The sequence below is a fragment of the Haemaphysalis longicornis genome, unplaced genomic scaffold (genome assembly GCF_048455015.1).
Source record: "Haemaphysalis longicornis isolate Haplotype H1 unplaced genomic scaffold, Haemaphysalis longicornis Haplotype H1 scaffold_19, whole genome shotgun sequence".
NCBI classification, from domain to species: domain Eukaryota; kingdom Metazoa; phylum Arthropoda; class Arachnida; order Ixodida; family Ixodidae; genus Haemaphysalis; species Haemaphysalis longicornis.
The window spans coordinates 7,444,611-7,497,340 of NW_027526288.1; the positions used below are offsets into that span (position 1 = coordinate 7,444,611).

At 48.7% G+C, this 52,730-nt stretch overlaps 3 protein-coding genes across 4 annotated transcripts; 2 read left to right on the top strand and 1 right to left on the bottom strand.

Moving 5' to 3' along the window:
- Positions 1–283: 283 nt before the first annotated feature.
- Positions 284–7,362, top strand: LOC144166825 (neprilysin-2-like). Its single transcript, XM_077696312.1, has 3 exons — positions 284–2,472; positions 5,705–5,927; positions 7,183–7,362. Exons 1-3 carry the CDS (start codon positions 284–286, stop codon positions 7,360–7,362), a joined length of 2,592 nt encoding a protein of 863 aa, XP_077552438.1.
- A 4,314-nt stretch (positions 7,363–11,676) lies between these two features.
- On the bottom strand, positions 11,677–30,628 carry LOC144166793 (manganese-dependent ADP-ribose/CDP-alcohol diphosphatase-like). 2 transcript variants are annotated; one of them, XM_077696282.1, is made up of 7 exons: positions 30,389–30,588; positions 24,963–25,513; positions 24,300–24,365; positions 22,750–22,885; positions 19,204–19,490; positions 16,753–17,033; positions 11,677–14,644 (listed from the first exon to the last, which is right to left on the bottom strand). In XM_077696282.1, exons 3-7 carry the CDS (start codon positions 24,302–24,304, stop codon positions 14,268–14,270), a joined length of 1,086 nt encoding a protein of 361 aa, XP_077552408.1. In that variant the 5' UTR covers positions 24,305–24,365; positions 24,963–25,513; positions 30,389–30,588; the 3' UTR covers positions 11,677–14,267. The 2 variants fall into 2 exon arrangements, with proteins under 2 accessions (XP_077552408.1, XP_077552407.1); XM_077696281.1 differs by lacking the exon at positions 24,963–25,513 and having other exon boundaries at positions 30,389–30,628.
- A 6,509-nt stretch (positions 30,629–37,137) lies between these two features.
- On the top strand, positions 37,138–38,328 carry LOC144166826 (uncharacterized). The gene has a single exon (XM_077696313.1). The coding sequence runs from the start codon at positions 37,138–37,140 to the stop codon at positions 38,326–38,328; it is 1,191 nt and encodes a 396-aa protein (XP_077552439.1).
- Positions 38,329–52,730: the final 14,402 nt, after the last annotated feature.

Consider the following 52,730-nt stretch of genomic DNA (forward strand, 5'->3'; position numbering starts at 1 on the left):
ATTCATTTTCTTGCTATCGGCACATGTTTTCGTGGTATATGTTTTCGGCTGAACTGCGACGTCTTGCTTATCCTTGTAATATTTCACCTCTAATTCTTTTTGACGCGATATAAAAACGCCTTGCTTCTTGGCTGATCCCCATGTAAAATGCAGCTTGATGAGGCTCTCCCTAAACTTCATCGTCACCCTCGAGCGAGCCACGTAAGCGCGTGACTGCGATCGGAAGAAGAGGAAGAAGAACTCGGTGCTGCATCGTCACGAATTGGTCCTCCGCCTCAAAACCATGTTTTTCCCCTCGTCCTCAAGCCGAAGCACGACCGACGGCGCCTTGCCGTATCCCAGGCGTTTCTACACAAGCTCCGAAGAGTACGCACCGAGGAAATGCGACCTCGCTCTTCTCTTCGTGTTCATCTGCGCCATCGTGTTCCTGTTGGTCATCTTCGCGCGAAGCTTCCCCGAAAGGCAACACATATACGCGCATCTTCCGTCTGGCCCTGTAGACGAGTCCCGGCCCGCCCAACTAGCGCTCGCTGCTACACCGACCCAACCCGGCACCAAACGAGTCGCGCCACACCGCCCTCGAGATACGGTGCCGGTGGCCCGTCCTCGTCAACTCGTACCGGGTATAACCGCAGACGCTGGGTACGCTACCGATGCCGATTCGACCGGGAGCGCGGACACCACTGTGGCGGAAAGTCAACCCCGACATGATCCCGCGTCGATCAGAGAGCAGACGTCGTCGTCAAAGCATTCCACTCATGTCTGTCACGGCATCGGCTGCAAGGAGCTTGCCGATGAACTGCATGATCTTCCCGACGACCGCATTGATCCCTGCAGCGACTTCTACCAACACGTATGCGGAAACTGGCTCGAGAGTCACAAACCATCGCCAGGATCCGCCTTGGCGTCACCGCAGATGCTGCGGCTGAGAAAGCTCGAGCGAGTGCTCCTCACCGAGATGAACAAAGAAATGGACGAAGGTTCCCTCAAGCAGCTTCTGAAGCTCTGGCGTTTCTGTCGGGACAAGGCCGGAGGACACGACTCACTTAAGTCTTTCCAGATGATCCTCCGAGCTTACGGCTTGGACGGCTTCCCGTACAAGAGCAACAAGACCCGCGACGTGTCTGTGACTGCCGCTAAGGTCCTTGTACACGCCGGCATTCCCGCTCTCGCAGACGTGGCGATAACCAAGTCTGTCCTGAAGCCGGGAACACCAGCTCAGTTGGCCGTTACAATAGGGCCTCCTAAACCGCTGTTTCGCGGATTCGTCCGAATGCCAGACGTGCACACCGAGTGGTTCTACTCGGCAGTGGAGACAAGCGGCCGCCTTCCAGACGTGTCGCAGCTTTTCAAGCTAGAGCAGACCCTCGTCAAACTAGCCGGAGAGAGCACGGGGGTGAAGAACTACGTCGCAACACCAGTGTCCCAGCTTATGAGCTCTCGCCATTGGAACTGGCGCGCCTTCCTCGAGAGGGTCTTCAGTGGTCTCTTACACGTCCGCGACGACACCTTAGTTCTGGTCAAAGGTCATGCCTTTCACAGGAATCTGGTCGCGCTGATCGAGCGCTTCGGACCAGGAACCGTACTCAATTACCTGGCCTTCAGGGTCTACGTGCGGTACTCGCTCTTCCTCAACTTTGACGATTTCATGGAGCTCACTCTCCTGGCAGGGGCGAGACTGCCTGGTTGGGAGGATGGCGACTCTGCGAAACAGGCGGCAGACTTGCGTTGTCTGAGGGCACTGTCTAAGACTCTGCCCGAACCGTTCGCTTACGTTTACTGGAACGCCCAATTGCGGAGCCGGCGTAGCGTCAAGGACGCGACTGACGCTCTCGTCGAAGACGTGATCGGAGAGGTGGCGCGTCGCGCTAGGTACGACTTGAACTTGACGTCGCGCGTGACCAACCGGTTCCGCGACGACATTTTCAATCTCCGGCGACAGATCTTCGTTCCGGACTGGCTCAAGGAGCCAAGGCTGAGAGACCGCTACTCCCACCTTCTCTTCGGGCACGGTATGCACTCGCCAGTGCTAACCTGGCAGGGCGCCATTGAATCGCTGGTGGTGAACAACTTCAACCAGCTGTTCAACCGCAGCTTCGAGACATTCTGGAGGGGACCGCCTCTTCGAGAAGGCCCTTGGATTGACTTCGACCACGGCTACGTAGGCGTTCCTCCGGCGGCTGTCGACAAAGACTTCACTAAGGACGCCTTCATGGTGCACCATATTCCCAGGCTGGGTCTAGATTTGGCGAAGCAGGTGTTCGCCCACCTCACGGACTCCGACAGGGAGCTCGGTCCGGCAACCTACGTGCCGCACCTGAGGCTCGAGCTCCTGGCGAGTTGCTTACAAAGGCAATTCTACGGCAACCGGTCCTCGAGCGAGGTTTCAGCGCGGGACGACGCGTGGGACCTGCTCGCACTTCCGGTGGCCCTGGAAGTGTTCCGGCAGAATGCAGCGCACGGAAATAAAAAGTGAGACATCAGGCGCTTAATCGCGGTGAAGAGCCGCTCAAGTTCATTCAAAGATTTAGAGACAAATCACACAGATTTTAAACTAACAATGTCGTTAAAATGGCTGCTGTCGATAGTATACCACAAGAGTAGATGCCGAAGGGAGAGTCGTAAGAACGGAGGGAGAGACTTGGTTGGTTTGAATGCTTACTACTAGGAGCATCAACCCAACGGCGTGATGTGGAGCCTGGAATACAATTCGTAAGTGACCATTTCACGACAAGCACGATATCTGCCTTTCAGTGGTGATGTTAATGAACAAACTCGGCAGTACTGACAGAACCACGACCTATTTGTCCATAATGCTATGAGACTTAAATATCACTTCCTCCTTGAGAATCGTAATAAAACTTTTATTGTGGGTTACGTAATTCCCCAGCCTTTGAATTTCCCATCGTGCCTTTGCACTGCATGTTGGCTTACGGATCAGTAAAGCATCGGTACTAGGTGCATAATATGCTGCATTGCGAGTAATGAGGCAGTACACTGCTTAAGACACTTTCTGCAGTTTTTTTAGGAAAACCCAGAGGAACAAAATCTTTTAAACAGTCGCATGCGTCACGGGCGTGAGTGCGTCGGCCCGGGATCATCCGTATGCCGATCGGCCATATGTAAGCCAGATTTGTTTGTGTGCCATATCTTCTCCGTGAACGGCGCGGATTTTGCACTTAACGAGTTGAACAGTGCTTTCGTATCTTTAGAAAAATCCGTTAACCGGTATCGGCAGGTCACCACTAACCGACTATCGCCATCAGTGCTTGTTACCACTAATATCAGGACAGGTAAGCCACCGAATACTTTTTGCCCGCATTGTGCCTCTTGTAAAGCCCTAATTCGTGAAACGTTTCATGAAATCGAATAGCTGTAGCTGGTTTACAAGTTGTTCCTGTAAGAAAAAAAAATATTTCCGAAATAAGCGTTTGAGAATGCAAAATAAACATTTCTGACAAGACCTGACAAGACCCTTTCAAAAAATTGGCCGCGTATCTGCTCCTTTCATTGCAAATGACGTCAAAAGACGATAGTCTTTATCGGCTTTTGCGAAGTAAATGCCTCCCTTCGCTTTACCGCTCACCTGTCATGTTGTTCCTCTTGCGTCGCGCTCCTCCCAAGGTAAAGACGCCAAATGTTTGCTTAAATCATTTTAAATTTCCCGCGTTCCACTGCTCCAAACCGGGTGTCTCGATGCGAACGCTGCCGTACGGCGAAGACGCGCGTTAATCGAGGCACCCTACTTCAACGTTTATAGAACCGCGTTTCCCTACCCCACATGCGTTGCAATCAGAACGTGGGAACTATCTAGTGGAACCTTGCGTAACTGTTGCCGGTTGATTTCTTAAAATGGCGCAAGAAGCTATAGTGGCGCCGGCGACAGCAGGCGACGGTGGAGTGAATTCTTTTTCTGCAGTTGATGAAGTATTTAATTTCGCAAAAGTCAAGAATGTTTGAATTTTTATAAAGGAACACTGCAAATATCACTTCTGTATTGATTTGTTGTCTCATATTTGCGTAATGTCCTGTTCTTCTTCAACAATGTTGACAAGTATGAACATTACACCGGACCAAGACGGGTAGATTTAGCTATGACTGTATAAGACTATTGCGCAGGCGTTCTCTTGCTTTGGCCGGGTGGCTGAATCGAGTCACAGACAGACAGACGGACAGACAGACAAACATACAGACATATAGACAGACCGAAATTCTGGGTTTAAGTAGCCCAAGAAAGACTATCGTCTTTAAAACACTTCCTCAGCACGGCCTGTAAAGTTTACAAGACAGCCTTCTTAACTGCCATTGGTGGTCAGCGTTTCCCTTCTGATTACCGTAAAAAAAGGTTATGGTGGCGAAAGCTCCAGTGACCTAAGGCGGCAAATGCTGAACACACCTCGAAAAGAAGGCGCGGGTTTTAATCGGTGAATACACCCCCGAAAAAGCGGGGCAATTTCAGCACGACGTTCTATATCTGCGAAATCAATGCGGAATTCCCCAAGTCGACGCATGTATCGTTATTAAACGCGTAAATGTAGGTGATTGGGGGCCTTCACAGGTAATAAAAAATGGCACAAATACTAAAAATAGGGCTAGGAATGCATTTGTGTTTAGTAGTGCAGCCCACTTTAATGATTTGGTGTGTAGAGCTTCATGTACTTGTATATGACTGCTTTGTACTTTGATAATTAAGGGCCTTCGTACTTTGATATGACTGCTTACAGTGCCCCTAGCAAATGCCTTCCCAGCCATTGATGTGTGTATAATTGTGAAGCCTACTTTAAAGGGACGCGGTCGTATTACGTATAGTGGCAGGATGAAGGATGCACGAACCATAGTAGATGATGACGAGGTGGATTTTAATGTTAGGCAGCCATTTTGACACGAGCAAAAGCTAAGCCCACATCTCCTTCGTTGGTTAACTTGTTGGCATTATGGCATGTGGTACTGTCAATTTTCATCTTCTTCGACTTGGGAAGAAATGCCTGCACATTAGTACACAATCCCCATATTTTATGTTCCAATTTTTGCGTGACCGCCTTCGGCGATTAAGCGGGATTTCTAGGATGGACGAGGAGGGAGCCGTAGGCGTACGGATGTGTAATGTTCCAAGCCGTCACCGGACGAGCAAGTCAGTGGCACATCTACAGGTACGGGGTACGGGGACACCACCAGACGACAGCCTGGAGGTAGCGAGGTGGCTCTCAATGCCGTTGGGCTGCAACGATTTGAGCCTCCACGTGGCTGCGTGCCTTTCTTTGCTCCAAAACCGGTTGATATCCACGCGAAGAAAAGACGAATACATTTTGGGCCGGGAGCATCCGCGAGCTACCGGAGATGGGGGCTGAGCCTAAACCTGCACGTCACGTTAGCGGGCTCCGTGGACCCGATGATGTCCAAAAACTTTTGTCGAAATACAGGGTATGATGAATGAGGGAAGCAAAAGAATGTGGTATGAATCGGCATTTACAATCCTGCGAGGACGCTTCACGGAGTTATGGTTCTTGAGTAATCTCACAGTTATCACCGTGAATTCACCTGCGTAGTGAAATTTACAGGCCGCGCCGCGCAACGCTGCTCAAGCCTCGTCACTCTTTAGTGAAAGCTGGAGGAGGAGGACCCTGAACCTGACACTCAATTTCGGCAGACGTCCACTTTAGCGCCCCCAAATAGTCCGCCCGTAAATCGCCATTTTAAAACGCAGGTTCAAGTTCCACGACTCCCGATCCTACGCCACGGACCGCCTGTTCTTCTACGAGTTCGCCCTGGACCGATGCGAGTCATACGATGAGCAGTACTTCCACGAGCGTCTCCACCACGGCGTCCGCTCCCCGGCGCCGTACTCCGTCAACGGGCCGCTGCGGAACTTACCTGTCTTCGCGGATGCCTTTGGCTGCGCGCACGGCACGCCCATGAGACTGAAGAACGTTTGCGCTTTTTGAACTTCCGAGCCTTCGCCTAGATCAGGAACGAGTGACGCGTCGTCGCAAGAGGAGTGCCCTCACTGTTGTTTTTTTCTTTTCAAATCGCATACCGTATAACGGGAATCATGACATCTTTTCTCCTTTGTAATATAGTAAGAAAACACAGCGGCAAACTTTTACTATAGCGTAATTGCAAATTTATTTGCGTTCATGCATTTTATGAGGCAGATTTTGCTGTAGTAAATCTGCATTCAAAGGCAAACCGCAACAATTAAAATACCAGAATGAAATGTTAATAGTAATTTTTCCGGCTCCTCGCTAGGTTTGTCTACAAAGTAAAAATAGAGGAATTTAAACTGCACGGCCGAATTTACGTGCCCAAGTGGGAAAGGAGACATCCTACTCTCGCAGAGGCATATTTCAAGTGACACCTGAAAATTATACGGTTGGTATTTGTTTTCGCGCGGAATAGTTTTGGTAACAAGTTATATGGCTTTGAGAGCACTTAGGCCTAGCTTTGATGCTGTGGATGTCCCATTGGCAAAAACGAAATTTTTACACAAGAACTTAATTGTTACTTTATTACTTACCGGCCAATTTTGATGGTGAAGGTGTTGTGTTGAGTGACATCGCGTTAATTGTATTGCTATTACACTTTAGCGGCGATGTTAGAGGTCGGCGTTAAGAGCCGCCGGATGCATGGGTTTCGCAACGCAGACGATGAGGCGCGCCGTAGTGGAGGGCTCCGGATTAATTTGGACCACCTGGGGATCTTTATCGTGCGCCGAAATCTCGTACACACGGGCGTTTTTGCTTTTCGCCTCCATCTTCACGTAAAGGAGCCATGCAGACAAAATACAAGTTTGTTTTATTCGAAAGATTTCATGGTCCCCAGCCCTACCGATCTTTATTCACTGGGAAATTAATTAATTTAAACTTTTGATTCTCCCGCCAAAACGTGTGTTTTCGTAACGTCTGCAATGACGTCACAAGAACATATTTTCGGATCACCGAAAATGTTGAATGCATCGGGCTCGAGGGCGACGAGCTGGCCTTTGATGCCCACGAGCTGCCCCCATCGACCGCGGCAGCCCAGGCGGCGGCGGGCTGCCTGCTCATTCAGCGGCACTGCCGTGGGCAACGTTACTAGATATATAATCTAGTAACGTTGGCCGTGGGGGCCGTGTGTACGCCGGAGCGTAAACACCACCGGAGCTGGTTGGCAGTCCCGGCAGCCGGCACTGCCGGGCGCCCGCAGACCCTGCCGCACCTGCTCTTCGAGTGCCCGGAGTTTGTGGCGGGGAGACCGGCGCTGCTGGCCGCGCTGAGGGGCGTTCGGCCGATGGACGCTGGTCCAGCTGCTGTGGCCACCGGGCAGTGCCAGGGACTGGAACGGAGTCTATACGAGGCCTTGGGCTCCTCCTTCCTGGACGCTTAAGGACTTCTGCCCACTCTCCGCTTCCCGGCACAGTGATTTAGGACAGTCTTTAATTTTGGTGTCTTTTTTTTTTTTTTGGTACCGTAAGCCACACTGGCCGAGGTTGAGCAAGTTTCGCGTGGACCCTGAAGGGCCGTACTGCGCAAGCGCGAGCATTCGATTGAATTGGATTGGATTGGAAATCCAATCCAATTGGAGAACGGTTGTGTAGAGAATTGGGTCTGCACATTCACCGGTCTGCGCATTCCAGAGGAGTGACGTCATAGCCGCGGCAGACGCACTGGCGCCGGCGCGTGCCCAGCTGTGCATCTCCGTTGCGTAGTAAGTAGCCAAGTCTGACGCTGCTCCGGAGCCGCTTGATAGCCGTTTCGCGCGGCTCCTGGAGAGCCGTACTGCGCATGCGTGAGGAGCAGTGACTGGACTGGATTGGATTGGATGGCTGAACCTTAGCTCACGCTACGTATATCCTGACATAGCCGAGCTAAGCCACTGCTAATTTTAAATGCAGATCATTTCTTTAACTCACATGTAGCGTCCGCCGTCCGTCCGCAACAGCTCAGCGCGCAGGTGCGCCCTCTCCCCCACTCCTCCTTTCCCGCATCACGCTACCCTCCTCGCTCTCAACAACAGGTCCGCACCCCTCCCCCTACACTATATAAAAAAATAATACTTTCCGGCGCCTGGTTTCGATCGCACGACCCTGCGGGCGGAACGCAAGGTACATGGTGCTCTTCCCACTGCGCCACAAAGCCGACACAGATTCAAAGGCTACGAACGCGCCTTATATCCTTGACTCATTCAAACTACGTCAAGAAGCTGCTGATACAACGCATTCACTACCTGTGGGCGGAACGCGATGTACATGGTGCTCTTCCCACTGCACCACAAAACCGACACAGAATGAAAGGCTACGAACGCGCCTTATATCCTTGACTAATTCAAACTATACGTCAAGAAGCTGCTGATACAACGCATTCACTACGACCAACTCCCCAAACACTAAATGTTAACGCAATACACCCACCCCCTATACGACGGATTTACTCGATCGAGTCCCCCTCGCGGGGAGATGGGCCCAATTTTTTTGAAATCTTCTCTTGTGTCATTTGGGACAGCCCGAACATTTGCAGCTGTTTTTTTGCTCCTTGTGTGAATGTGTGTGTATGTGTTTTCGCTTCATTTTCCTGTTTTTGCCGTCGTGATAGAACACCAAGAAAACATATGCCATGCGATCAGCCAGCTGCGCTCGGCCTTGAATGAGCCGGGCGCCTGGCATGAGAGCTTACAGCGGAGGAACTGCAGGGGAACCACTACCCGTTCAACCACAGAGCATGGTGCTTGAAGGCGATCGCCCTGCAGCCCATCCGAACTCGCCGTCGCACGTCGGCTCTCGTCCATTGACATCGCGGGTTGTCCTGCCGGCGCTGCAAGTCCCCCACTTTTATGACGAGCCACGCGAATGGCAGGACTTTTGGCACCGTTTTGAGGCGGCCATTCATAAATACCCGGACCTACCCGACATAGAGAAATTTAGGTATTTAAGGTCTTACTTTACCGGAGACGCGAAACGCGCCGTTGAATGGATCCGCCTAAATGATGCCAATTACCGTCAGGGTGTGAAGATCCTCACCGACCGGTTTGGACGCATATAACTTCTCGTGGACGACCGCGTAGATAGTCTACTCACCATCGCACCGATTCAATCGTCGAAGCAAGTGGCACGCCTCCGAGACCTGTACGAGCAGGTACAATTCAGAACTGGCTGTCCAGAGAGCCTTAATTGTCGTACCAGCTTCCGAGTACGCGGTGATCCTGAACCGAATCCTCATGCGCTCGTTACCTGAAGACCTGGCGATTCTCTATCGAGCGCATGAAGGAGACCGCCGACGACAACGTTGAGCCAACATCTACAGAAGAGCAAGTCAAGGCCATCATAGCGTTCTTGAACGGCTTTAACACACTGCTTATAGAGTGCTTGTTGTGCCCAAAGAACATGCAAAATTTTTATTTGCATTGGTGATGAGCTTCCGTGGATTCATTCTTGATGGCACAGTTAAAGAGCATGCGACTAGTGAATCAGAATTTTTACCTTTTGATCACGTTACAGTGGCCATGGAGGCCAAATACAACTCCGTTAAATTTGAAAGGAATAGCCTTTGGTAACTCATACAGCTTCAAAGACTCTTTTTGTACCGAAGAAACACAAGAAATAGTGAAAAACTCAAATTTCGGCTACTGTGAAGCACTAAAGACATGGTTATCAGTGTGTTAACTGCATGTTACCATTCAAGTGAAAATGCAAGAAAGTGTGAAAAACTTGCAGATTTCACGTTGCAGTGGTTGCACCAAAACCGTACTGATTGGTGTACTAATTGCACATTAGCATTCAAGTGATAAGATCAAGCGGAACTAGAGTCCCCACTACAATCACGCTTGTTCACAGTGGCCGCCTATAGCACCAGCAATATTGTGTGATGTCATAGAAAAATCCCTGTAGGTGGCTGGGGTGTCGCCACTGCTTCATCAGTTTTTCCAAATGTCTAAATTTTATTTGTTTGAAGTTTCTGATAAAACTGGCATTGTAATCAGAATAGAGCAGACTTCTTACTGGACCAAGCTCGCATTTTGTCTGCACGGCTACTTTAAAACACCACTGCACTCAAATTTAATTTCCACACTGCAGCTTCCAGCTAAAATGAGTTTAATGTGTTCGAAGAGTGGGCCTCCTCCACGGACAAAGACAATATAGGAGGTTAAACAAGGCTTCCTAGCACGGCCAGATAATGTCACAAGTGCTCGTCATATAGTTAATCTAGCGGTATCTGCCGCGGGTGAAGAAACTGCGCGACCGTCGCAATCGGCATTTCACTGCGCAGCCAGTTCGTCCATCAGGTGCCGCTACCCTCTCCTTCGCCGTCGCAGCTACGAAGTTCTACAGGCCGCCCCGGTTTTCATTGTGACATTATCTGGTCACTTGCCTGTGCTTGCCTCAATGGGCCGTTTCGCTTCCTATGTATTCTTGCTCCATGGCTTCCTCATAACAGAAATAAGGTCGCAACAACCAATGCAGTTATTTTAGTTTTATTCATTTCCAGTTGCATGACATACTAAGCCTGTATTCAGTACAAATGCACAACTACAGGCCAGTGTAACATGACACACTAACAAAAGAAAGTGTGTTGTGACAGCAAAACCAAATTTTAATTTAGTGAAATAAGAACACCTTAAATTACATTACAGCGACATCCGTTTTAACTACAGTTGAATCACGATAATTCAACTCTGATAATTTGTACTTTCACTTAATTCAAACAAAATTCCAATTTGGCCCGCTATTCTTTTAAAACTCAGTCATTCAGTTAACTCGCACTTTTTGCGTGTCCATACCGCAAAACATCTACGGCTTTCCGGCAACTATTTGAAAATTTGCAAGCTTATATAATCATAACAGTCGAAAAATAGAAAAATAAGCACCTCAAGCCTTCAAGGAAACAAGGCAATGCTAGTAAACAAACATTCAGATCGAAGCACAAGCTAGGTAGACCGTGATGTTTCTCAGCTTTCTAGCCTTATTTACTGTTTCCAATATGCGAATTAGGAACCAAAACAATGAACAGGCCTCAAGAAACCTCTCAACATGATTTGCTGCCTGCACTTGTCGAAGCGGTTAAAACCACGCGGGCCACTGTCGCAAAAACGAAAAGAAAACTCGCAATCGCGTGTTACCAAAAAGAAAACAAAAACAAAAACAACACGGCAGTTGCAAAAGTGTTGCACACAGCATTAGGCTTGTGGACCTTACGCTTCTGCTTTGTTTATTTTGTGCAGTTAGTGTTTAAAAAGCTTAAAAAAGAATAATGATTAAAATTAATGCCTAATCTTAATGTGTGCTGTCATTTTGCCCAGAGTCATATATGCAAGAACGTCTGATAATTCAAACAAAATCCTGGGGCCCCACAGAGTTTGAATCATTGCGAGGCTGCTGTAATGAAGATTTCCCTGCCATGTTAGGTTTCAATTAAAATATGTTGCTAGATTAGAAAGACCTGCTTATCAGTCTCAGTAAAAATGAAGCTTTGAAATTCCAGTGCAAATAAACGAAGAGGTTGGTCAAACTCTGTTCTGTGCGAGTGTCATCTGCAATGCCATTTGGAAAAGACATAATTTAAATCTGTCAGGAAAGCACAGCCCAGATAGCCAGCAAAGAACATACAAAAAGAGCTCACGTTCTACTTACGGAGACAGTCTGTCAAAGTCCAAAAACATTGCACTGATTTTAATGGACGAGCAAGTAAAAGAACTTGAGTATACAACTAAAAACAAAAAAGTTTTATTATTGCATGACAGGTTAAACAACACTGTTTATTCAGTGGTGACGAGATTCACACTCCATTTCAATGACATGAAAGGGAAAAAAAAAAGACAGAAAGGACATAGTAGAACATGATTACTACACTGATATCTCGTTGATTGTGCAAAGTGCGAAACAGTAATGAAATAAATACAAACGACATGAACAAAGTATTGGCAAATTGGCACACTGCCCATAGATACAAGCTTGATATGCAGCGCTAGGGCAAGAGTGCATTTCACACGGACACTGGCAGATTTTTGGCAAGCCCCTGTCCTCACTTTGTGGTGCAAACTGTTACCCGGTACTATAGATATCTGCAAAATTATACTAGCACTGACCCAGTAGCCCAGAGAATGGCTAGAACAAAACTCCTTTCTGCTTAGAAGCCACTAACAGGATTACATATTTCAAGGGCCTCTGTTCCCCACGAAAATGTCTAGTGCTGTTTACTAAACTGCTTTACTTGGTGTCATACTCAGCCCCGTATTACCTGCGAAAAACCACAGAATATGTAGAACGTATACGTATCTAGTTCACGGGCAGCGCATGGCTTGTACCTTTCATTAAACAAATAACAAAACAACGCACATGTAAAACGCAAGTGCATAGAATACAAGGGCTACACCAGATGTAGCCCAAGATCAAAAACAACCTCGAGCTAACAACTGGTCTAAAGCTTTTGACACAAAGCAACCCTTTCTTCAGTGGGTTACAATTCCCAAATGTGGCAGTAAAACCTCTAAACTTTGGAGACTTCTTTTCCATCGAAGCTTCTCGACCGAAGTGCAAGCACTGGCACACAACATTTTAAGCATGCATACAGCACAGCTGAACTTGACAAGCCAACCTCTATCAAACAAAGTTCCACTTCAACAAACTTCTCCTGGACCCTTGATGCTTTTCAACTGAACCTCTACTGCACAACGCTGCTTGGACAAAGTGAAAAACTTGTTTCAACCTTACAACGTGCATTAAGTGTAACAATGCACTGACCAGCAAGAAGTGAGCAAGCTAGCACTAATCTTCACTCGCTAAATTTTACACTGCATCTTGGGGAGGTGAAACCAACAAAAGACAAATATGCCAAGAAGTTGGAGTGAAATTTTAGTTGGAACACTACCCACTTCTGGCATAATAGCCTAATGCACTTTACAGCATTATAATGCCACTTTAGCTCCTGGTACTCCCATAACTAGCTCCAAGAAAACACCTTTTTCGAACAAATGGATAGGACAAAACTTGCAGGGCTTTTGCAATTTCCAGGTTGTTTCGGCCCCTACATTTTTTGCAAAAGGTGAGCTTAGGTGCTGTAGAACATGTGCAAACATCTATTAAAAAGAGTGTGCTGCAAACAATAAAAAACCCAAAGCACTTTGGCAACAGAAACACTCCTTGACAAGCATTGCACCCAATTTACCTGTGAAGAATTAAAATGTGAAAGTGGTGTGTGGCAAGAGGACAGGCAATCTAGGTGCACTCACGAGTGGCAATCCCACTGGCAAAAAAATTAGGCACTAATACCAGTTCCAGAGTCTGCTTGTTTGGATAAAAATCCCAACCACCAGCACATACGTAGAACAACCTCAAACTCCCAATGTTAGCCCCTTCCGTGCTACACAAACAGAACAGTGCTTGCATGACGTTGACAAAGCTTCCGATATGGAAGCCAAGCTGTTGGATCAGCTGAAGCGATTTTAGAATCTTGGTTCCAGTTTTTGGAAGATGTATGCGAATCTTGGTTCCAGTTTTTGGAAGATGTATGCATTCGATGATGCGACTTGACAGGCAGCTTGGCAGACTAACCCACACCTTGCTTACCAGTGGCTTTTGTAAGGCTGATTCACTACCCTCAAGTGAATATATTTCGTCATACTCAACACTTGTTAAACGATTTTTTGTCACTCCTGACGATCTCTCAAGCCTGTACATGATAAATTCTAGAAATGGGTGGGCAAAACCTTCTGCAGTCTCTTTGTATTTCCAAACCCAAACAACATTCCCACACTGCATGGTTTGAAACAAGTAGTCCCAACCTGCAATGCAAGTTACAAAATTCCCGCCTTTTTTTTTCATGACTGCTGGCAAAAGAGCATGCAATCCTCAATGTAAGAAGTGTAATTTAGAAAAAGTACCACCCAAGCAACATCACATCCTCTCCGCACACAACAGGACTTGGAATGACTAGGGTGGCTTATACAGAAAAGTAAAACCACGATTAATGTGCAGAGAAAAGTTTGCAACGCCCAGCAAGCATGGTTCCGCTGGCAATGAATCTGCTCTAAACTTCACCCCAAGAAACGGGTGCTAAAAGTAAAACTTTGGCCCTCCATACCTGCCCTAAGGACGGCACTTCTGCTAGTAACGTCGACTTAGTAACCGTAACAGCTGCGACAGCCTCCTGGTGATCTTGGTTTTAAAAGGCAATGAATCCGCTCTTAGGAACGCAGTAACCATGGTTAAATGTGATGATGATGGAAATGTCTTCAGAGTGTCAGATAAGGCACAGATGTTGTAGAAAGACTTCATCCCCCACCCTGACAAGCGCAACAACTCAGACCGCAACCCGAACGGCAAGCGGCGCCGCCGTTGGAGTAGACGCCGCCACCGCTCCGTCCTCCTCCCCCTCCACCGCAGCAGCGGAGCAGAGCCGGAGGATCCGACTCTCCTCGCGGCCCGATCCGACGACCTCGACCCGGTCGGGGAAAACGGTGACCGTGGAGAAGGCGACGCTCTGCGGTTCGGTCTCGATGATTCCTGCCAGGGCCATGTAGTGGGTGCCACCCGCGTCAGTCGCATAGCCGCACCGGTGGGTGTGACCGCACAGATACAGCGCCACGCTCCGGTGGGCCTCGAACAGATCCATCACGTCTCGGTAGTTCCACAGGAGGCAGTCCGAATTGGCACTCGATGGATGCACGGCCAGGTGGCCTGCACGAGTGGGCGATCGATACAAGGTTTGTTTTGAAACGCTCCAAACCTCAACACATCAGTTATCAGGTCGATACTCAACACTTAACGGAGTTGTCACAAGCTTTGTTGGGGCTATAGTTAACCCTTGATTCCACAAAGTCAAAAGAGTCAACATTTTGGCAAGTTGGTATTGGTTGAATAAGAAAAAGAAGATAGGATGACCTTGCATCCTGTTTTCTTCATGTATTTTTCCTTTTTTCATGAATTCACAGACTACGCTGTTCAACGAAGTCATTGGCGAATTGATGATGATGTTGAGGTTTAATGGCGCAGCAACCTTTCAGTTATAATGCGCCAAACACAAGGTAAGAAGATATCAATGTAAGTTAAAAGTTTTGCTCAAGGTATCATAAATATAAAAATGTTATTTTTAAAAACTGTTCCATGAGATGAAGTAGCTAAAACTGGTGTAAAAAGCCAGTGTCTCTAAACAATTCAAAAACTTTAGTCAAAGGTACTATTGGTTCATCACCAAGTAAAAGCATTGGGTGTAAGGGTATACAAAAGGTGTATAAAGCTCTAAAATGTCTACTGAGGGCCGCTTCTAGGTATGGACAACTTTTTAGGATATGTAGTACAGTAAGAGGTTCACTGCAGTGCTCGCAAATGGGTTCCTGCATTGGCGAATTATTTCGTTAAACTGGGAACTCTGTTAAATCGAGAAAGCATTAAGCCCGTGGGCAACTGCAGGCTTAATGCTTTATTGCATCTGTCATCATCACTTTGTCATTACGGTCAGAATGGCTCTGTTGTTGCTGTGACATACATCGATCGGCATATTTGCAACAGCAGCCACAATTTTAGATAACATCAAATGAATGTGTGTACGGCACTGGTGCCCACTTTGGCCGAATCAGTGTAGCATCACAAGCCAAATGTTTCCACCTTAAAACACGTAAACCACTTATTTTTGATATCGATGCATTCACACTAAAATCAAAGTGCACCAAGTCGCCCCAGACCATCAACAGGTGTGCGCCCTTTAGTTTCGCTTTCTTCTCCAGTTGCTCTATCGCGGGCACGTGTCGTCGTAAACAGATCCGGCCCTGTTCTAAAGGCCACAGATCTTATCCACAGGGTGTCGACTTCGTTCGGGCGAGACCATTTCGTGCCGACTGCAGAGAGTCAAGTTTTCTCCACAAAGACGGCCCGGGGTTGACCTTGGCGTAGCACTCCGGAACAGCGCGCGGCTGTTCGTGTTTATATTTATATTTTTGTATGTAAATAACTCTTGTACTTACACCGCTCATATTTACAGCATTGTTGTATTAACGTTTTATGTTCAAAGTGTATATTTCAAATTGTTTGTACGTCTACCGTGTGCAAAGTAGCATTGAGGTTATCATCAATTTTTTTGTTACTTTTTTTTTGTTTTCAGAATTTTTTAATACAATTCCTAATGCATCTTTTGCTTGAAATTATTGCTGTTGAAAAGCCCCATTCTTCCTCTATCATACCATTTTCTGTGGAAAGAAAAAAAATTTCCTGGACCACCCAAAAATAACCAGTAAGCACTAGTGTTTATATAATTGTACACATGTAAATAACTTTTGTACTTACAGAGCTCATTTTCACGGTATTACTTTATAATGCCCTTATGTTCAAATTGCATATTTAAAATTTTTTTTATGTGTGCCCTGTGAAAAGTGGCATTGATGTTTTCATAATTTTGTTTTTTTTTCTTTTTGTTACTTTTTTGGCTTTGTTAATTTTTGAATATTTGTAAAAAATCTGTTGTTTAAAATTATGACCGTTTTAGAAAGCCCTATTCTTTCTCTATCATTTCATATCTTACACTTCAGCATCACTCATTGTCTGTGGCAAGAAGAAAACATTTCCAGGAACACCCAAAAACAACCAATTTTTCCGCAGTCACAGAAGTGTTAAGCTTTGCGCCATTGTTCCTTCTTTTTCGCTAATGCTGAGTTGGAATATGTGTGCTAGGGAACATGTCACGCTATGGAACACCTCACACTTGGCAGCCTAGATGAAAACCTAGCCTATTACAGCTCCGCTGTGAACGATATCCAACAGAGAGTAAAGTACAAGCCATCAACAGCTCTCACCAAAGACAATGACGATGTCACCCGCAGCGTCTGCCTTCGTCAGCTCTGCCCCAAGCCAGTGCAGCTGTGCCTCGCTGAGTGCTCCGTTGGAGTCGATGAAGCGCTTGTCCAGCCCCTGCAGGTTGTCCGGCCACTCCCACACTTCCGGGTCCGTCGTCCCATGGACCCTGGTCAGTAGCTGAGCAGCCTGCTGCCACCGCAACTCCGACGGATCGCGCCCCAGCACACTCTCCTCGAAGCAGTCCAGCGAGATCAGCTTCACGCCCGGAACAGGACTGAAGCTGCACGATGAGAGCAAAATGGCATGTTTTTAGTAAGTCAGGTTGACTAAATCAGCCAGGCCCATCAATGAGGCCAAGCATGCCAGCTAATGGAGTTGTAACAAGAGATAGAAAATGTGTCGGAACACTTCTTACAGAGACTCTCACTAAGCAAATAAAGTTGTTCCCCAGCCGTTTCCTCACAGTCACGACAAATAGGGATTATAAGAGCAGAGCAAAGAGGAAGTTGTGGGCTGTGAAGCATGTCACTTCTATTTTGCAAATACTAGTGTGAACTGAGGACACCTGTCCAGTGAAAATCTCTTCTTGTCTGTTGGTGTTGTAATAAGTGTAAAATTGTCTGCACATAGAACACTGGGGCAAGAACCAAAACACAGAAACTTGGGAACAAGCTTTGTAGATGACAGATCTTGGTGCAGTTCAGGTGAATTTCGGAAGTGCAGTCTGCAATCTATGGTGTTGCTCATACAGAAACATGAGTTGCTTGCTTGGGTTCGTGTCTCGATGTCTGCATTTTATTTCACTGTGATTGTACCACACAGAGGTAAAGTTGGATGATCACAGGTACCATTGGGCGACTCCCTTCCCACTTTAAAATAGTGGGAGATCAAAGCAAGATGCCGATGGGTGACTCTTATACTCCTCTCTCACTTTGTTCGAGTGTGGCTAGTAGCATGACTACTACCTGCTAGCATGACAACTACTTTGAAAAAGGTTTTCATTTTAACATGTGAACCTTGATAAAAAGTGGAGAACGCAAAGCAATTCCAGAAATTTTGGTTTTATCACTGTTTAGCAACGGAATGAGAGGGGAAAAAACAGAACAGTTCACAGACTCAAGTTTTAGCTGCTGCCTTACTAAGCTTGTGGTCTTTGATTTTGCCTCAAAGCACATTCAATTTGTGTGGTTGCCTGTGCGTCAGGCCATGCATGCCAATATCTTTTTGGCCAAGAGAAGCACGGGCTAGTGGTATTACTTTTCCCCACTCGCTGCAACGATTCCACATTTTTCTAGCGTGTTGCCAATCACAAGGCAGGCTTCTGGAAAGGACTGCACTGCTCGACCAAGTGCAGGGACGTCTGATTTGTTCACAGCCAACCATGCACACCTGTTTGTTTAACCACAACATGAAAGCAGACATTCACCTAGAGCGTGGCCACATGGCTGAAAGAAAACTGCACAGGTTTCTCTAAAAACTTCGCAGCCGAAGACAATGTGTCTCAATTGGGGATTCGGATATGACACCACCCCCACAAGGGCAGTCACTCTACCAACTGTGCTACCAGGAGTGCGGCGATTTGTAGCGCAAGAGTAAATTCATCGGTTACTGAAAGTGATGGAAACAGGTGCTGGCAAAGTCATTCCAGGAAACTTCTAAAAGGAGCCATGAAGACAAAATACAAGTTTGTTTTATTCGAAAGGTTTGGTGTTTGATAGTTTTCCCAGCCTTTGGCCAGCAGCAAACGATGCTTTATTCACGGAGAAATTAAAAATTTTACACCAAAATTTTAATTCTCCCGCTAAACGACACGTTTCGTGATGTCAGCAATGATGGCTTCTGTTCAGGGAGTGTACCTAATGCGGAAGTTAGCACAGTCGAGTCCACTTGTAACGGTACAGTCTATAACAATGTATCGGATATAATGATCAACTACGACACCGCCCACTTTTGTAGCTTTGCCCCCAAGCAAAATTTCTGGCTACGCCCCTGGATGGAGGCACGCAATTCTCTTCCTCAATGAAGTCATCATCACTTTCGCTATGTACACCACCGTAGAGCACGCGCGATAAGAAAGCGGCCATGCTTCTCAGCAACGAGTGTGCACGTGTAAACACTCTGGGATCCAGAAGGCCTGCGAGGAACGTTGTGCTGTACCCTTGTGCAAAAAGATGTAAACTTCAACAAACAAAGTTCGCTTATCCCTCAAGACACGGCGCATCATGTATACAAAGATGCGCCCACATCGCAGTGAGAACAACCACGAAATTTAACCTTCAACACCAAAGATGGGCGGAACCAGACAGCGGACAGCTACGACTGTGTTGCGTTGTTGGGCAGGGCCCGACAATAAACCAGAAAGGGTTAAGATGGACTAAGATTCCGCAGAGGGAAAAATTTCCCATTCCCTCTTGCTTGTAGTTTGTTTCGGAGCGCAGCTTATCCCTCACCTGTAGTAGAAGACGGGGTCGTCGGAGGACGGGGGCGTCCAGTCGGGCAGCAGGTTTGGGCAGACGTAGCGGGTGACCAGCTCCCGCCGGGTGCAGTTGTACAGCTCGTGGTTGCCCAGCGTGTGGTAGGTGGGCAGGGCTTCCAGCATCGACAGCACCCGGTCCAGGCCCACGCCGCACCCGCCGTTGTTGATGTCGATCAGGTCGCCCAGCTGGAGGACCAGGCGCACCGCACGCTCTTCACTGCCGGGCATGGGGCGACTCCAGTGCGAGTAGGCACGCTCAACCTGCGGGGGGTGGGTGGGAAGAGCATTAAAGGAATCTGGGGCTGTTAGGACTTACACTGGGTGCAGAAAAACGATGGAGAACTACTGATATGTTGGGAATATTGGAATCTGACGCACTAATCAAACAAAATAAGAGAAGTGGTATGGATGCAAGACTATGTCACGAAAGTAGGCAGTGTGGTGGACTACAATCAGCCACAGCTCCAGCAGAAATACACAGTCCGCGCTACCTCGTTCAAGGGCATCACGGCGCCGAGTTCAAGTTTAGTGTTAAACACACCAGAGCAACACTTCAGGGTGACTATGATTCACACTGGGCATGCTACAATGATGCAATGGAAATGACGCGCACCTGATAGTTTTTTATTTTCGTGAGCAACAGGGGAATTTAAATTTTTCAAAGTTATCGTATGTTCCAAACCTTGCGGCAAAAAGTGAACAAAAATTCTCCTCTTCACTCTTTTGTAAGTCCTCACTCAATGACCTGCAAAGGGGGGCCTGTTAAATACATTGAATAAATATAAGATGCATTTGTTTGACTCACCATACAGCAACCTATTAGTATTTCAACCAAATCATGCTGACCGACTGCTTTCTTTTAACAGACACACACTATCCAATACGTCAATACAGATAGCATACCAGAGCCCTCGATTGCCATAACTGCAAAACAGCTGCTGTAGCAGCACGATTTCCCCCGAAATGCCACACTTTTTAAATTGTCTCACTAGCTGTTGCCACTTCATCTGCCCTTTATTATCTAAAAGGGCCCAGGAAGGCACACACAAGTCTGATTCATGAAAAAGACTGTTTTTTTCTTAAATTATTAAGAACGATACCGATTTTATCGCAAAATCTCAACCAAATAATGGAGATATTAAAGCAAACAGATAAGGCAGTGATGCCTCCCCAGCCACTTTTCAGCAACTTTGGAGGGGGCACCTAATGCTCCCTCTTTGACTGGTGTGTAATAAAGTTTTCACTGACTGACTGACTCTGACATCATAGGATCTTGTTTGTGCGATTGGTGGCCGCCGACACAAGTTACCGCCAAGAAACATGACCGGGCGATTGTAATGGGGCCTCCAGATCTGTTTGATCACATCATTTAACTGGTAATGTGCAGTTCACAAACTGATAGAAATGTTTTAGATGCGACTGCATCTCATTCACTCGCCTTGTCCCTCCATACGGCGTTGTTGTTGTCCGTCCACACCCCTCCCCCATTCCCCTCGCCGCGCGAGCTGCGCTCTCCACCGCTCACCCCCTCTCCTCTCCGATAGCGAACACTCTCTCGTGAGGGTCATTGGATTGGATTCGATTGACTTGGCTTGGCTTGCATTAAAGTGGATTGTGTTGCGTCATAGCCGCGGCAGGGGGTTCACGGCACGTTTCACGCGATGGGAGAATCAACCTAACGGAAACAACAACGGAACCTCCTATGCGTCGCATCTACACAGGGGTTCCCGCGAGGGGAGGTGGGAGTAATTTTTAGCGTTTACCCGCATTACGTCACAGCTGCTCATATAACATCACTGCAGCTGGAAATTTGAAATTCTTGAAACATTTATTGCTTTTTTTTTTCAGTAAAAAAATGCCTTCCGTGGCCAGAATCAAGCTGAGTGAGTTACCTACCAAAGGCTGGTTTTTTAAAACTCAATAAAGTTTTGTTTTGTCTGCATGGCCCCTTTAACTACTGGCACATACAACACCAACATACTTTTAGAATGAACCTCATATGCTGGCGACTTCAAACCCCTTCCTGCAGAAGACCAGCATTTTGCCCCTGTACACTGTGCATGGCGTAGATATAAGGTGTACGGCCATATCTGAAGCCGCATTATAATACAAGCCTGCCAGGGGAAACGCCAGGTAACGCGTGCGCACGTGCCTGAAGTGCCAACACCAGACATAGACAGCGGCCACTTGATACTCGGCACGTGCTGAGCCAGCAATCTCGTCTCGACAACAAGTCTAGGAAGAACCCGTTGCCGCTGTAAGGCAAACGGCCCTTATCAACCTTGTTTTTAGGCACAATCACCCGCGCAGATAGCAAACGCTGGGAAGGATGCTGTCACATTCCACTCAGTCCACGGCAAGCACAGAGGAAGATGGGTAAGCCAAGCCATATTTTGCAGGCGCGGACAACACTCACAAAAGGCTGGCAACGAAGAAACGTGACCACAACAAAAACACGGCTGGTTAAAATTAGGATGGCGAGTTGCCCTAGCAGAATCCGCCCTTTCGACAACAGTTAGCTAACATTAAACGTGGAAATGGAGCTCGGAGTGTCTGGCATGTAACCAATAAAGAGGGGGGTTTGTGGAACTCTTGCGAGTTTACTTTGTCCAAAACCAGGAGTTGCTAAATTATTACATGCTGCGAAAGTACAGCACACGCAACCATCAGATCAAGAGGCGAACCTGAAGAAGCAGCAACGCAATCCCGGGCTGCAATTCATAGCGCGAAAATCGCGTGGTTTATTAAAGCCAGCCGCTTCAGTGTGTGCAGAGCAAGCACACGGTTACAGTTTCGGCAAGCTGCAGAGTCTAGTGACACATTGAGCTTCAGCCTTTGGCTCCGAATTCTACAAATAGTTGTCTGTGTGGACGGGCAATACTGTTCCAATTAACCGCGGCACGCGTCTCAGGTTCGTATTAGCGAGAGTTTTCCTCCATTCAAATACACGTCACATTGCCGGGATTAATCAAGCAGTTAGAATTATCCGTTGGTTCAAATTATGCCACTTTGAAATAATGGGGTTCAACTGTACCATAAACATATTTTGACCAGGTTGAAATCGCCCAGTAATAGCCAATTCCAAACACATGTAACAGGTCCGGCCTCCGAAGCCTATCAAAACTCGGTGCGAGCAGATAATGCTAGGTCCCCAGTCAGAGTTCCTAAAATTCCTTTGAATAAGCCAGAAGACAAGGGTTTTGTTGAAATGGTCAACAAATTCCTCCATACTTCGAACACATGCAGGCTTTGATTGACTGCAGAGTTTAACGCACTGACACAACACAGGCGATGAGGTGCACTGTAGTGAAGGGCTCTGAAATTAATTTTGACCACCTGGGGATCTTAAATGTGCATGCAGGCTGAGAAGCTTGCACAAGCGTGCCGGCTGTGGGCACCGTTATCGCACCAAATCCCTGAATTCAGCGAAATAGCTGTCACAATCTTGGCCACACCAAACTGCCTGCTCCTTTTTGCCTCGCAGCAAAAGAACACAATGCCAGGTGCATGTGCTTCTTACCTGGCTCAGAGCATTCCTGTAGTACCGGATGAGCGAAGGGTCGTAGCCAGCTGGCTTGTCGTCGCAGTCGGCATACTGGACATCGGTCAAGACCCCAAAGGTCAGCAGGGGTTTCTCACTTGCCAAGGGAGTGGTACTGGTGAGGGAAAAAAAAATGCGTCGACACTTACGCTACCTCATAATGGTTCATCACACAAGAAGACTGGCCCACTGCAGTTGGGAAGACAGTCTTTGATCTACGGAATCTATCCATTTTGCTTTATCGCACGTCCGCCTCATCCAATCCTACTGCCCTGCATTTGTGCAAGTGTCCTCCTGGACGTCATCTTGACGTCCATGTAAAATGCCAGTAGTGAAACTGAAACCTAGTCCACACTAAACAATACCAAAATTTCCCTACTATGTACAAATACAGCGACAAACTGGCAGACTCGGACTATTAATCAGTCAAGGCTGTAAGTGCCTTTTGTGCAGCGGAAAAATAGTTCTGGAACAACACTATTCAACAACAAAGCGAGTTCCCATGAAGAATGAATTTAATGAAGGGTCTGCAATACATCCTCAATTAGATTATGGTGAGCTTTAGGCCCCCATGCCATGACGAGACTTATACAAGAATGCTTCGTCTTGTTTTTTTTACAATCGTAGTGTTTGTAAGTATCTGTGTCCCCTCCTGTTTATGTTTCCGAGCGGCGGTTGTTTATTTCGGCTGTCAAGAGATTATTCTTTGTTACTGTCATAAGATTATTCAGTCCCGATGGAACATTAATTTTTTAGTCTGAGTTGTGCGGCCCAGAGAATTTTGGCGAAGACTGTAGTCATCATTTGCTGAAACCTGGACCAGCATCAAGAATTATCCGAATCGTTTGCACCCTTGCACGTGCGCACACAGTCTCGTCGACAGGTAAATCTTGCTTGGGCACGAAAGATAACCGATAGCAGACGTGCCATCAACTGAGGCCCGCATGAACCGCCCTCGAGGATAAGTTTTATCCCTTCCTCCCATCCAGACACACCTACTTCTGTGTGATAAGAGTGATAAAAGCGACCTACACAAGTAGGGAGCTCAAATGGGATGGTACGAAATCTCAGCAGTTCAGAAAATAGACGTGCCCCCGTACAGCCACTTGAGAGGTTAAAAACAGACTTTTCGCACGTAAGCGCGGGAGATAATAATGTCAGTGCTACAGTGCAAGTGCAAGCCTCCACACCAACTGTTTAGCAGCAGCACTTGTACAGTTACCGATGGCGAAATAGACACTGAGAAGTGCAACCGGCAGTTTCTTTAGTTTTTAGAGAACAGTAGCGCGTTCGTTCTCAGACAGACAGATTTAATTTGTACTTGGCATTCTCTAAACACCAGCCAGTCAGACATTTTTTTTTTTTCTACACACTGATCTGCTGCTTCTTTACACTCATCATATTTACCTGCTGAACCATACAACACTATACACAAATAACTCTCCAATTACTGCAGTGAACTACTCTCAGATGAAGATAAAACCCTGAAATGCCAACCATATTTAAAACATCCATAACTAACTACTCACCTCATTTTGGATTTGACGGCTTGAAATGATGGCGGGAAAAGCCGTAAGCACTGTAGAATGTAGGTCCTACAAACAAGGAAACACTTAAGTTAGAAAAAAAATTGTGGTATTTGTTAATTGTTTGACATATCAAGGTCATAAGAATACCACAATCAATCACAGAGAGAGGCTGCAGAGACAGTAGCTGCCCAGCAAGCCACACCCGTGCAATTTGAATAAAAAGCAGTCACTTCTAACTTTCTTAATCACCCTAAAAATGCAATGCACTGCAAGGCTTCACTGCAAAGTGAGTAGTGCAGTCTTGACCCTTCCCTCTTCGAGTGGTAATCTCCCTCCCAAAGCCAACTTCACACACAAATGAGGGAAGAGACGAGTTCAAACATTATGGGGCATATTACAGCCATTGAAGCCTATGCAGAGACCTGCTTCTGTAAAGAATCTGTTTAGAGCACAGGTGTAGCTTGCAGTGCTACTGAAACTGTCACCTTCTCTTTTTTTTCTTTTTTTCTTTTTCAGGGATAACTTCCAAGGTATCTATTTAAGCAGAGCAATTGAAGATTACCCAGCAGACTGAAAATAAGAAAGAGGAAGGGTTCTTGGAAGAGTGATTTGAAAGGACAGCAGCATCTGCAAAGCCATGCTAGATGCCACACACATATTTACCTTGTCTGGCAATCCTCCAGTCTTCTGGCCCCATGAACCTCCACCCCATTTTTGAATTAACTCTCATAGTACCACCCCCATTCCACTAAATCTAGGGTATGCAAGCAACACTTCCGCACCACAGCACTCATCCTTTCTCGCTTGCAAGACGTGGATGCCAGGGACAGAGTTGATTTTACGGGGGGTGCTGCAGGGATGTGAAGTGTGCCCGCTGCTCTTTTTCTTTTTTTGTTCCGTCGAGGGGGCTTGTGTTGATATAGCTGGAAGGGATCTTGATGTGCACGCGCTGAGTGAATGCTCTCAGCGGAGAACTGCCCATTGTGCTGTCAGACATCTCGAGTGGAGAACGTCGTGCTGAACACGTGGCAAGGGCTTTATCTGCCGCCACACCTCGCAGGTTTCAGCAGTGCTTTGAAGAGGGCAACAAAAGCCGGCTGAATGGAGAGATGACGCTCGCTGGATGTCTGTCAGCACGGCCGACGCATGCCACAACGAGACACGCCTGAAACTTTTTGTTGCACTTTCAGGGGACGACAGAAGACGGCAGCACTCTGAAAAAGACATGCAGGGGAAAAAAAAGATGACGCCCGCCCGGGGTGTGAAACGAAAACTGCCGTGTCGAGGCCGCAGTGCGAGGGCGAGACTGAGGACAAGAAGCGGAGCACCCACACGCTCAGCACTCAACCCAGGCATCGTCATGATCAGCCACACTCACACAATGACACAGTTGCTCTCTGCTCAGTCAATTCATTTGACACTCAAAGCATGCAATCTCTTAGTGAACAAATGTAGAGCAGCAGAAACACATTGGATGAAAAAATACACACGGACGAGCGCTCACTTCCAACTGATTCTTTATTCTCATGGCGGCAAATATATATGCTTAGCCTAAGCAGGAACAATAAAAAGAGGAAAAATAAAACACCAAAAAACAACAAATAAAAAATACAGACAAAGAAAGAGCGAGTACACCCAACACGCGCCAAACACTTTGACAATCACAGTGGCCTGCCGTGTATTGCAGGAAATGTAATTCACGGTCAGATAACGCGACCGACGGTTTCCTAAAACAGTGTTGCTTTCACGCGCCATCTGGGCTGCCTCACTGATTAAGCGCGCTTGCTTGTCCTTAATTATCTCGACTACTGTGGTGCCAGGGAACTGCGCAGTGCAACCCCCCCACGTGCTGACATGCTGTGCCAAAAAACCTTCCTTGCCATCACGCACATTATTGGCATGCTCGCGCAGACGCTCATTGAGGCATCTGCCCGTCTGTCCCACGTAGCTCGCGCCGCACGACAAAGGAATTCTATATAGTACTACATTTTGAACACATTCTACGAACTGTGTTCTGTGTTTGACAGTGCATTGGACCCCACGTCGCTTTACGGGACAGGTACTGCTAGCCAGCTGGGACAACTTATCGGGAGCGCTGAAAACGACTTTCACGTTAACACATTGTCCCGTTTTCTTAAGGCGATGGGACACGGAGTGCATATACGGAATCACAGCCACTCTCTCTCGTGTTTCCACTGCAGCTTGACCTAGCAGTGCCCCTCGATTTCTGTTTCCTTAGCATTGTCTCGGCTACGGAGACAAGCAATGGGCGAGGGTACCCAGCTCCGTCTAGGCACTCCGACTGAGCCAGGAGACTGGCTAACAAGGCGCGGTTGCAAGACCTCTGCAAAGCGTTCGAAAAAGATGTCTGCATCGCTTGCTCGCTTAACAAGTTTGCTGTGAGCTGATGTGAACGGCAGAATTGGCTTCTGCGCGCGAGGCTCATAACACCAGCACGCGTCGTCCTCAAGGAAGCGAATCCTCAGGTCTAGGTACGGAATGTTGTCCCCGACCGGCATCTCGTAAGTAACAACAAGCGGCTTGAGGCATTGTCTGAAAGTTTCTAGTACCTGCGCGACCTGAGGGTGGAACATTTGCGGATCACAGTGCAGAAAAATCAGATAATCATCCACGTAACGGAAAGTCCTTACGACGGAAAATTCGTTCGGTCGTTCCTGTACCACCCTGTCCACCTTCGCCAAAAGCAAATCACTCAAAAAAGGTGCTATGGACGACCCGATGGAGACGCCCTCTTTTTGAAGGTACACTTTCTCATTCCATTCTACGAATGTCGACGTAAGGTACAACAACAGAAGGTCTAGGAACCCTTGATAGCTTACGCCAGCCGTGTTCTGAAACGCCAGTGCTCCAAAATTGTCCATGCAGCCTTCTATGCACTCTAACAGGTCTTTGTGCGGGAGTGAATAATAAAGGTCCTTTATATCAATCAAAAACGCCCTCAGTGTTGTGTTCGATTGCTGCTTCAGAAATTCAGTGACTTCTCCAGAATTTTGAATTCTGAATAGGTCGTCTACTGGGAAAAGCTTAAGCTTGTCCTGCAAAAACCGGCCTAGTTCGTTTTGCCAACAACCTCTTTCAGAGACGATTGTCCCGAAAGGCATGTCGATGTTGTGTGTCTGGGCTGAAAAGAACATGTCAAGGGCTAGTTTGTCGCTCTTCCCAATTTTTCTCGCAAGGGCAGTTAAATCTAGTTCAGAGCACAGCTGCCTTGCCCTAGACCTGACTTTGGCCAAGTTAGTGCCTTCACAAGCTACGTGGGACAGATGGGCAGACGCCTCAGTGAGTGTCTATGCTAGCACGCCAATAATGTGCGTGATGGCAAGGAAGGTTTTTTTGGCACAGCATGTCAGCACGTGTAGGGGTTCCACTGTGCAGTTCCCTGGCAGCACAGTAGTCGAGATAATTAAGGACAAGCAAGCGTGCTTAATCAGTGAGGAAGCTCAGAAGGCGCGTGAAAGGAACGACTGTGTTAGCAAACCGTCAGTCGCGTTATCTGACCGTGAAATACAATTCCTGCAATGTGATGCCATACGCGACAGGCCACTGTGATTGTCAAAATGTTTGGCGCGTGTTGGGTGTACTCGCTCTTTCTTTGTGTTTTTTGGTGTTTTGTTTTTTCCTCTTTTTATTGTTCCTGCTTAGGCTAAGCATATATATTTTCCGTCATGAGAATAAAGAATCAGTCGGAAGAGAGCGCTCGTCCGTGTGTATTCTTTCCGTCCCGTGTGTTTCTGCTGCGCTACATTTGATCACCATGAATTAACAACTAGCCCAGCCTACAGCTTCCCTTAGTGAACACAATTAGTTTCGCAACGACCACTTGCACAAATGCTTATCCGACTTGCTACTGGCGTAAAACAGACCTGGTTATAACGGAACGAAAGGTGCAGGGGACTCCATTTCAGGTGAAATTCGGCCATGAAAAATATTTATTTGGGACTTTAGTAGTGAACTTCCAATGTTGGAATAATATTTTATTGAAACTAAAAGAACGGAGCCAGCAATACTGGCAACGCTGCGATGAAGAATCGTGGACAATCACTGAGCCTGAGGGCTTCCTGCTCATGTTTCTTGTTTCAGCGTATCAACCGTGCTTCGCCACTACAGTTTGCATATGCAAGAATGAAAATTACGCCGCTTTCCTTGAGAAGACAGTAACCTATGTGGTGAGGATCTCAGGACATTACTAGCTTTGCCGACTTCGTTCAGTTTCAACAGCGAGAGCTTACTAACTATAGCCTCGTGATAGCTGTAAAAGACTTCTTGGGCCAGCTACCGTATGACCAAGCCCGATGTTAAAAACTAACAATATTTAAGTACAGCATGTCGACAATATTAAGTCCAGCACTTCCTACGGCCAAAAACTGACTGTGTTCCTGGAAGTTACTCTATTTCGCAGTGATGATCAGTATCCCCTTTTACCTTTGCTTTTATAAAATCTTTACGAATAAAACTTCACTGAGCTGGGTTGCAGAACTTACTTCTGAACCTTTTCCCTCACTTCAGATACAACTTACTCAGGATACAATGAAATATTTCTGCTGGATCTCTTTAGATATAGCAACTCCACACATATAAAGCTTTCACATAAGTATGACACTTGTCCTATTTCTCGCGCCACTGCAGCAAGTGCATACTTAACCTTGAACAGAGGTATGAAAAAATGTTCATGGCACTTCGTTGTCCAATTAGTGGGGTAGAAAATTAGTAACCATCTATATATATGGAGTGGAGTCGATCACCACTCTTATCGGACCAAAATTCAGCCTTGGGAAGTGTAGTGTCAATCATCCAGTACTTCGATGGATGCATTATTTCCGAAGCTCCTGCATGCATAGACATGCAAGGACTTACCTAACGAATATTAATTGGAACCGAGTGGAAAATGTCGCTGACACAGGGGGAATTTCAATGACCATTAACCGAAGCTCGATTAACTTTCAAGAGGCAAAGTTCTATGGTGACCAGCTCAGTCGACACTGATCCTCTAACAGCCTGTATTGACTAGACAACTAAGCTTGTGAGGATTACAGAAAGCAGTGAACATTTCCCCATTCGCGCAAGAAAAAAAAAGAATAAATGATCCAGAGTTATAACGTTGTCAGAAGATGCTTCAAACCTCTTTGGACAGCTATCTCTACTATCAAGGGGTACCTCTCTGTTAGCAAAGAAAGTTAAGGCGCAACCCAAGCTATGTCTGGAAACAGCTGCACAGAAGTATGACCGTGAATCATCGATGATGCGCAACTGTGCTATACAATGCCTTTTGTGCGCGCACGAGTTGGCCACAACTACGCAGCGACGCGCGGACGGTGCATCACCGGCATCCAGGCCGCGAAATCCAATCCAGGCCACGTAAGAACGGATCGGGATGCGAAACTGGTTCAATCTGGAAATGTCGCTGCGACCGGATCAAACCGGCTGGTGCCAATCTGAGCGAAGTCGGCACAGACTTTGTGAATCGGGCCTCACCGGAATGATTCAGAAGACTGAAATTTGAACACGTTCTTTAAAATGCGCGCATTTACCACGCAGTGTTATTTAATTTTATAACGCTTCTGTTGTCCATCGGCAGTGCCTCACTCCATCAGTGGCCCGAACACCCCTTGAAAATAATAACGATACCATATCATTCCCATTAGTATTCATACATTCCGCTGTGTCGGAAAGGGAGCTGTATACGAATTCAGGTGATATATACCCTGGAGAAGCACCCATTGTCTCTGCGGCTGACGGTCAAAAAAAAATTTTAGTCAAATCAAAGTTCATTCTCACTGGCAGCAAAAGTAAGCCGGCGAGCAAGGTCAAGGTCGCTAAATCAGCGGCAGTTAACCAAAAAAATAAAAAAAGGAATGAACTCAAGAACAAGGAGCTGGCTTTGAGCCAGAATGAGCGCACACCGGCCGGCCAATCTGATGATTTCGACATCTGAACTACAATGCAACTGTACTGCGGCTTCTAAATAGTGGCTGCTTATCGCAGCTCGCGAGCGGAAATTAAGCACAAATGACACCAAATGAACAACACTGAATGAATGAATGGATCCATTGTGGCCGGCAGCAGCTCACCTCAGCTCAGCTGACCAGTGATCACGTCGGCGCCAGAAATGTTTGAACCACGGCTGCGGTGTGTTCGCTCCGAACCCGTCCGACCCCGAGCCAGCCGACGGAGAACGGGTGACACTCCGAGAAGGCTGATACAGGCAGCAACCAGCGTCCCGGCGGAACTTTGTCAAGTGGCTGCCGCTGCCGCTGCTTCCGATTTCGTTAGATGTCCCGGGGCATGACGGGATACTGTTACCACCGTTACCAAACCGCCTTGAACCGCATCTCGCAATCTCGGCTCGCCGTTCTTATTTATAGCAGTTTCGGTTTCGGTTATAAAACACCCTTTGGTTAAAAATAAAATGATAAAATTAATAAAGCGGTGAAACTTTTTTTCTTAATTTTTCCTGAGCTTCCCACCCACAAACCGCGAATTGTGCAGTTTCACATTCTTGGTTGCAGAATTCGGAATCGTGAGCCCCAAGAACGGTGGCGCTATCTGTCGCATTCAAACGAAACATTTGGCGCTATCGTGAATGGCGCCAACATACGTTTTACGCATTTCTTCACCCATCTACCTCGACTCCCTCTACGCCGCCAAATTGAACCTTCAACACTCATCGATTGGCTTTCGTTTGGCAAGGACCCTACCTCGCCAACAGCCAACTCTGATCTCGACCAATGGACCGCGGAACTCGCATAACCATGGCACAAAAAATTAGCAGGCAGTGGGAGCTAAGGTTCAGCTGGTTATTCTTAGCTTTCCTCGTTGATCAGCTTGATTATCATGATTCTCGGAACCCGGCGGCACCGTCTTCGTTCTCAATGAAGGATTATCCCCGCGGTATTCCGTCGGCTAGACAATCCGTCTCCCGTGCGTGCCGTGACAAATTGGTGTCGGCTGCTCTGCACTGTTGGCAGTGCTACGCCGCCAGACAGAGTGGCGAGTTCTCACGCGCAGCCCGGGCGCCTGGCCACTGACCTCATCAGTGGGTCTTACAAATCTGTCGACACCGACTGCGTCCTGAATGTGGGATCATCCCAGCGGAATCCCGTTGGCCGGACTATCCGGCGCCCAGACATGCCGTGACGAATTGGCGACGGCTGCCGCGTGGAGTCTACAGTGTTGAGCCACCAGACAGAGTGGCGGGTTCTCACGCGCAGCCTGCGGGCCTGGCCACTGACCTCATAAGTGGACCTTACACTCCTGTTAGGACCGAGGACGTACTTCCTATGACGCTTGATCAGCAGTGCACGGCTGATAGCGGACGGATAGAAGCCACGGGAAAATCGAAAAAAGGTGGCGCCGCTCGTCGGCACCCCAGCAAAGAAAGAACTGAAACTAAAGCGTGGCAAACTGTTCGCATGGCGACGCAGTGAAACATCCCCCTCGCGAGGGGCACGATCAAATGCAGAGCATTTCCGGGGGGCACGACGTTAAAGGGACACTGAAGTGAATTTGTCAAGCTCCCGTTTTTGCTTGCACTGCGTAGACTGGCTCAAATTAGCACACTTTTCATCGTTTATCCGGTTGACAAATCGGTAATTATTTTACAAAGCGCGAAAGAAGAAAAACTACCATGCGCGGTTTGCGGCGGCCGCACCAACTAAGGCTGTGACGTTGAGAGGAGGGGCGCCGTGATTGGACGATGCCCAAGGTTAGCAATCAAACAAGTTTCGGTTTCGGTTTCGGTTCTGTAAAACATAACCAATGGCGTTGTTGGATGGGCATTCTCAATATCTCAGTAATCATCGTACCGCGCTTCTGCCATGTTGGCCGCTGTAAAATGCACGAGATAAGCCTCCCAGGACGGCTTGTAGTCGTAGCATTCACTAGCCGAGACCTACGCAGTGCATGAACGCCCTCCGCGTACCCGCAGACGCCCAAATGTCATGCGCTTTTCCCCCATATTTGGAGCTTGCCTCCCTCATGCCTGTATCGTAAAAAGCGTGTTCGCACCAGGCCAAGGGTCTGTTCATTCTGGCTTGTGCCCACTGCCTGCAAGCAGTAGGTGCTTATGGCAACAGCACGCCAACGAGAAGTCGCTAGCGCGCCAGTGCCAGCCTGCGCGTGTTTTGTGAACTAGTTCGTGTAGACATGAACGTTGCGGCCCAAAAAAAGGTGAACTCAATATAGAAAACATCGGCGGAAAACATAAAAGTTAACTAACAAAAAAAAAAAAAAAAAAACACGTACCCGCGGGGATTCGAACTCGTGACTTGCAAAACATTTGCGGTGAACTACATAACGCCTTAGCCCACTCGGCCACGAAGACAGATCCGCAGGCCTCCCTAATATAAGGTATATATTGCACAACCGGTTTACGCTTTTATTTAGTTTTGGCATTTCAAGCAGCTTAGGTGACTATTTCTTGTACTGCGCTCGTGCAGTAAGCGTCGCCCGAGTTTCCACAGTAGCTCACGTCTAGCAATTGCATTTCGTAGACGGAAAAGCGTTCGCAGATGCGTAGTCGTGCTGCTGACCGCTGTTTTTGTTCGCCCAGCGCAAAAAAGTGCTTCCCGCGCCCTAGTTTTACGCTGTACGGTAAAAATATCAGTTGATTTTATTTATTTAGTACCTATATTAACTTCGCTGACTCTTCTCCAGCCTTCAAGATGCCTTATATTTTCCTACTGGCGTACCAGTCAGCGAAGCGTCGCATGTGCGCTTGTGCAGCGCCTGTGTGAAGCGACCTTGACTTGGAGCTAGATACAGTGTACAAACAAACCAAGTAAAGAAAGGCACATTCTTCCATTCACAAACGTGTCCTGGCTTCGTTTCAACTAAGCGAACGAATTGCGACCAAGCAATTTTTTTTAACCTCCTTGATTGCGACGACCCGCCGGCGGCCGGCGGACGAAACGCTGGGCCGACTGACTCTGTCTGAAGGCCGGGGAGCCGTGCAGTAGCGCAGCCAGCCAATTGCCACCTCATCCCCTCCTGACGTCACACGAAAACGCCACAGAAAATGGGCGAGCGTAAAGAGAGGAGGACAGCATTTTCGAATTAGTTTTTCTACTAAATAAAATCGCGTAAACGCGCCTAGAGTGGTCGAAACATGGCCTGGGGACTCCGGACTACAATTTGCGCTAGTAATCCCGCAATGTTTACATATCACTTCAGTGTCCCTTTAAGTAGTTTGCGTTACGTTAATGTTGTTGCACTTGTGGCAACTGTTGACGAGAGAGCGCTCGTCAGCAGTAATTTTAATGAGTCAACGATATAAGGCGCGTTCGTAGCGTTCTGTGTCGGCTTTGTGGCGCAGTGGGTAGAGCACCATGCACATTGCGTTCCGCCCGCAGGGTCGAGGGATTGAAACCTGGAGCCGGAAAGTATTTTCTTTTACATAGTGTAGGGGGAGGGGTGCGGACAACGACGGTGCGGACTACGACGGGACAACGCGGTTGACATCGTGAGTTACTGAAATGCTCTGCATTTAAAACGAGCCTAATGTCAGAGCCCGCACAGGCTGAGCGAACACAGAGCTTTCTGACGTCGGAGGCTGGGACTACAGGGCGATGCTCCACTGCCACCTTCATCGTCTTATCGTGACACATGGCTCCCCGGTTGAGGGCGACGGTACCGGGCTAGGCCCCACTAGGTAGGCGATGTGGTGAGAACTAATGATCAGATGAGAATATACAGTGATGTCCTTGCCGCCACAGACAACGGCACTGAGCTCTATGAACACTGGCGGCCAAGCAGCGACACCCGTAGGCCCCGACGAGGCACTGGGGTGCTTGACACCGCATCGGACAACAGGGCTGGGGACACGGCATGTTCGGATTGTCTCGACTGGGCATGATCGGCTGCTCTCGGCTGAGTATGGTAGACGGCAGAAAAGCTTGGGACACCGGGCTTGGGACGTGTTCGAGTTCCCGTCGCGGCTGGGATGGGGCTAGCCGACACAGCCCACGTAGCCTCGACAACACAGCCACACCGGTGAGGTGAGATGCTGGGGCCAGAAAGGGGATCAACCCGCACACTCTACCAAATATGCCACATGGTGGCCAGACAAGTACTATGAATAAGAATTATAAAGGATCTGTTTACAACATTTCGAAACGGCCATGACAGAGCTTATGCAGGCTGCGCGAACACATAGAGCTTTCTTGTAGTCGGAGTGTGGGACGATAGCTACGTTCAACTGCCTTCATCGTCGCCTTCTGACAAAAATCTCCCACCTCCCCTCGCGGGAACCCCTGTGTAGATGCGGCGCATAGGGGGTTCACGTTGCAGCGTTGGACAGCGGAGGAACGGCGCTGGGACGATGGAGCAGAGCGGCGCAGGCACCGCGTTTTATAACGCGCATAACGGTGAAGGGACGCGCCGGCGCCAGTGCGTCTGCCGCGGCTATGACGCAACACAATCCAACACAATCCACTTTAATCCAATCCAAGCCAAGCCAATCCAAACCAATTCAATCCATTCGAATACAATCCAATGCCCCTCGCGAGAGAGCGTTCGCTATCGGAGAGGAGAGGGGGTGAGCGGCGGAGATGCTCAGCTCACGCGGCGAGGAGAATGGGGGAGGGGCGGGCGCCGACAACAACGCCGACGCCGGATGCAGGGACAACGCGAGTGAATGAGATGCAGTCGCATCTAATATAGATTTCGCCTCGAGCTTCGCGATCGCTGCGCCGCCTGCCGCCGCTTCTCCGCGGCGTTGACGGGATTTGCGCTGCGTGGCTGATAGAGGCTCGTGCAGTGTTTTGGTTCTGTTTCGCTTCTTTTCGCCTTTCCGCGCCCTAAAAAACTTGTTATGGTGACGTCTATAGGCAAAGAGTACGTTTAGGTCACTTAAAAAGCAGCTGCATCTTCGTAGAGTACGCGATCGCCTGCAAGAGCTACCCGGGGACGCGGTTCTGCGCGCTCCGTCGCCGCTCTTCCAGGCGTCGGCGACGGCAGCATATATCACCCATGTCACCTCCAAAACATCAGGCACAAATGAATTCTACTGTCGCCTCGTTTAGACCTGATACTGGCACAGAGAGGTTGGCTTCATTTTGCAGCGTTTACAACGAACGCGGCTTCGTTTCGAATATGTACGTCGCAGAAAAATGTGTTTCGGGGATGTAATTACCCTTTCCAGACAATAACTAATGCCTGTTATAAGAATATAAACCATGCGAAAATGTTAAGTAAATTCCAAGCCTGTGCGTCGTAATTAATGTACCCACACACGCCATATAGCAAGAACTAAGGCAAGTAATGAAACCACGGGAAAAAATGCTGTGCAAGTGCGGAATTAAGAAACATAATAGCTTTAACATAAATGAAAAAAAAAAAACAGTACAGCTTCTGACATGCTAAAGACAGCGAAGTTTGCCGCGCGAGCGCAGCGCCAGCCGCGACAGACCTGCGCAACTCTGGGTCGGTCCCGCCACGCCGACCGCCTTCAGCGCCAGGGAACGCAACTTTGGAAAAACGTTTGTTATAACGTTATTTGCGCCTGTATGTACTACACAGTGCAACAAAGTCATGCAAAATGTTATATAGTCGGAGGAAGCCTCTAAATAAAACGGGGCACTGATAAAATGCTGTCCCCTGGCTGCCGAGCCGTAGGCCAGCAAAACTGGGAAGCATGTGTTCAAGGCTTTGCATTCTCCCGCGGATTCTTCTCTGTTTTTTTTTTTTTTCGCAGATACCAGCATGGTTACTGAATTTTGAAAGGCCCGCATAAAGCGAGCGGATTACATGCTGCCGTGGTGTACGATCAGCTTGTTAGTAGGCTGGTTAGCAGGCGGTCAATACACATAAGTGCGCTCTTTGGTAACAAAGAGGGCCCCCAAGCACAGTTATAGCATTGTAGTTTTATCACCCAGCGGTTCTACTCTGCTTGATCTAATATTCCATGTGCTTATACCGCCGAATTAAAGGGACACTGAAGTGATATGTAAACATTGCGGGATTAATAGCGCAAATTGTAGTCCAGAGTCCCCAGGCCATGTTTCGACCACTCTAGGCGCGTTTACGCGATTTTATTTAGTACAAAAACTAATTCGAAAATGCTGTCCTCCTCTCTTTACGCTCGCCCATTTTCTGTGGCGTTTTCGTGTGACGACAGGAGGGGATGAGCTGGCAATTGGCTGCGGCGCTACTGCACGGCTCCCCGGCCAACAGAGTCAGTCGGCCCAGCGTTTCGTCCGCCGGCCGGCGGCGGGTCGTCGCAATCCAGGAGGTTAAAAAAAATTGCTTGGTCGCAATTCGTTCGCTTAGTTGAAACGAAGCCAGGACACGTTTGTGAATGGAAGAATGTGCCTTTCTTTACTTGGTTTGTTTGTACACTGTATCTAGCTCCAAGTCAAGGTCGCTTCACACAAGCGCACATGCGACGCTTCGCTGACTGGTACGCCAGTAGGAAAATATAAGGCCTCTTGAAGGCGGGAGAAGAGTCAGCGAAGTCAATATAGGTACTAAGGAAATAAAATAAACTGATATTTTTACCGTACAGCGTAAAACTAGGGCGCGGGAAGCACTTTTTTGCGCTGGGCGAACAAGCACAGCGGTCAGCAGCACGACTACGCATCTGCGAACGCTTTTCCGTCTACGAAATGCAATTGCTAGACGTGAGCTACTGTGGAAACTCGGGCGACGCTTACTGCACGAGCGCAGTACAACAAATAGTCACCTAAGCTGCTTGAAATGCCAAAACTAAATAAAAGTGTAAACCGGTTATACAATATATACCCTATATTAGCCAAGCCTCCGCATCCCGCTTAGTGGCTGAGTAATTCCACTTCCGGTCACCGCAGCGTGCGGACGCGGAATCATGAGCTCCGTTGGAGCGGCGTTTGCGGCCCAGTCTCGCCGCGGAAACAGGAATGCTGAAGATGCCCAGGATTACTCTGTTGTTCTGCCTCCCCTGCCAACCGGGTCTGTTGTTTTTAACACCATTTTTCTGCATGGAGACGTAAGGGCTCGACCGTACCGAGTTGAAGACTTTCGAGACGCGTTAGCGCAAGACGCTGTGCTCGCCGACATTGCTGCCCTCGGCACCTACCAGATGAATCATATCTGGGCAGTCACCTTTACGACCGAAGAAGGAAAGAAGAAAGTGCTCGCGAAGAAAGAAATCACCGTCAAGGGCCACAGGTGCCTGGTAATTGACCCGTGCCAGCAAGACGTCCGCGTCAAGCTTCACTGGGTCCTGCACAATGTTCCCGACGATCAGATAAAGGAAGCGTTCGCGCCGTACGGAACTGTGGTTGAAGTGACGAAAGAAAAGTGGCGTGCGACAGGGTGTGCGAATTTCAGCACCATGACACGCATTGTTGTTCTCCGGCTGAAAGGGGGAGTTGCAAGGGACGATTTGCCGCACCAGCTGCGTATCGGAACCGAGCTTGCTCTCGTCGCTGTGCCGGGAAGACCACCGCTGTGCCTTCGGTGTCAACAGACTGGGCACATTCGGAGGGAGTGTCGCGTTCCCAAATGCAACGTCTGCCGGCGTTTCGGACATGATGGCGCCAATTGCGTGAAAACGTATGCGGCGGCCACCGGACCCGGAGCAACAGAAGAGCGTTGGAAGCACATAATGGATGAAGCGGAGGCGGAGGCGGTCGTCAAGGGCCTGGATGAGGAACATACACCGATTCCGGCGGACACGCCAGCAGAAGAAGGGGACATTGACGAAGGTAGTGCTATTGAGGGGACGACGGGCACGGAAGAAACAGCGGCAGCTCAGGCGCCGGAGGTGCAGACGCAAGATACCCCGCTGCCAAGTATTGACGACGGCTACCCAAGTGACGCCTCCATGGACGCCGAGGACGCCGCCACTCGTGGGAAGGATGGTGCATTCAATGAGCTCGCGGCCAAGCGGCCACGGGAGGACAGTGCTGCGGACGCTGACGCGAAGAACCTGGTGGGTATTGCCTCGACTGGGCCCACAGCGAGGAAAAAGCGCCCTGAACCTAAGACGAACATTCAAGTCGGAGAGAGGAGGCCTCCAAAGCCCCCCTCGTGACGAGATTTATGTGTGCCCAAGAACGCGGGGCGAACGCCTCATGCCGCACTGACCTACGCTAGCGGACGCACACCCGCACATTTGTCATATGTCCGAGGTGAGAGACATGCGGTCTAGTTTTTCCAAATGGCTGTACGTTTAGAAGCTGCAATTAACGTTGCCACGGTTAATGTGCGAGGCCTGGCAGCGAGACGGAAGCAATGCCAGCTTGGTAGGCTGTTCGCGGACCGAGAACTGGATATAATTGCGGTGCAAGAAACTAAAGTGGAAAGCCAGGAAATGACAGACCGCATGTTGCCACCTTTTAGAGCAAATTTTAATGTGTGTGTCTCGCACGCCGTGGGAACATCGGCTGGGTGTGCCCTTTTTATCAGGCGATCAATAGGGATTGTTGAACAGACCGTTGTAGCTGATTCGAGTGGCCGCTATGTGTATTGCGACTTTTCATTTTGCGATATTGAATGGAGAGTTATATGTATTTATGCACCGAACAGACAGGGTGAGCGGGATACTTTTTTCCAAACTATTAGTAAGCACCTTGAGTGCGAAAGGGTTGTTATCTTGCTTGGGGATTTCAACTGTGTGTGCATGACACAGGACAGAACAGCCCACGAGCGGGTTAGAGATAAAAGTGCCGAATGCTTAATGGACATAACTTCAAAATATTGTTTGGATGACGTAGCTCTCTGTACGACTAGAGATCCAATCTGGTTTACACATTTTCAAGGTGCCAGTCACGCGAGGCTGGATAGAGTGTACATATCAAGTGAACTTGTGCCACTGTGTGACAGTTATAAGGTCGAGGCCTTGTCCTACAGCGATCATTGTCTTGTGGCGTTCTGTTTGGGAAACAAACAGAAAGCCACGAAATGGAATTGGAAGTTGTGGAAATTAAATAGCCGGGTACTTAAAGATGAACCTTTTACAGCTAGGGTCAGTGAACTGTTTACTAATATGCACAGAGATGCACAGACGAGCTGGGGAGTCAAGTGGGACCTTTTTAAAGAACAAGTTAAAATAGGTGCAGTCGAAAGAAGCACAATTATCAATAAACAGAAAAGAGAGAAGGAACAAGAACTCCGCCAACAGTTAAGGACTCTATTGTTAGAAGAAAGCGCAAACGCAGGCGAGTTTAAGCAAGAAATAAGAGACACAAAAAATAAACTAGAAGTCATCGACATTGAGCGTTATAGGGGAGCTATCGTGCGAGCACGAGCAGATAAGATGTGGTTCGGTGAAATGCCTACAAAGCGTGTGTTGTCTGATGAAAAACGTTACGCGCAGAAAAACGAAATCAGGGAAATACGGTACAAAAATAGTGTTACGGCCCAAAAAGAAACGATTGAGCGGGCGTTCGTCGAGTATTCGTCGAGCTGTCAGACAGGCACATTCCAATGAACGATGGCTTTGCTGATGAATTTTTATCGCTTATGCCCAAATTAGAACCAGAGCTTTGTGAAATAATGGAAGCACCAATTAGTGTGTGGGAATTAGAAAATGCAATAGATGATCTCAATACCTGTAAATCACCCGGGCCAGACGGGTTAAGCGCGGAATTTTACAAGGCTTTCAAAAGGGAAGTAGCGGTATCTTTATATGAAGTATTGTTAGAGGCTTACAAACTACATGTTCTCCCGCAGTCTTTTAAGGAGACACACATCATCTTGATACCGAAGTGTGAAGATGCTGTAAAACTGCTGTCCGTAAAGGCGTATAGGCCAATTAGTCTAGCCAACGTTGACTACAAAATTTACATGAAAGTCTTAGCTAGACGGTTGCAAAACGTAATTCAGTTTTTGGTAGGACCGCATCAAACTTGCGGTATTAAGCATCGCACGATAAGTACCAATGTGCACGTCGCCAGAAGTGTGTTAGAGGGCTGTGATGCCTTCTCAGGTCGTGTGGCGATGGTGCAGCTCGACCTTGAGAAGGCTTTTGACCGGGTGTCCCATGACATACTTTTCAGAATCTTAGAATACACGAATGTTGGGTCTGTTATCTTGGATGGTATAAAGATGGCGTATGCCGGATGCAAGGCGAGCATAATCGTTAACAAAAATTTAAGTGAAAGTATAAATGTTGGTTGTTCGGTCAGGCAAGGTTGTCCGTTATCGCCTCTTCTTTTTGCGCTGTATCTCGAGCCTTTCTGTTTAAAAATAATCAAGCATGAACGAATACGGGGGTTTGCATTATAGAACACTGAAGTAAAACTGCTCGCATACGCAGATGATATAGCGGTTTTCTGTCGCGATCAAAAGAGCATAAGCGAAGCAGTTAAGGTGGTTAAGTCCTTTTGTGAAAAATCTGGGGCTGTAATTAACTGGGATAAATGTTTGGGATTGTGGCACGGGAACTGGTGCTCAACACCCGCCGTTTTTGAATGTATACAATGGACCACGGCACCAACAAAATATCTAGGGGTGCCTCTGGAGCATTATAGGGATAGCCGAGACTACTGGACTAACGAGACCGAAAAGTTGAGAGACAAAACCAGAAACTGGCAAGGACGCAATTTTTCTATGTTTGCACGTGCCACTATCTGCAACCTTTTTTTGTTAGCCAAAGTGTGGTACGTGCTGCAAGTGTTGTGTATGTCACGTGCTAATGTCCAAAAAATCCACAGAGTATTTGCGGTCTTTATTTGGTCTTCCAGCTGGGAAAGAACCAGTCGGTCTAACATTTTTCGCCCAGTCAAAAAGGGGGGTCTTGGTCTTTGTCATTTATTTTTACGACAAGTTGTCGCAAGGTTTTGTTTTGTCCGGGATCAAAAAGACGCCTTCTTGCGCACTGTAATTCAAGTGTGGTTGAAAAATGTGCTGCCTGACTTTGTTGTGTCTTCAAGTGATATTGTGTGCAGGGGGGTGAAAGGATATTTGCGTGAAGTGGCTCTGTCTGTTTAATTTTTGAAGGTACGTTTTTCTTTCGACTACCTGTGTAGTGTTTCCAGGAAGCGCCTGTACAAAGATTTAGTTGATGTTTGTTTACCTGTGCCACTGTATAGGTCGTTATACGGTGAGGGCACTGGGCTTGATGTTTTAAGGAGGGTTAAAAGTATGCCTGTGAAGCCTGCAATGAAGTCCTTTTTTTTTTAAACTACACAGTGAAACCCTTCCCGTAGATACTTGGTTGGCAGAAAGAGGTATTTTTGTGCGGTGGACAACCGACTGCAGACTGTGCAAAAAGCCGGAAACTATTAATCACGTCTTCATCGACTGTTGGGTCCCAGTGTTCCACTGGGACGTCCTCCAACGTACGTTAAAGAAAGACTTACCCATAACGCCGCGTGGAATTCGGTTCTTACCTGAAAAAAATGAGGGCGGGGTGCCGTACGATTTGATCATGCTCCTCAGCCTTCATAGTATATGGAGGACGAGAATGGCGGTGAGGAATGCGGATATAAATGCCCGGCCTGTCAGGGAAAATTCCATTGAAAGCGTACAGTATATACGGGAAGTGTTTCGTGCTGAGGATGATCCCCCTGAGTGGTTGCCTGTGCTTGACGATTTAGTGTGTCTTAGAAAGTTTTAAAGCCAAGTAGTCAGCCAAGTAGGGTTGACATATCATTACATGACATGATGTGTGATGTGCTGTACAAATGTCAAAGCAGGCAATAAAAAAAAAAAAAAAGCTTAGTGGCTGAGTTGTTTGGGGCGCTAGGTATGTCACCCCAAGTGTTTTGCAAGTCACGAGTTCGAATCCCCGCGGGTACGTGCTTTTTTTTTTGTAAGTTAACTTTTTTGTTTTCCGCCGATGTTTTCTATATTGAGTTCACCTTTTTTTGGGCCGCAACGTTCATGGCTACACGAACTAGTTCACAAAACGCGCGCAGGCTGGCACTGGCGCGCTAGCGAGTTCTCGTTGGCGTGCTGTTGCCATAAGCACCGACTGCTTGCAGGCAGTGGGCACATGCCAGAATGAACAGACCCTTGGCCTGGTGCGAACACGCTTTTTACGATACAGGCATGAGGGAGGCAAGCTCCAAATATGGGGGAAAAGCGCATGACATTTGGGCGTCTGCGGGTACGCGGAGGGCGTTCATGCACTGCGTAGGTCTCGGCTAGTGAATGCTACGACTACAAGCCGTCCTGGGAGGCTTATCTTGTGCATTTTACAGCCGACAACATGGCAGAAGCGCGGTACGATGATTACTGAGATATTGAGAATGCCCATCCAACAACGCAATTGGTTATGTTTTACAGAACCGAAACCGAAACCGAAACTTGTTTGATTGCTAACCTTGGGCATCGTCCAATCACGGCGCCCCTCCTCCCAACGTCACAGCCTTAGTTGGTGCGGCCGCCGCAAACCGCGCATGGTAGTTTTTCTTCTTTCGCGCTTTGTAAAATAATTACCGATTTCTCAACCGGATAAACGATGAAAAGTGTGCTAATTTGAGCCAGTCTACGCAGTGCAAGCAAAAACGGGAGCTTGACAAATTCACTTCAGTGTCCCTTTAAATACATATAACCACATATGGGGCGCGGACACTTATAGGCGTTGATGTTTCCAAATGTTTCACAGTCTTTTGGATAGTATAAAATCACCACCTCTTCTTGCAAAAGAAACAATGAAATTGTTGTCTAAGCCACTGAAAAGCAAAAAAAAATAGAAATAAGACGCGCCGCAATAAAAGTTGGAACAATATGCACACAGGAAAAAAAATTTTGCGTTCGGGGAGGAGAAGGAGGAGGATGATGAACAAGCGTTTATTATAGAGCAAAGGGTTGGGGGAAGGGGGTGTGGTCAGCCTCCTATGTCCAGGAGGCCGCGAGAGGACGCCGCCGTCACCGCCCGGTCGACCAGCAGAGCTTGATCTTCACGGTCGGAGCTGGTCAGCAACCTCTCACACTGCTCACGGGAAGGGGTGGGGGTCAGGCGGGGAGGGAGGGGTGGAGAGTGCGGGCATTCAATGACAAGATGGAAAGTGTCTAGTGGGGTATTACATGGTTGACAGGTTTTCGGGTAGAGCGTAGGAGCAATGTGGTGAAGTCGTGTACAGTTGTAATAGGTATCTGTTTGTAGGCGCAAACTTTATTTATCCCGTCCGTTGTGATTGCAGTCACTCTGGACCAGTGAAAGGTGTACTCAGGGAACTAAATTTTTCTCCCGTGACTTGTTGTAAAGGTGTTGATGGTAATAAAAGCGCTACTATGCCTTCCTGCGGAGGTCTCCTCAACAAACGTGAATTTCATACTGTTACATGTATGGGGCCTCACATTCGGATCAAAGACCTATATGTAACTCCCATGTGCAGGCCCGTAGCCAGGAATTTTTTTCGGGGGGGGGGGGCACTCGCTGTGGGCCTTGACTATTTCAAGAAAGTACCCATTTTCAGTAATTATTTTCCGTAAAAATAGCAGTATATAAATTATTTGAGTTTTTAAGTACTATTCTACTCTTTCATATCTTTAGTTTGGAAAGTAATCTACCAAATAGTACAATATTTTCATACGGACAATATGTCTCAACAAATACCGCTAATATAAATAAAACTACGTTACTCTGGGCCAAAAATAAAACTGCGAATAGCCGAAATATTTTTTGTACGTTTTTATTTCTGCATATAACAGGTTAAAACCACTGCGGCAGAAATAAAGTGGGTTGAGGTGGTGGAAGACGGGGACCGTGTCCACTCCTTTGAGGTGGGGCGGTATTGAGGCGGCTCTGCAAAGAAGCGGCCAGGTCCTTCTTCCTTAAAGCACTGAAGAAATGCCTGCCAGAGCCGAAGTGCGTACGATGGGCCGATGTGCGATCGCGGATCGATGTGCGATCGCGGAGCAGACTCGACATAAATTCTGATGCATTGTATATGCGTTCTATTACGCCTTCGCACTTATGCAAAATTGCACCAATCTAGAAATCTTACCTTCGGAAGCTTGTTGAAGTAGTTCATCAGTGTTGAACCTTTCCGCTTCTTTTTTGTGCTCATAATGACGAACGCAGAGAACACCACACAAAGGAGGGCAAACACGCGATATATTCCGTCCCAAACACGGGCTGAACTGCGGTGAGTCTTGGCCTCCATTGCAAAGGACCTCGCCGCAGAATTTGAGCCGGGGGCGCCCTGTGTCGCTTCGTGTCGCAGATTTTGCTTGGTGGGGGCGGAGAGAGAGAGAGAGAGAGAGAGAGAGAGAGAACAACATTGTTTAAGCTCAGGGATCAACGGAAGGGGGAGGGGCGGGCCAGAAGGCCGCCGCGATTGCCAGGGCCGGGGTGGCCACTTTTGTGAACCGGGGTAGCATGGTCGAAGTTGACCGCCGTTGGTGTCGTGCCGGAGCACTCATGAGGACCAAGTTGAGGGAGAAAGAAAACTTTATGTAGAAGTATTTACATTCTTGACCAGCGTGAACAGGCAGTGCCGTAGTTCCGTCCACTTTCTCCCGCGGTTATTAGGAACGGACTAATCACAAAAATCCATGGCGCTCATACTCTCGCCCACACTCTCACAGAGAGGGGGCACGTTTCCCTCTCGTACACGTGAAGGTCTGGTTGACTCCGGTGAGGCAATCTGCCTAAGGTCGAAGCCTTTCGGACCACCGATGTTGAAGCGTCGGGAGGACATCTGGGATCCCTTCTGGTATTCTGGCATTGGCGGCTCATTGAACAACGGCCTTTACAGAGTCATCAGCCACACCGCAGAGTGCTGGAGAACGATGCGCGGCACGTCCCCAAAGAAGCAGACAGGAACGTCAAGCCTGCCGCCAAAAGTGAGGCGCCGCATGAAGCCTTTGTCGCCACCTCTTCGGAACGTTTCCGGTCATTAAGGGGGCATTCGGGGGCGCTTGGGTGGCCGAGAGGGCCGCCGAAAGCGGATTATGTCCAGCAGCCGCGGCACGGGTCCAAGACGCGTCATTGTGTAGACGACGGGATGTTCCTCGCCGATGAGTGGGGTGAGGGGAGGGGGCACTCGGTCGACGGCAGACTTGGGTGGTCGACCCCAGGACGGCGAAGACGGCTTTCGCGACATCACCTAGACCTGGCTTGATGCCTCCGAATCGCGCAGCGCCTGCTGCCAGATGGATTGGGAGAGAAGGGGTCTGCTGCGCCCTCGCACAGAGAGTGAAGTGCTCGTCGAGGGCGCCACAGGCTGGGCATGCTTGGGGGTGAAATTAATGGTGTGGGTGGTCCGAGCGGGACAGCCGCAGTGGCAGCGAAGTCGGTATCACAGCCGCCCTACTGTGTTTATCAGGCGCCGACTGTCGCATATGCGGCTTCCTGTACTCTTTTCTGATGCTCCGGGTTGCCTACGCGGTGTAGGACACGGGCATGGAAAGATATGCTCAGTTTTGCACATGGTCATCTGCTGTAGACAAATTTCTTGATGCAGCGGGGTGCCGAAAGCCCTGCTGCTGAAGAACAGCCTCCCCCCCTCCCCGCATAAAAATTTCGGGGGGGGGGGGGGGGGGCGGGCCCCTAGGGCCTTCCCTCTGGCTACGGGCCTGCCCATGTGGTACAGTTAGTAGTTCTGCAGTCGCATGCAAGTGCACTCACATGGATGGAATACCCCGCGCAGGAACATCGCGCAACGTCTGATATATTTGCAGACAAAGCCTCCTCTTTTGTGAATTGAACAATATAAATTACGTTTTCTGTTGAAGCGTTAGTTTTGCCCCGCAGGCAGGCTGTACAAGCGTTTCTCTTCTGGGCATCCCTCCTATGCGGCCTTTATATGTATTCCTATACGCGAGTTTAACCGAATAAGTCCTTCTCCATTCCCATGCACTATGCGGCAGGATTACTTTACAATCACTTACTTCGTTTTAAGCCCAAAAGGGGCGACTAATATGCTTAATCCGCGCAGCAAAAAGAAGGGCGCCCCCGAGCCAGCAGCGTACCGGCTTGCGGGGACCGACCCAGTGTTGCGCATATCTGCCGAAGATGGCGCTCCGTGTCGTCCTCTGGGCGCTGTCCGGAGCCTATACGCGGAATGCACTGCTTTTTCAAGAGACATCGGTGGGAGAGGGAAGGGGGACGCTGTGTACAAATGCGGAGCAGAATCAAGCAATGAACGGTTTAGTAATCCCACATACAAATCTCGCGTTAACTTTCTTTTTGTTTTTCTACTTCAACGAATAGCTGATCGTACGGCGGACGCATTTTTGGAAGTATACAGTGTACGCTGTTGAACAATAAGCGATGAAAGATAGGTGTCATTAGAAGAGTGTGGTATGTGATAAGGCCCTCTGATTTCAGTTTCTGCTTTATTCTTCAGGCTTCCTGTGCCTAATGACGATATTTTGAAGAAGCATTTAGTCGCGGATGCAGATTATAGTCTAAGCCCCTCTCCGCGCTGCTCGCAGAGGATATATGTAGCAGATGAATGTTTGCGGGCGCTTACCTCACGAAAAGACGACTCTGTCGTGTATTTGTCCCCGAGTATAATTATGCATTGTCCATCGTACTTTTGTTGAATATTCTCGAAATAAAAACAGACAGGCTTGTAAATGATGGTGATCAATATCTGAGGTATAATATTGGCAAACGTAACTGGCGTGCTGTCAGGTATGAGTGCCTTGCTGATTGTGTAAGCGCACAAAGTCGATTTAAATCGTAGTGTATAGCCGTAGCATGAACATCTGAGGAACCAAAGGTTACGTAGACACGGCTGGTAAATTCAGGCCAGTGTAACTACAATCGGCTCCATCACACGCCGGTTCCGCGACGCTGGCCTGTGGCACACACCTGGCGCTTATTCAGACCGAATATACCACACTAAGATCACGTCAGAAACATTTACACTCTCGTAAACACACCTTATTTGCGAACAGAGTGGCTGCTCCAGATAAACATGGATTTCAAATGCCTGCAAACGGTAAATCTCAGTCTTGAACGTGCCGCAAAAGCAGCGGCGGCACGCTGGACTCTACCTACAGCTCCCTCCTCGCGCACTACACACACATCAGAAAAACATACCCTCCTCCACACCACAGTCTCTCCAACCACCAAGCTCACATATATCGGCGTCTACAAACAGAAACTTTCTACAACCACACTATCCTCTCCCACATATCTCCGTACATTTGCCCCCACAACTGCCCACAATGTGACATCCCTCTCACAACCTACCACCTTGTGTATTCATGTCCCCACCACCTTCACCCCATTCACTCCCCCTCCCTTGAGCAGTGGGAGTCCGCGCTGACCAGCGCGGCGCCGGAGCATCAAATCACCCTGGTGCAACGAGCCCTGGATTCGGCGCAGGCTCGCGGCCTCCTGGACGTAGGAGGCTGACCACGTCCCTTTCCAGCTCCCTTGGCTGCTCAATAAAAAATGTTTTTTACCACCACCACCACTGGGGAGCGGGGCGCGGACTCCCGCGGCTGCTTTCGAAACGGGCCGCTAGGGGGATTTCAGTGGCGCCCCTACAGGCCGCGCTCGAGGCGTTCATACTATTGTAAAATTCAACAAGCGCAACCAGTATAGGCGTAGTGGCCCTCTTTCCGATGCCGCCGGTAGCATGTTATCCCGATCACCGTGAAACAATGAGCATTATGACGACCGATATCCTGAAGGGTGTATAACTCCGTCAAATGTTCACTACAAGACATTGGCACCACATTCCGTGTCATTGCAGCGCTGTGGCATGGAGTTCATAAGTTAAAAGGGCAAATGAATTCAACCAGAAGTGACATCACTTCTTCAAGTCGTAGAACCCGTGTCGCCACTTGTACATCTCCCCTCCCTGCCTGGCGACCCATCACAAAGCAGGATACCGAGGACACCAATCGGGATATCCCTGCACGCGTTGTAGGATATATGTGGAATGCCGCTAGAGCGGTTTGTTCCTGTCTCTCCTCCGCACTCGTTTTGTTACTCTCATAAAGCCCCTAGAACAAATATGTACTGGGGACGTCCGTGTGACAGGCGGGCTGGCTGCCTGCAGTGTCACAGCAAGGAGGGGTGTGCATTTCAGTCTATCACCTGGCAGCGGCAAGAACCCTGCTCATACAGTGCGCCGCCCCGAATTGCCAGCTGGAGAACAGGGGGATTTGCATCGGTTGTGGGAGTCGCCGCCCGAAACGGCTGCCCGCCACAGATGCTAGCCCCGTCTCCCAGGGGACGCCCCCCCCGAACCGCAGCGGCTCAGTGGCTGCATGCCACCCGGCTGCGGCAAGGGCGAAATTCACCCATTACTGGGTCAATGCATGCGCGCTCGTGTGCTCGTGCTTGTAGTGCACGTTAAAGACCCCACCATGCATGTTGGTGGTGAAATTGCGGAGACATCGGCCGCCTAGTGCGGCAATTGTAGCCAATTAGGCAAAATTCCAGTTTGGGGACGCTGGGTACTTCGATTCGGCAAAATTTTTTTGCGCTTCTGTGCAGGAGTTTTTGAATGAGAATGTTAACATGCATTAATATTTTACGCTTTGGGAAACGTTTCTGATTCGAGGGAACGTTAACACAAGCCTCGGCTACTGGTTAGCGAACCCGTGACGTTGCTCTTCTTTTGCTGTGGCTCAGAAACTTAGCAAGCCCTTTATAAATCTGCGGGAAAGTTTTTTTTTTGACGTGGCTACGCTGCTTACCTATCAGCCGCGTGGCGTAACGCCACTCCTCCTACTCGTTAATGTTTCCATCGGGATCGCCATGTATAAGCAGTGGTATTTCATTCGATTACTAAGAGCGCGAATGAGTACTTCTGGAGGTGACGCCACCTTTTTGTCTACACGGCACTCGCAAAGTCCCTCCGGGTTCAAAAACTGAAGTTGCTCATCCCTTGACCTCTTTCTTTTTCAGTGCACCAACCGCGACTGAAGAAGCCGCATGTAGAGAAGCCGTCATTTTTCTCTGCTTGTAAGCTCTAAGGATGAATGTTAAGAGATAAAGCACCTGTGCCGTTCTATACAAAAGGAATCTTCCCCTGAGGCCTAATGTAGGAAACCACGCGGTCCAGGGATAACGCCTTCAAATAAGGCACAAACTACACCCCCCAAGAGTCTATTGAGCTGCTATCCCTCATAGCAAGATACTAGCCATAATCTTAACTTATAGGTATAGCGCTTCCCAACTTATGCTTCCGAGGCATCAGGAGGCCGTCTCTTGCTCTTGTCTAAGGACTCAGCTGATGTCCTTAAGTCTAAGGACTCGACTACAGGTGCCTGCACTGTAGAAACACCTTGCTCATGTATGCATGCAGACATGGAAGTGTGTGAACGTAAACCTGGTGTTGACGCAAGGGAGGACCTAGTGTCACTAAATAAGGTTTAGGAGGACCTACTTGGCCATGCTTTGCAGGGATCCAGGTTCCTTGTTTGGCTGTTGTTTTATTTTTCAGGGAATGGTAGCAAACGTGTGTGTGTGTGTGTGTGTGTGTGTGTGTGTGCGTGCGTGCGTGTGTGTGCGCGCGTGCGTGTGCGTGTGTGTGTATGTGTGTGTGTGAAAAACGCTTTTTCATGACAGCGTTCCTAACTTGAAGTCGCGTGCCTGGTGCACTCTCGCAGGGAGAATTTGTTTTCCCAGGTGGCGCACGAAGAAAGCTTTGCTTTTTTTAAGTTTGTGTGCTATTGTTTATTTTTTGATCAATTTTATTTCGTACTGCAGTAGGAGTGCCTTCGCACATTTGTGGATGCTTGAAAATAAAAATCCTGCTATGACATGTTTTATGCTTTCTACCTTCTTCGCAACTTGATTGAGCATGCAGCAAAAGGAAGAGCAGTTCCAAATACTCCTCCCACCATAGCGTCAGCTATGTAAGGGCAGCGGGGCGCGTGCCCCCACCGGGATTCTCCAGAGGGGGTGACGCCCCCACCGGGAGCGTAGCCAGGGGGGCTGACCGGTATTAAGCCCCCGAAATTTTCCCCGTCGGCGCCATGCTTCGTGTTATTCGCGGTACGTCGTGTGTAAACAAAAGCGCATATCCTTCTAACGTATCGTTATTACAAACGTGTACGCCTCAATAGCCCCGTTCACATTGACCCGACGAGGGCGCGTTGAGTCGAAATGAACAGGTTAAAGCAGGATTCACACGACGGAGAAACCCTCTCCTTTTGGCCCACAGGACCCCTGCATGACTTGGGCAGGTATCGTGCGCGCGTACTCTTCGTGATAGTGCTGCACCACGGAGACGTGCGCTTTTCGTCACAGGATACCCCTCCAAGCCTTGCTGTACGAATGCATTGTCAACGGATCACGGTTCACCAAGGCAAGGAATCCAGCTAAGGATTGACTTTATAGTTTAATTCTCACGTTTTGCGGTTAAAACAAAAGGCGTTCAAGAAATATGTGTTTACTTGTGTTTTAATGGCCCTAAAATTATAAGGAACGAATTTTCGAACCGTTACTGTCGATGTTCGTTTAATATTTTTTTATCCGGGAGAATAAATTTGCTTTTATGAACAGATTGAGTGCTACTGACGGAACGCGATGATGAAACAATGCATTCAGCAGGGCGAAATCAGCTGAAAAGTGCCCAAATGATTTTGTAGCGCTACTTACGTATCCCCGAAGGAAGGAATTCTGTATGTCTCGTTAACAGCCATGCGGGTTTGTAATTACACGGCTATTAAAGAAAAAAGGCCTAGCGCGAGCACCGGCCACGCTATACGCTGGAGACGGCGTGGTCTCCGGCGTGTTCCTGCGTCACGTGCCAGCGCGCGCCGGATCCACGCGTTTCCGCGTCCGGCGTGTTCCAGCGCCCAGGGTCCGGCGCGCTCCAGAGTTTCCGCGTCCGGCGTATTTCAGCGTTAGGTAGTCCCATAATCAGGCATTCGCTGGAAGCGAAGCTCCAGCGCCGCTGGGTTTTTCGATAGGGATGGTTGAAAGAGGGCATGCCTTCTTCGTGACATTCTGCGGCTGGCACTGCGGTGCAGCCCCCTTATTGTGGGATGGTTGAAAGAGGGCATGCCTTCTTCGTGACATTCTGCGGCTGGCACTGCGGTGCAGCCCCCTTACTGTGGGATGGTTGAAAGAGGGCATGCCTTCTTCGTGACATTCTGCGGCTGGCACTGCGGTGCAGCCCCCTTATTGTGGGATGGTTGAAAGAGGGCATGCCTTCTTCGTGACATACTGCGGCTGGCACTGCGGTGCAGCCCCCTTATTGTGGGATGGTTGAAAGAGGGCATGCCTTCTTCGTGACATACTGCGGCTGGCACTGCGGTGCAGCCCCCTTACTGTGGGATGGTTGAAAGAGGGCATGCCTTCTTCGTGACATTCTGCGGCTGCCACTGCGGTGCAGCCCCCTTATTGTGGGATGGTTGAAAGAGGGCATGCCTTCTTCGTGACATTCTGCGGCTGCCACTGCGGTGCAGCCCCCTTATTGTGGGATGGTTGAAAGAGGGCATGCCTTCTTCGTGACATACTGCGGCTGGCACTGCGGTGCAGCCCCCTTACTGTGGGATGGTTGAAAGAGGGCATGCCTTCTTCGTGACATTCTGCGGCTGCCACTGCGGTGCAGCCCCCTTATTGTGGGATGGTTGAAAGAGGGCATGCCTTCTTCGTGACATTCTGCGGCTGCCACTGCGGTGCAGCCCCCTTATTGTGGGATGGTTGAAAGAGGGCATGCCTTCTTCGTGACATTCTGCGGCTGCACTGCGGTGCAGCCCCCTTATTGTGGGATGGTTGAAAGAGGGCATGCCTTCTTCGTGACATTCTGCGGCTGCACTGCGGTGCAGCCCCCTTACTGTGGGATGGTTGAAAGAGGGCATGCCTTCTTCGTGACATTCTGCGGCTGGCACTGCGGTGCAGCCCCCTTACTGTGGGATGGTTGAAAGAGGGCATGCCTTCTTCGTGACATTCTGCGGCTGCCACTGCGGTGCAGCCCCCTTATTGTGGGATGGTTGAAAGAGGGCATGCCTTCTTCGTGACATTCTGCGGCTGCCACTGCGGTGCAGCCCCCTTATTGTGGGATGGTTGAAAGAGGGCATGCCTTCTTCGTGACATTCTGCGGCTGGCACTGCGGTGCAGCCCCCTTATTGTGGGATGGTTGAAAGAGGGCATGCCTTCTTCGTGACATTCTGCGCTGCCACTGCGGTGCAGCCCCCTTATTGTGGGATGGTTGAAAGAGGGCATGCCTTCTTCGTGACATTCTGCGGCTGGCACTGCGGTGCAGCCCCCTTATTGTGGGATGGTTGAAAGAGGGCATGCCTTCTTCGTGACATTCTGCGGCTGCCACTGCGGTGCAGCCCCCTTATTGTGGGATGGTTGAAAGAGGGCATGCCTTCTTCGTGACATTCTGCGGCTGGCACTGCGGTGCAGCCCCCTTATTGTGGGATGGTTGAAAGAGGGCATGCCTTCTTCGTGACATTCTGCGGCTGCACTGCGGTGCAGCCCCCTTATTGTGGGATGGTTGAAAGAGGGCATGCCTTCTTCGTGACATTCTGCGGCTGCCACTGCGGTGCAGCCCCTTATTGTGGGATGGTTGAAAGAGGGCATGCCTTCTTCGTGACATTCTGCGGCCTTGCCCA

Excerpts from the sequence above, each read along its gene's own strand:
- LOC144166826 (XM_077696313.1), top strand. The coding sequence starts at position 37,138 with ATGAGCTCCGTTGGAGCGGCGTTTGCGGCCCAGTCTCGCCGCGGAAAC.
- LOC144166793 (XM_077696281.1), bottom strand. Across the intron at positions 17,034-19,203 it reads GACCCCGTCTTCTACTACAG|CTTCAGTCCTGTTCCGGGCG; the intron begins GTGAGGGATAAG and ends CTCATCGTGCAG. Across the intron at positions 14,645-16,752 it reads TGACATCGTCATTGTCTTTG|GCCACCTGGCCGTGCATCCA; the intron begins GTGAGAGCTGTT and ends CCACTCGTGCAG.
- LOC144166825 (XM_077696312.1), top strand. The coding sequence starts at position 284 with ATGTTTTTCCCCTCGTCCTCAAGCCGAAGCACGACCGACGGCGCCTTG. Across the intron at positions 2,473-5,704 it reads GCAGCGCACGGAAATAAAAA|GTTCAAGTTCCACGACTCCC; the intron begins GTGAGACATCAG and ends TTTAAAACGCAG. Across the intron at positions 5,928-7,182 it reads CGCCCATGAGACTGAAGAAC|ACCCTGCCGCACCTGCTCTT; the intron begins GTTTGCGCTTTT and ends GGGCGCCCGCAG.